At 42.0% G+C, this 72,089-nt stretch overlaps 1 protein-coding gene and 2 long non-coding RNA genes across 4 annotated transcripts; 1 reads left to right on the top strand and 2 right to left on the bottom strand.

Annotated features, from left to right (window-relative positions):
* Positions 1-19,152: 19,152 nt before the first annotated feature.
* Positions 19,153-25,793, bottom strand: LOC122879002. The gene is made up of 3 exons (XR_006378606.1): positions 24,422-25,793; positions 22,093-22,142; positions 19,153-19,517 (listed from the first exon to the last, which is right to left on the bottom strand). It is a non-coding gene; the product is annotated as an uncharacterized LOC122879002 (long non-coding RNA).
* Positions 25,794-26,215: 422 nt separating this feature from the next.
* On the top strand, positions 26,216-58,244 carry cdon (cell adhesion associated, oncogene regulated). 2 transcript variants are annotated; one of them, XM_044202605.1, is made up of 20 exons: positions 26,216-26,638; positions 38,050-38,144; positions 39,551-39,689; positions 40,401-40,679; positions 41,198-41,344; positions 41,578-41,721; positions 41,812-42,102; positions 42,195-42,464; positions 46,111-46,385; positions 46,856-47,030; positions 48,585-48,701; positions 49,383-49,586; positions 50,114-50,295; positions 51,158-51,263; positions 53,184-53,306; positions 53,567-53,758; positions 54,522-54,817; positions 54,985-55,064; positions 56,164-56,426; positions 57,519-58,244. In XM_044202605.1, exons 1-20 carry the CDS (start codon positions 26,581-26,583, stop codon positions 57,671-57,673), a joined length of 3,591 nt encoding a protein of 1,196 aa, XP_044058540.1. In that variant the 5' UTR covers positions 26,216-26,580; the 3' UTR covers positions 57,674-58,244. The 2 variants fall into 2 exon arrangements, with proteins under 2 accessions (XP_044058540.1, XP_044058541.1); XM_044202606.1 differs by lacking the exon at positions 38,050-38,144 and having other exon boundaries at positions 26,218-26,638.
* Positions 38,036-40,508, bottom strand: LOC122879003. The gene is made up of 3 exons (XR_006378607.1): positions 40,370-40,508; positions 40,213-40,271; positions 38,036-38,232 (listed from the first exon to the last, which is right to left on the bottom strand). It is a non-coding gene; the product is annotated as an uncharacterized LOC122879003 (long non-coding RNA).
* Positions 58,245-72,089: the final 13,845 nt, after the last annotated feature.

The following is a 72,089-nucleotide window of genomic DNA, read 5'->3' as shown; positions in this document are numbered from 1 at the left end:
TGATTTTCATCCTTGCTTTTCATGACATATTTTTGTCCACTTCACTTCCAGGTTTTATAACTGCAAAGAAAACACACTTTTCCTTCAAAGTCACCTGTGCCAATTTATATTTTTTCTCCAATTCTCTGTTTTGAGATTCATTTCTATACCGATAAATAAAACTGATCTAAGACTAATCCAAATATTTCAACTGAAACTGGTTAAGATTCCCTATAAACCGTTGAATTTTGCAAGGTTTTTATGAGCGGGACATGAGATTCTGCCCTTCAGCTGGTGGCATTCCTTTGCTCCTCAAATGCAATTATCTTTTCCCATTTGTCTGTTTTTGTTTTCCCCATCTTTCCCTCTTATACTCATTTCCTGTTTTGAGCTACACCAGGCTTTTAGCCCCCCCCCTGCCCCCTTCCCATAAGTATGAGAGCATATCTGTTATTTACAGCCCCAAGGGGCTACCTGTCATTCTCTCCACTCCATTGTGATAGCCATGGTGACACCCAAATTCCGTGGCACGCAGGTCCTGACCCCCCTCCGCCATAAAGCTCTGACCCCTCACCTCCACACCTGGGGATGCAGGTCACAAAACTTATTGCTGTTGATTAGAGAGTGGAGGAGGAGACGGAGGCAGAAAAAACAGGCAGACAGACAGATAGACAGATAGATAGATAGATAGATAGATAGATAGATAGATAGATAGATAGATAGATAGACTGATTGATTAATAGCTAACCAAGATATGCTGTTGTTGTGACGTTAGTTATAGCAGCAGGAGAGTTGTGAGTATCGCTGTCTGAAGCTGGTTTGCTGGCTGGAAACCGTCTCGTCCTCTCTGGCTGTTAGCTTCGCAGCAGCAACTGTAGCGACAGCTTGCTAACTCATAACCTAGTTAACATTAGTTACATTACTTGCTGTGTTGTTGTTCGCTCTATATCATGGTATTTGTAATGGTATTGGATTTCTCCAGAATCGCATGCCCCACCTTTAATTGTTCATTTCATTTGCAAGATTTCATTGTGTTGCCCTTCTAATCTTATAAAAACGCATTTTATAATTTTATTACAATTTCATTGTATTGTCACGAGGCTAAACATAACTTTTCAGCGACAATGACAGTATGCGCGAATATTAAGATAGAAGACATGTTCGTGTGACTGCCTGGCCCACCATTGGAAACCCAAATAAAGTATTAGAATCACACACATTACCACATCTGTAGCCGTGTGACCTGCAACATTAGGCTACATAAAATTAAACATTTTGGGAAATCCACTTATTTGCTCTCTTGTTGAGAGTTAGAGGATATTTGTTTTTTTCATTGCTAAGAAATAGCACAAAAGCACCTGTAAAACCGCACCTTGATGTTTTTACATTTTGGTTTTTGTATGGATTTAACACAAGATATACTGTGTTGATTAGTGAGTTTTAGAGGTGCTGGTAGGCGGCTTTTGTAACCTTTGGACAGAGCCAGGCTAGCTGTTTCCCCGTCTCCAGTCTTTATGCTAAGCTAAGCTAACTAGCTGCTGATTGTGGCCGTATATCGATCTTCTCATCTAACTCTTAGCAAGAAGGCGAATGAGCGTATTTCACCCAATACTGAAGTTTCTTTAAACCTAAAGAAATGTTTTGATATCAGTTTAAAAAAGTCAAAACCTGTTTGTTTGAGATAAAAATTTGATGCCTTCTTCAGCGCGTTGCAGTACTTCAGTTAAATGCTTACTGTGCGTTTCTTAAATATCTGAGGATCTGTTTGATCCATGTTTCTGTTTGCCTCTGTGGTCTTGACTTCAAGTTCATCACAGTGCAGCAGCCTGAATGTGTTTGTACATGTCCCTAGTGTGAGTGAACACTTCTCAAGCTCGTAATATCTTCTTTTCTCAACCTGTGAATATGTGTGTGTCTCCATTCACCATTGTAGACCTGTTGCCGTGGATACAGAGGCAGTTTGAAGAAGAAGACACATCAGAAGGTGATAAGAGGCTGCTGTGAACTCATGACCTCATGACTCACGTGGGAGGCAAAGTTACAGGGTTACACACTGACGCTGAATTTTATCTGTTAGCAAAATCATGAACTGTAAGGATATCATCTAATATCTTCCATTTAACACTGGAAAATCACACAGCAGGGGTTTAATTTTCTTCTTAAGGTCTGACTCATGCTGCTACTGTTACTAGAAATGATGATATGTCTGACTGTTAATAAAGAAAAAAAGCTGATCCCATTCACAGGCGCCATGGAAGTCTGTTGTGTGAATGGAGAAGAGACCTGCACTTGTGCGACTGTTAACATTTAAAGTTGGGTGAATTAACCCTCCAGCTCCTCGGGCTGTATTACTCCATAATTACATGGTTTCATGTTTTCCCTTACTCGTATTTAGCCATGTAATGGTTTACTCCTGCAAATATTTTGGTCCAGCTGGCGCTATAGTGTAACTGTAGAAGGGGAGCACTCTAGTGCAGGGGTAATCTCTTGTCTACTTGTGAATGGACTGTATAACATTTGAGAGAAATCCAGGCAGACATAATAAAGTCATAGAGAGAACATGTCAGGGACAGAGAGAAAAACATGTCACATTTGGGAATAAAAGGGAGAGAGAAAGAGAAATATCAAACTTATTTTGGGGTGTTGACTTTTAAAACAAACTTGTTATAAAATCCACCCTCAGGTACTTTTACACTGTTGTCTTTGATATTCAGCGCAATGAGGAACTCTCTGATCAAGTGGTGTATTTCATGTTTTGTTTTATCCACTTTTCTTGTTTCCCTTCTCTAATTTCTTATTTCCACACAATTCCTTTTAACATCTTCCAGAGAATGAGGTCTAAACTTCAGTTGTGGGTTGTATGCATGTGTGAAGAAAGTGATAGCGATAGCAAGAACAAGATAGCAAGCTTTGCATGGACAGTCACACCCCTTAACACAGCATGTTTTCTGGCTGCATTGCATTCTGGTTTATCTTGGCTTCTGTTGGTGGAAACATTTCTACATCTGTCTCTTCTACAATAGATTTCTTGCTTTATGACTCACATTTGTGCAAAGTGGTTTGTCTTTGCTCATACAAAGAGGAAACTTTAAAATCTCTTTGATTCTGTACAAAATGCAACTGTTGCTGTTGGTATTTAAGGTAGCAACTTACACCTCTTTCTCTTGATGAGTCAGACTCATTATTGTCTATATTTTGTTATAGTTATGGATCAAAACAACAAGAAAAATGCACCACCAAACGAAGCAACCTTGAGGTATATCACCTATGAGGGTCAAATGTTTCCTAATGAGTGTGAAATTACAAATTTTATGCATGTTAAAAATGTGTATCAGTACAAAAAAAAAAGGTAATAAATGTATAGCTGACTGATATTCTTTTCTAAAAAAAAATGTTATTAAGCAAAGATGCTTACTACAGTGGTTGAAAGAATACCACACTGAGTTTCTCATTACCATAAAAAGTAACCAAAGCTCTCTACCTTGTTATTTAACAGTGTGTTAACCCATCTGTTGCGTTTATAAACTTCACAGTCCTGACCAGGAGCGCTTCACAAGCTTTTTCCCCTCTGGAACAACTGGTCAGTCTCGTGGTCCAGATCTAATGAGGCAGACATTATTGTTGGCCGGGAGACTCGTGCATTGGTCTAACTCTTCGTGCCAAGATGCCAATCTGAATCCTCTGCTGCTGCTTTACATCTGACTGCCATTCTGGCTGCTCCACACCCGTGTGACGCCCACTGTCTATCACTGTTTGTTTGCCTGTCTTCTAAGCTGTCTGCTGTTGGGCCAAACCACACAACCATCTGCCCTCTGCCTGGCTCCTGTCCTCTGAGACATGGATCATCAAAATGTTATTCCAGTGTAAACCTCAGCAGAACTACTGGAACCCCGGCGCTCTGGCACACTCCTGTAATGTCTCGGAGACGTGAGGAGGGAAAGTTTGAAGGAAACTCTACTGTAAGAGAGATTCCCTCACTGGGAGTCCTGAAGGCTTCAGAGAGAGCAGGATGTCAGGACAGAGGGATTCATCTGTTGTAGAAACACTGAGAACATGTGGTCAGATGCCACAAACCCTTCTGTACCAACTAGCTGCCCCGTTCATTATTGGTTGTCAGTTTAACCAGTTTTACATTTGTTTACTCATGGGTACTGCTTTTATTTCTTCTGCTTGTGCTTTTGTAATGCTTATGTATTTTTTGGTTGTTTACCATTGGTTCCATTGTATGTTTGATTTTTCAGTGTTCTTGCATGGACTTTTTATTTTATCTACTTCTTTTATATATGTATATATATATATTTTGTCTACATGTGGCACATGCTGATGCTTACATACGTACGTATACGTATCTAGTATATATATCTCTTATCGCTTAAAATAAACACATAAAGAACAAAATTCAACAACTTTAATGCAAAAAAGTAAAATTTGTCAAGAAATGTCAGCAAACACACATTGTGGTCAGAGGGGACCATTTCAACTGTAAATGTAGTGCATACAGTAAATATAAATTCACTTCACTGAAGATCATCTTTTACCCCTTTTAACTTAAAACCTCTCCATCACCCTCTTTTCACAAACTTCTTTTGCAGTGTCTATGCTCTTCTCTTCTCTTCTCTCCTCTCTTGTCTTTCTTTGAAAACAGCTTTCAATTTCCTGGGTAGCCGTCTTCAAAGGGAGCGGGAGGGGGGCAAGAGGCCGAGTAGGATGCCAGAGGCACAGTGACAGCTGGGAGGCAGGAGACTCAGAGCGAGATCAGAGGGTTCGAGTTTCTGCCCGCCACAGACACGCTGTCATTCTCTGAGCTCCTGCCCCTGCTGCTTTCACACACAAACACACACACACAGACAGACAGACAGACAGACAGAAGTACAGCTAAAGACAAACACAACTACGTACATAAATATACAGTTATACACACATAAACATGTGCACTTACAAATGCATACACACAGAGCATGGACATAAGCATAAAGACACTGAACATATCTATACACACACAAACTGGCAGACACACATGAACACACTTACACAAAGTACTGGAAAAAAAACGACATGTAAACATACAGTCAGTTGTTCATGTGGGACAAGATTAACTTCACCACAAACTTTCCCAGAAGCACCTGCCCTGACTTGGCACCCTTCATTCCAGCACCAGAGGTCTTCTGAGGCTGCTACGCGGGTTGCAACATCAAGTTTTTATTCCCAGGTGATGATGTAAGTGTTGAGGGAAGAGCGAAAATAATCTTATTCAATTTACATAATGTGTTGACTTTGGAACTGATACCATTCTGCTGGAAGGAACGCAGGATCTTTTCATTGGCAGCTCTCTCGCTCAACACATTTTAGTGATTAATGCACTCAAACCGACTTGAAACATCTGTCCTACTTTCTCATCTAACTGCAGTTGGCTTACCCACCTAATTTGGGTTATAGCATGTCTGCTGGCTTGGTTGGCCTTCAAAGCCAAGCCAGGTAATGGTACTTTGGCTTTTGTGATGCTGACACAAGCTCAGAACTATGAAGAGCTTTTGATGATTCTGGCGCCACATTACAACAGTATCTCTCTACTATTTAATCATATCTTTCTAGTGGCTTGGAGAGCTCACTGCAAAGGGAAACAAATTACGTCCTGATAGCATTGGGTAAAGTGATGCCAGGTTGTTTTGTTGCTGCCTGACATGTGGCCCAGCAACCCTTTCCAACCCCTGGAGTAAAGTGACATCAGCGACCACAAAGCTCCCGTTTGCGCACAAGCAGGGAGTGGAGTTAAACAGAAGATCTGTTTGGAAAGGCTTAGTGACGCTTTCCTAAGTTTCACCTTCAAAAACCAGAGTGTTGACTGCTCTCCTATTCCCAGTGCATCTCGCACTCTCAAGGAAAAATATGCAGGAGTGATGGAGGAAAGCCTGAGACTGAGTATGAAAGAGAGAGTGGAAGAAAATGAGACAGTAGGGATTCCAGCTAGAAGGGGGGAGGGCAAAAACGGGGAGGGTGAGAGAGGGAGAGGCAGAGTGAGGGAGAAAAAGAGGGGGAATGGTCTTTGTTAATCCCTCCACATCTGGCTTCTATTAGGATGTGGGGGCCGCTAAAATAATGTTTTTCACCCTACAAGCCTTTCTGTGCTATAAATTACCCACCAGCCACTGTGCCTTCCTGACCGAAACTCTTTCAGTGAGCCAGTTTTCGTTTCTCAGGCAGTCGACTCAACTCCTCCCCCTCCTCTTTCTCGCTCTTGTCCTCTCTGCTTTCTCCATTTCAAAACTCCATCCTAGCGCCGGCGCAGTAAAATCAGGCCTTATTTCCCGTCAGCCTTTCTCACTTCCTGTCTGTAGTTTTAGTTTTTATAACTTGGTAGATCTCACTGCATTTGGATATCTCCCTCTCCATCTGCATGAGTCAGTGCATTGTGGCTCATACATGGGCAAACATGGCAGAGTAAGGCTGTGTTTAGACCCATTATAAAAAGTCAAAAAATGCAGCCTCTTGTCTGACTTAGCCCCATCTGTGACCTCAGCAATCGTATGTTACTCTGTGATTTGGTCACACGGCTGTCCCAACCTAAACCTTCAAGTAACAACTGAACAACTGAAAACACATGTCCACTTCTCTTCTTTGTTACTGGATTTATGGTAAATCCACTGCCCTGACCTATGGCAGGTTGGAGCAGTGGATGTAGTGTCCATCTTGTAGAGGTGTAAATACGAGTCACTTAACTGATTCAAAAGGTTTTGTTCACTTCAAAGAATCTTAGTCACTGACTATGTTGTTCACTTTTTTCTAAGCTAAGCAATTGCATCACCATTTAAATGCACTTCAGTACATAAATCAGTATATGACCGCATCACAGTTTCTTACTGTTGCAACATTCTGCGCTGATTCTGACTGTCTTCAGTTAAAAAACAATGTTTTCACTCAAGGTTTGTGTTGGGAACACAATGTGAGTAATGTACAGAGTTCACTGATGGGGCTAATCCTAGCTCAACTTTTGCAGCAGCGGCATCCAATGTCATTTAGCAGTGGGCTGGCAAAGCAAATTCACATACCATGCAGAATACCTTACAGCTTGCTGACTGAATGTCTCTCAGCGATGAGACGGTCAGCCAGGTCTGATCTGTCAGAGGTTCTTCACCACCAGGGGTTAAAGCAGAGTTCAATGTGCAGAGGTGCATAAAAGTAGTGGGCTTGCATGTGTGGAGCTGGAGACATGAGGTCTAATGGCTAGTGAGAGGGCTGGGCCAGGGCCTCCTGGAGGAGGAGGGAGGGAAGCTGGTGGAAGTGGTGAAGGGCATCAGGTCAGTGCCTCTTCACCAGTAACACCAATTAGATAAATAAGAGCTGACAGCCTAGAGGATGAAAGGGAGAGGATTGACTAATGCGCAAATTCAAGTGGTAATGATGAACTGGCCGAACCTGATTTTATAGCCATTAGGCACCTGTTTTCGGAGGGCAGCTGGTGATCCCCGATACCCGGGCACATCTGCTCTGAAATCAGAGCCATACAGGCTGTAGTGCCCTCCTTCTTTGATGACAGGCTGATCACTAGAGAGATGCTTTCAGAGATCAAACAAAGTACAGTAAACCAGAAATCCTGCACATTGTCGGTCACTTGTACTTAGTCTATTTACTTATGATGATTTAATCAGTGGACCTTCACCAAGTGAGATTCAGGTTATCTTACCTGATAACCTGATGAAGTGTGGAGGATTTCTGGTTTCTTCTCAGTTTACAGAGATCAAATCAAGATTATACCTGCCAGAGCCCTCACCCCTCCCCTCTGCTCCATGAAAGAGCAACAGTCACCACCTCACGCTCCGAAACTGGCACTTCACAGGCACTCTGTGGGCATCTCCAAGAAACAAACTCTGTGATATTCAGGAGGAGAGAAATATAGGTATCGTATATCTATTGAGAGTGATTTATGTGCCGTAATGTGGCAGCGTTTGGCAGAGTCAACTCAACCTTTGATTGTTTGAAGTCATCCTGAGAAACAACAGGATCATATGAGCCTGGAGAAGGGAATATACAGCCGTATTTTAGCACTACGTAATTCTAGCTGGTCACGGCCTATCATCTGGATGGAGTGGATGTCATCCCTGTGCGGGTACCCATTGTGTCAACGGGCCCTTTGCCACATACTTCGATGTGCCCCCTCTCTCTTCTGTCTGTCTCTCCATTACTCCATCCCATAATTACCTTCTGCACTTCACTCAGTGAACCCAATCCTTCCTTTGCCTGTGTGCCAGTTCCTCAGATGTTCAGAGAGAGCCATGTCATTAGCCTGCTGAGATGGGCTGGCCAGAGGATTGACTGTCTGGACCGTTCTCACAGAGCCGTCTGGTTCAGTCCCACAGTCTGTGGGTCTGTTTTCACAAATAAAATGTAACACTGGCCTTCAAAACAACTTGTGATCTTAAAGACTCTGATTTATTACAATAATCTTCATTAATTATTTATTTATAGTGCTTCACAAAGGCGTTATGCACAAGTTACATTTCTGTGGTCTGATTATCTTATATTGAAAAACTGCTGCTGCTACGTCTATCTGCTTGCATGATGCCTGTGTATCATCAGGCTGTCAGAGTTTATCTCAGTTTATAGTGAGAATGTCTAGATAAGAGATGAGTAACGTGATAGATAGTGATAGTTTAAGCTCTGAGGTTGCAGATGAGAGCCGTCTCACTGGTGAGGCCCTCGAATTCCAGCATGGGAATATCCCAATTTATCCTGTGAAAGGTAAGGAAAGAAAGGACACAAACAACCTTTCAAAGAGCAATGTAGATGCATGTCAGCCATGCTCAGGATACTAAAACCCACGTCATTTTTCTGTCATGATCCATGGGATTATTTGTGTGGAGGTGGGGTGTGTGTGGGGGTATGAACAGGGGAGGCTATTCCTCCATGCAGGGGTCTAAGATATCAAAGCCCGAAGGCTGTGGGGAGGATAGAGAGGGTGGATGCAGCAGGAGGGTTTTGGGGTGGTGGGGTTTGGCTTTTGTTCCAACCCCTCCACCAGGATCCCCTGAAAAGATCACCGAGCAGGCCGATTTGTCACGGCTCCAAGCTCTTCCCTCTGATTGGTTTCGGCGGGCGAGCAGATGTTGGAGCTGCAGCAGGGTGTTCGGATGATTTCAGCTCCTCACTCTCACACCGCAGGACGGTCTCACAGCACCAGCAGCTCTCACACACAACCTGCTGAAGTAGGGGCCCACAGGCTCACAACACACACCACTCGCTCGGGTGACTCTCAAAGACAGACCCACACTTAGCACTGTTCACTTCTGCTTCATTACATCAAAGAAGAACATAAATGCTTCCTCCTAAACTATGTTTGCTTCTGAAATGTATTATGGGTGTTAACTGACCGTGTATGAATTCACTTTATGGTGCTATTGACAAACTAAACATCTTGTCATGGGGTCACAGCTTTACTCCTCCTTGAGAATAGATTACAAAATGCACATGGAGCTACCGATTTTGATATGATGTGCTTTCATTTTTTCAAACATCCATATTATTTATAATAACGTCTACATGCACCTTTTTATGTGTATCCTTGTCGTACTGTTGGCAGCTGGGAGAGCATAGTGCCTGGTTTCTGGTTATCAGATTCAATATTTTATTAAATCAGCTGCACTGCCATTTTGATTTAACTCTCAGTTTCACAATTCACATGTTACTTTTAATCACAAATTTTTTTTTGTAATAGAGATAGTACCTGTTTAGATATTGAAGAGGTTAATTGACCAGAACTTCTGATTTTATTTATATATATTTACCTTGTTATAAGGCTTCTGTAAGCTGCTACTCACAGTTGCTTGAACAGAAAATGAAGAGCTAAATCTACTAGTACTTGTTATTATTTAAGTAAAAATGAGAGTCCCAAAAAACAGTTTATTTGCTCCCACAAAAGTGAAGGATTTCCTCCATAGGGTGCTGGTTGTGTGCAGGACAAGTCACTGACAAGAACTTAAGTCTCACCGCACATTTACATCATCCAAAGGAATAACAGAGATTTTAACTTCTTTCCCCAAAAATTATGTTCAGTACAGTCTCCTTCAGGTACTGCTTGCATTTTTCACTAAAAGAGCTAACTGCCCAAGATAAAAGAAAAAAGATGCCTCAAGGCTAATATTCAGACCTAACCTCCCCTTTGAGTGAACTAATTAGTGTGATTAGTGTAGGGATTACTTGTCTGTGTGTCATTTGAGCAATACTGTTTCTCGTCTCTGTAGCTCTGTAGCTCTTTATCCCTATCTTTAGCTCCTCTGCTACAGCAGATAAGAGTACAGCGCATACATAGCAGTCTTGTGATGCAGAGTCTAACCCATTGAAGCCTCAGCTTGGAGAGGCAATGAGTTCTGCAATTTGGGCAGGAATTGTAATTGCTCTGCTTTGCATCAACAGACTGATGCTTGCTGAAGGGTCTGGGTCCCATGCAAACCCTTTCTGGCACTGTTAAAGAGGCAGATATGCAATCTGGAAAAATCTGCAGGCTCTGGAGCTAAAAACAGTTCCCATACTGTCCCTCCTCAGCTTGGCCGTAGCTGCAGAGTAAATGGCCGTTTGGACTATCTTCTGGTTTCCCCTTTCGCTTCCTGACATGTGTTTTTATACACAACAACAACAACATACACAAATAGATCAAAATGAAGAAAAACAAGAATTGAAGGCAAATAAGTAATGAACAGAAGAACTCATTTTGTGATATAGTGACCTAGAACAAGTCGAGAACAAACGTTAATCATCAGTTGTAGGTTAAATCAGACCATGTCAAATAAATCATTTCATCTCAAATCATTTCTAATTCCTAATTTCTAATAGAAGAACATACAGATTTAGTTTCTGGATTTATTTAGCTGGGATCTGCATTTACAGTTCTGGCAGGGGGTCATAAGTAAAAGTGTACATGTGAATGTGCACGTTGTTCACACACAACACAAATCAGAACATTTGGAAAGCCAATTGGGACTATTTAAATGAACATCTCAAGAGATTTATGGGTCAATTTACAGCATTGCATTTTCTTATACAGAAAAAAACAGATGTAAGGCTATCATGATGGCAATGGTTTTATTGACAATAGGCTCCGCAAGCTGAGCCTGGACAACTGCCACCAAAAATGAAGAGCAGCAGCGCAGTTTGGCAGGACATTTCTCATGACTACAGTAGGTGTGTTCATCAGAACCATACAGCAATGTCCCCGAGGCCATTGGATGTGTTTAAAGTTGATTTAAGATGATTTCTTTTGTTTCCAGTGTTATTTCTCTGCATGGCATATTTGCTGCTCCACTTACTTGGATCAAAATGTCTGTGTGTTTCTTCCACATTATGTTGGATGTTTTTGATTTTCCTGCAGTTCCGAACCATGTAGACACAAGCTAATGCTGAGTGAGTTAAAGCAGGAGGCACACACAGGAAGGAATTTCTGATTGATTGAAATAATGAACAGTTCAGTTTGTCAACGTTAAAGCCAAAGGGTCAAAGGGCAATGTTTCTCCAAGAACAGACAGGAGTTGTCTTATCCGCTGACTTGAGCCGAACAGGGTGAGGAGACCTATGAGGGGAGATGTTCTGGTTGTGGTTATCGGTGCGCTATGCTGGCATCCAGGCAGCACAGCATGTTGGAGAGATAACAGGCCTTCAGGAGGGAGCGCAGGGGAGAGAGAGTCAGACCATACACCCTTTAATACAATGTGACCAGGCCTCCACCCAGGTTGCGGACAATTGAAGTCTGAGCCAGTAATGCACATCTGTGCCTTATTTTATTGCTGTTCAATTTCGCGTCGGTATGTGCAGAGGGCAACAAACAAAGCACAGTTCCACCTTGTTCCCATATCCCCGACTGAACCCCCCCCCCTCTGCCTTCCTCTCTCCCCCTGTGTGGAGACCCATTTGGACACACATAGGCATGTATTTCAGAGAATGCAAAGGTACAGATCTTATATTGAAGTAGCATTCCAGCGTAGGCCCAACGGGGTAGATGACAGGGTTTTGCTTAAAAGAAAAAAGGCATGCAGGGGGAGACTTCAAGTCTGAAGAGGATATTAGAAAAATACATTGAAAAAAGTCCCCTCTGGCATTTTTTTTCACTTTCAGGAACAATTTTGTACCTCTCCTTCAGAGGGAAAAGTGTGTTCAGCTGAGTGGGGGTTGGAGGAAGGGAGGGATGCTGTTTTTTTTTGTGTAGGTCTGAAGTGCAAAAGACGTAATGAAAACCAACTGGCAGGCTGTCACTATCTGTCTATCCTGGTGCAGGAGTGCATTGACATGGAGAGGAAAAACAGGCCCTCTCCTAATCCAGTCAGGCCTGCACTTCTCTTTTTCTTTACTCATTCTCTCTCTCTCTCATTCTATTTCATTTTCAAGATAGAAAACAGCTCTCAAACTGAGTTGATGTTTTCACAAAACAAGAGAACAATTTACAAGCAGGATGATTATGGGAGCTGATATAAGCTGATGGGTAGCTTTGCTGAGGCTATAAATGTTAGACTCCCAACAACAGCATTAACTAAATTTCACTTGTTTTCCTCCAAACATCAAGAGCAAGACTTTGACTTTTATCTTACTTCTACTTTGAATCAAAGATTTAAGATGTGTTGAGTCTTATATTTTAATCTTTTATTTTGCTTTGAAATATTAAATCTTGGTTATCTAAAAGGGAGAAAAACATCCGATTCCAATAAATAAAATACAAATGAACAAGGTGGGATTTGTAGTCCTGAATCTCTGTGTTTGTCATGCAGGGGTGCAGGACTTCATAGACTAACTCGTCAGTTAGGTTACGTCCCACCTGGCTGCATGGTGAAAGCGGTCTTTGGTTTGAGGGGGGGGGGTTTAGTCTGCGGGGTGATAACACTGAAGAGAGCTCTTTCACAACCACGCTGCTTCCTAATCCAAACCGCGCCATCCAAACCACCAAGCCCAATATTAGCTTTCCTGCATCTGGCCAGTCCAGGTAACAAACATGAGCATGTTTGTTTGATTGCATGTGTAGTGTTCCTGATATTTGAAAAAGCTGTGAGGAAAACTTCTAATTTTCCAAAGGTTTGCTGTCTACTTTGGATAAGGGCATCACTGAATTATTCTTTTCATTAGTTATTGATTATTTGATTAATCATTTAGTCTTTAAAATATCAAAAGGCAGTGAAAAATGTTCATCACAAGCCCAAGCTGACATCTTCAGATTGCTTCTTCTTGCTGTCTGAAACAGTCCAAAACACAAATATATTCAATTTACAATTATATGAAACAGAGAAAAGCAGCAAACATTCCCATTTGAGAAACAGGAACAAGAACATGTTTGGCATTTTTGCTTAAAGAATACTTAAACCTTCAATCTATTATCAAAGATATTGCTGATTTCTCTTGCTCAACTTGTCAATTAATAGACTAATAATTTCAAGACTACTTCTAGACAATGTTTTTCACAAGACTTTTTAAAATAATTGTCAAAAATGCAAAATTTGCGTGGATGTCAGCTCCCCAAAAAGTGAATTACATTCATTGTAGCTGCATTAGAGCTTTACAATGAACACCTTCTTTGGTATGAATATGGATGTAAGAGGATTTATTTGTCAGGCTGATGAATAGAGATACTGGCTTGTCCATTAGCAAATGTCCATTAGTCTATCTATTAAACAAAGCCAAAATCCTATTAAAACAACTGAGCCACTGTGGTTCACTCTGACATTTAAAAGCATAAACACTGTACAAACTCTAATAAATCAGACATGATGTTAAAATCTGTTTGAGTAAAGTTGAAACTGATGAAAATGTGATTATGAATACATCAGACACGGTATTTTTATGCAGTCAAAGGAAACACTGTGGTGCCCATTGTCGCTGTGAAACATTTATGACCGCTGGTCTGCAGTTAAACGTTTGTTAACACTCCATCTACCCTTTTCCTAATCCATCAGTCATTAGTAAAGTCCAACAGGCTCCTCTCATTAACCAGCCCAGGCTGACAGGTAGAGAGAGCCTTTCATTTTCTCCACATTTATTATTGCCTACTTTAATGAGCACTTAGGACCATCACTTCCACTCTGTGATTTATAGCATTTTTAGCAGAGATCAGAGGCCCAGGCCTGTTGCGCACTTGTGACGCCGGCAGCCTGTCCTGACACCCAAGGCCGGCCTGGACACTGGGGAGACACAGCTGGGCTCAACATGGCGAGAGGTGTGAACTCCCTGGGCTTAATGAGCTGATGGGAGAGGCGGATTACAGAGGGGGTCAGAGGTGATGGGACTGGGGCCACAGAGCCTGGTTTTAATATCCATGAGCCAGATTAAAACAGAAGAGATTAACTCCCATCAACGTGTAGTCCCAGAGAATTCCTTAAAACCAAAATGCTCATTCTGGGACAAGTTGACAAGTAACCTGTGTGTAACCTGTGTGTGCCCAGATTGTTGTTAATGTATTGGTTCACCCCAAAATGAAAACTCATTATCCTCTCACCTTCATGTACAAAAAGCATACACATTTTCCAAAAAGCAAAATCATTTCTCTAAACAAACATGCAGGATAATCAATGTCCTCTGCAGCCAAACAATTGCACTGTGGGTCCAAAAGACTAGTATTTATCTCATTATCTCCTAAATTGTCCTGACTCGACAGCTCTCTGATTACAAACAGACCATACAGTAGCAAGCAAGCCTTTCATTAGTGTAAATATGTGTACAACCACAGCATAATCAGTCAGTAGAGTTAGTGCAGTTGTGTATTAAATGTTTATATTATGTAGCACAAGCTGTTTGGGAGAGATTGAATACGCAAGTGTTTTGTTTAATTTTTTTAAAACTCTAAATGGATGATCATGTTGTCTTGAACAGATTGAAGAGGGCAGAAATGGATCTATGAGGGATGATTTGGGTGTTTGGGCCAATGAACCGCAGAGAAGTTTTGACATACATGGGATCAAAAAATAATGACTGTTAGCTGAAGCTGATGACCCCAATGACACATTTTTTTCAAACTAATCTTTATATTTTCTTTATTCAACCAGTTAAGATCCCATCGAAATTCTAAACCTCATTTACAAGTGAGACCTGTCAAGACAACAGCATCAACATACACGCAAGAAAGAACCCAACAATATCACACAAAAATGTATATGATATAAAATAAAAAAAGAAGAAATAATGGTGCCATGTCCATTTTCTTAAAAACAGTCCTGTGTCTAAGACTCCTTTTGTTCATTTTAGTAGCATATCTGAAACATAAATATATCTGTTTTTTTTACTCTGTTCAGTCCAAATCTTAGGCAATTTGAAAAGAAAAGTTTCTTTTGACCTCAAACCATAATGAAGTCAAGAGACTGGAGCCTATAAAGCACAGGAAACTGCTTTGCAATAGCATCAGTAATGACCAGAACATTTTAGATAAGATGTAGTAAAAATAATTGTCTTAAAGTGAGTGGAGGAGCAGTAGTCAGGTGGTCAAACCACTGATGTCACATGAAGCTTGTTTTGACAGTCATGATGGAGAAAATGATTCTTTGAGAGGTCAGGGACGCATTAGCCACACTCCTCGGCTGTCCTGACCCTGTGAGTAGCTCTACCCCTCAACACCTGTGGTGAGATCAGTCATTATCAAAGCAGCCATGTTAAGACTCAGGAGACAGGAATGACACTATACCTGTATCCCTCAGTTAGTGCTCTGCTGATTCCTTCTCCCCTTGACCTCAACCAGTCCAGTATATCACAGGGGTGAACCTGAGCTGCCCTGAGAGCTGGAGATTTCACCTGTCTCTCCTTCAACCAGTTTGTCCTAGCTGTTCATAGCTGACACTCAAAACAAAACAAAATGTATCCTCTTTCTCATGTTCTCTGATTCTGTTTATAAATATACACACACCTTCCCTTCATTTAAATATGTTATTGTGTTGTTTGCCACGTGCAAGTTTACGGCCTGCTTACTTTTAATGTGTAAGGCTTAAAGGCCCAGTCTTTTCTTTCATCATATACATAAAGTACTGTATAGTAACATAGTTGAAGAATTAGAGTAAACAAAAATAAGCATGATACTATATATAGTTTGTTACACAGATTTGTTAAAAATATTAATATATTAATAAACCTATAACAGCCTCAGAAAAAAAGAACAACTTAGTTTTAGTTCTTGTCTACTGCTGAATTTATAAGACTTGTTAGTCAATTTAAGATGGACAGCTGGTTGCAAAGCTGCAGTCTGAATGTTGATACGACCCCTTTGTTTATATTTGGATGACAAATTAAGCCGTTAAGTTCACTAGAATAATTCAAAGGAAATCAAATTTGACATGTTCTCCAAGGTTGTTTGAGACGTGACTCCAGAGAGCCTCAAGACAAGAAACAAACCCATCACGTATCACCAAATCACATCATATAACATTGTTGACCATTTGCAGAGGAGGCTGTATCACAGTCAGTGAATGTGACTTTGCAAAAATTTCAAAGCTATCAACTGGCCAGTCTGCACAGTCTGCAGAATTGAAAAACCTGCAATTTTTCAAGCGTGGACACACCAAATTTCATTTCTCCATTTCACTGCGCTACATTTCATTTTGAGTATACAACTCTGCAGTGTCCTCAGTCCATCAGGGCACAGAGGCAGAACGAGGGAGGAAGTCCAGAGAACTCATGCTGCGCTGGGACATTAATTGTGGGAGCACACAGGCCATGAAATATATGCCTCTTTAGAGAGAGCTTTTTATTCGTCTTTAACAGGGCTGTAAACTGCCTTTCAGTGCCCTGATCGGGAGACCACAGGCACAGTGACACCAGATTCATCAGTCTCTGACTCTGACTTACACCTTCAGTGTCTATCCGCACTGCTGGATGAAATGGGATACAGGAAGTAGATATGAATTCCTCTTTGGGGTACTTTTGTCCAGCAAGCCTAATTTGAAACAGGAGCCTTTGCAGACAGCTCTATCTGGCTCCCACTTGTACTGTCTTTCCAGTTGTCCATGGGGAACTGCGATTTATAGAGCAGGGAGGGGAGCAGCCTGTGGGATGGAGCAGATTGTTCACGGATCCAGCCTGTCTCTCCGGCATGAGGGGGAGAAAAGGGAGGAGACAGACAGAGCTGGGTGAGATAGCATATGAAGACATCAGTGTCTTCACTTCACATCTGCCCAAGATTTCCCCACAGCCCATCCTGTTCCAGGGGAAAGTCACTCCTCTGAGGTTTGATTGAACCCAACAAATGTCTTGTGTCTTGTCACTGCTTAGATAGCCGTCATCATCGCGATGTGGTTGGAGAGACAAAACATGCATCCATACGGCTACATAAAAAACAAACGCTCAGGACATGTACAGTATATCAGCACACAGACACACACAAACATGCACACACACTTTCTTTGTTTACTCTTGGTACATTTTCCTGTGGCTCCACAGCGATTATCTGGTGATATTCTGCAGTGATTGTGCGCCTTGCCCCTGGTGGGGGCTTTGAGGCTCCACATCTGAAAAAGCGGAAGAGAGATAGATGGTATCTTCCTGGATGGTGTGTTTGACCAGTGTGATGCACAAACGAAAGTGATACCCGAGATGAGGGCGCTGTCTGTGTTGGGAGAAACAGGCAAAAAACGATGAGGGCAGCGGTCGCTCAATCACGCCCTGACATCCTGTCCTCAGCCTCATTTCTGTTTGTCAAACTCTAATCTCTGCATCCTCGTTCAGATCTCTGAAAACAAACAAGCATGACGGCATGGTGAAATATCCTCTGGAGGATCGTACTGCAACACTTGAGGCCTCTCCTGATACCAAAGCACTCTGTTTTTGGATTATTTTAGCACCTGTGGGAATGCCAATAACTTCCAAAGGCCATAATGAGATAAGTTTAAACATCCAAACATTTTGGGCATGCGCTCCCCTCAAGGTTCATAAATGTGCTCTGCAAAGGCTGAGTTCAGGAATGCATGCTGACAGCTTCATGGCCTTGTCTAAAACAGAGCCGACATGATGGATGATGTCCTTCTTGTCAATGCCAGCTGGTAGATGTTTGGGTATTTGCGTATCATCATCATCATCAACATCTATATGTATATGTGTGTGTGTGTAGATGAGGGACATTTCTTTACCCCTCTGTCCTTGTCTCTGACCTCATCTCAACAGATTTCTGATGCATTCCCAAGAGCTGAGTGCATCCACATATTTACACTGGAAATACGTTCTGTAGTGAACCAGTGTAAGCAGTTTGTTTAATTTATCTACATCCTGATGAAGACTCTATTAAGTTTAAACTATATGTTTTTAACCAGTGCTCTTAAGAATGTTTCCTTTTAGTGACCAGTTTTTCTATCCCGAAAAGCACCTTAAAGGATGGGTTCCCCTTTTTATCTGTATCTAAATACAACATTCAAATCTCCATATGTACATTGAAAGGGTTATTGGCTGCTGTAGTTGTTCCCCCTGTCCATATTGGCCACAAAGAAATCCTTTCCTAAAGTGATTTCACTGTAAGTGATGGGGGACAAAATCCGCAGTCCATTTTTTGTTTAAAAATCTATTCCAACGTTCAGTTGAGGCTAATATGAGGTAAAAAAAAAAAAGTCTCCACTTTTATATTTCTATAACTCTAACACTGAATGATGTCCCACTCAGATCATAATGCCGCCCTGAATCCTTGCACTGTAGCACAGCTCGCATAACAAAACAATAAAGAGAGCTGATTGAAAAGTCAGTACAGAAGTTACTTGGCAGAGAAAAAAAAACATGCTGAAATGCTGAATGTGGAATTCAAGCTCAGTTTGTGTGTGTGGAGGTTATATGACCAGATGGGGTGCGAGTGAAAGAGAGTGTGGTGACCTGTAACAGCTCCATGACTCCAGTCTGGGGCTTTAAAATCCACACGCTGGGGTCCTGGATTGAACCCACAGCAGACCTCACTTTAGTATAGACAAGGCAGCCCCAATGGGAAACTGATTGTTTATTTAACTACTGTTTTATGGAATACCTAGTGACAGGAAGTCCTTAAACAGCAGCAGTTACTATTTATATAGTCCCGTTTTGGAGTAAACACACTGGCTCGCCCCTCCTCCCTCCAGCAGACACCCTACCGTTGAGGAATGCACCCATTCACAAGCTGGTGGCCATCTTGGAAGCTTGCCTCTCACTTCCTGTTTCCATGGATACACTCCAGTGCTACAGGAGATGATAAGCACTAACAGTCTCAGGTCCTAATCCTCTTCATCTAGCTCATTTTCTACATCACTTCATGCCATTCAGAATGAGCTGCAAAAGCCAGTTAGCTGCAACAAGCATCACATTTTTACGCACATAATCCCTGGATTCACAGACAGAAGCCTATTATACACAAAAGAAAAGAAATGCAGATACATTTGTTTTATTAATTTTTTCTTAGTCTAACAGCCAGAAAACATTCAGTCAAAGCTTCATTGATTTGTATGCAGACTACCAGTGACTACATATGAGAGCTAAGGTCATGCATGAGTCTGGTATACACATGTTTGTGTGCAGTGATGGGGCAGCTGTATTCTGATCTGCTCCTCCAGTGCTGCACCATAAATCACAAGGTCACCATGAGCCTGTGGGACCAGAGGAAACATCAGTGTTAAACAGGAATTATATTTCACTTCAGCCTCTTCCTGCTCCACTACTCCCCAGATACCCACTACAACCAACTCTTAAATGCTTTATCATGACAGCTTCACGTCAGTGCTGATTCGGTTGTTGGGGATGAGACCGGAACAACACGTCCGTACGATTTGGGAATCCATTATAAATCGGAGTGCATAGTAGCAGAACATTTTTCATGGCTTCACATCATGAGTACTGTTTAAAAAAATGATTGTTAATAGATTTTGTTAAACTACTCAAAAAATTATGTATTTGGATTACAAATACGTCTACTCTTTTAACAACATTAATGGTGGCAGGTGTTGCATCTTTTTACATTGTGACAGAAAAAAAAAATTATGCACAGGTAGCGAAGGTGTAGAGAAATTGTTACACACATTCTAAATCATCTAATGATGAGCCACAGATGCGCAAATAACTAACTATGGTTTAAAAATCCTACTTTTTGCAAAACTGTATCAGTATTGTATTTAATCTTTGTATAGCAATCGTTAATTGGATATATCCACGTCTTTACTATCAATTAGCTTTGGATCAACTCAGCTGGAACTGGAAGTGTACGTGTGAGAATATTTTACCATTTTATCATGTACTTTTTTTTTGCCTGACAGATCCCTCTGTGGATCAAAACAGCGCCACTTGTCTGTCTATAAATCTTAGGATCATCAAATCAGAGCTGCAAGTCCTACTTTTATTTCTGTTAATATTAACTTACCATAACATTTCTGAACTTTGCAGTTTTTCTTTTTTGTATCTGATATTCATTAAATACGACAAAGGAATCTAAAGGTTAACACATTATGATTTTGTGGTTTGTTAAAATTTGGTGAGGTCACTAGTAACTGCAAAAACTTTGTGTTAAACTCCTTGAAGTTTGACTTTGCTCTCTCCTTGGTTTGTTTCGTTCCATCACTGTAGGCATAGCAGTAGCTGTGTTTATGTGAATGGCTATGTATTGTTGAGCTGTGGACAACTTAGGCAAAACAGTGACAGTGTGAAAATTATAGTTTAGACAGTTTTATGCCATGTACAGTTCTCACAGAGGCATGATATCAGACTGGAGAAAGATTTAAAGATGGTCAGAGGATGTACACTGCAGTGTCAGGAGGGACACTCAAGATTGTTCTACATGGTAAAGCCCAGGGAGACGTGTGAATAAGTGAGATGTTACAGACTAATGAAATTCCCAGAGAACCTACGATGGATAATGTGATCCCACCACAGTGATGCATAAACCAGATGGAGAGGGGGGCCTTCAGATTTCTCTTTCTTTTACACATCCATGAACACACACACACAACCACAGGCGCATACTTGAACATACAGAAAGACACAACATACACACACACACACACACACACACACACACACACACACACACACACTTTGCACACACCTGTCTAAGCCATGAGATATACAGCACTCCAAGGGGAAATCCATTTAGTCTATGTTGTAAAATATTGTGATTTTTCTCACTCTCGTATATATTTCTTCACCTGCACAAAGTTTTACTTGTCTTAACTTATAAAAAGTTGCAAATAAATGTCCTTGTCTTAGCTCCTTCAAAATCATACATTTCTGTAATTGTCCTACTCCATGCCAAAGCACTCATGCCAAAGTGCTTATTCGTGGCATTTTACCCACTAAATTTTACCGACAACATCTGCTTTTAAGTAAATTAAGTAAAATTGGGTGTCACATCTGAAGCCTAACAATTAAGCTTTGGTATTTTGTCCTGCTGACGAATCTCCTGTTATCTGAAAGTGCCTTTTAATAGCACTGGGAGTCAGGCGTCCCTCCGGACCCTGCTGACAGAGTCAACACAACCCTGGGCTGCTTTGCAGGTCATAAACACTCTGTTGACAGTGGTCAGAGGCTTACTATCTCCAGAGCAAAGGACAGCAAGCGGGATGTACCAACTCCAAACAATCCCAGCCTGCAGATTTAGAACACAAAGCCCTTGTTAGCAGGTCTCCTGCCATTTCCCCTCATTTAAGCACAATCAAGCGTCACACGAGGAAAGTCAGTATTTTAATGTACAAAGTGTAAACTGCTGTTGTTTTGCAGCCTCCGCATGATCAACAACAAGCAACCTTGTTTTGGCTAAAAGTGTTGTAATCTATTGATAATTGATGTGGGCTGATATGACTAAGGAAACAAGCTTCATATCAGTTAAATTTAGGCCAGAGGTCACTGTTGCTTTGTGCGCTTAGTGTTTTTGCTGCTTCTGCTCTAAGTGAGCAGCTCACTGAAGCTGCTGTGGCTCAACAGTGTGGAGCTGGCAGCTCCGCACAGATAAGTGAGTATATACCCCAGGGGGCCAGAGACAGCCGAACCCTCAGTGGATGAGAAGTGTCTGTGCTGTCAGCTTTGGTTCCCAGCGTGGCCTCTCCTCCTCGGTCACCCCTCCCGCCCCCACTGAGCCCCCCCGCTCCCTCCACCCTTTGTGTGTGGACCCTGCACCCTGTGGACTCGCCACTCTCTGGCCTTTCACATGCGACTGTGTCCAATCACCCCGCTCACCCCCCTCTGAACCCAGAGCCTCCGTCTCCATCTCCAACCAGCTCCTGACCCTGAGAGGGAGAGAGAGAGAGAGATAAGGAGAGAGAAATGGCTATTACTGAGTTGAAGAAAATGAATTGCTTGTATTAAAGACAATCATTGAAAAAGTGGGCTGTACTGTCTAATGTGACATACTTTATAAAGTGTTTATAACTTGTTATTAGCGGTGGGTGATCTGGTCCAAAATAATATCACGATCTGTTTAATCACAATCATGATCCACAATCTAAATTGCAATCTTTTTTCTTAATTTTGAAATGCCCTGTAGACTATAGCCAGACTTGAAATAGTCTATGAATTTCTTCATTTAGGGGGCACAATGCAAATACCACCTATATTTTTTTTTAAATAGTAGAATTGTAATTGTAGTGTTAATATTAATAAATTAATAATAATAGGAATGACAGCTATAGGAAAAATAATGTCAGTATTAGTAACAGAGCCAATATCAACAACTGTAGTAGCAGTTGTCGAGCAGGAACCACAGATCCAGTCTCTGCAGCTCCGGAGGCTGAAATACCTGCTGAAAGCGACAGAAAGGAGAGAGGAGAGAAACGAGAAAGCACAAAACTATGGGAGAGAAGATGCCGAGTTAGTAACATGCAGTAATGGGATAGAAATGCATACACATAGAGAGGGAGAGAAGGAGAAAGGAAAGAGTTGCATCATGGGAAGTCTCCCGGCAGTCTAGGCCTATAGCAGCATAACTAAGGGATGGTTTAGGACTCACCCATGCCAACCCTAACTATAAGCTTTATCAAAGAGGAAAGTCTTAAGCCTACTCTTAAATGTGGAGATGGTGTCTGCCTCCCGAACTCACATTGGGATCTGATTCCACAGGAGAGGAGCTTGATAACTGAAGGCTCTGGCTCCCATTCTACTTTTGGAGACTCTAGGAGCCACAAGGTGAGGAGGATTCTGGATTCTATTCTGGATTTTACAGGGAGCCAGTGCAGATATGCTAATATTGGAGAAATATGATCTCTTTTCCTAGTTCTTGTCAGTGCATGTGCCGCAGCAGTCTGTAACAACTGGAGAGTCTTAGGGGACTCATTCGGGCAGCCGGATAATAAGGAATTGCAATAGTCCAACCTAGAAGTAACAAATGCATGCACTAATTTTTCGGCATCATTTTGAGACAGGATGTGCCTGATTTTTGCAATGTTACGTAGGTGAAAAAAGGCAGTTCTTGAAGTTTGTTTCATGTGGGAGTTAAAGGATAAAGCCTGATCAAAGATAACTCTGAGGTTCCTTACGGTGGTGCTAGAGGCCAGGTCAATGCCATCTACAGTAACTATGTCTTTAGATAATGTGTCTCGGAGGTGTTTGGGACCAAGTACAATAACTTCAGTTTTGTCAGAGTTTAACATCAGAAAGTTGCAGGTCATCCAGGTCTTTATGTCCTTAAGGCATGCTTGAAGTTTGGTTAACTGGTTAGTTTCATCTGGCTTGATCAATAGATATAATTGGGTATCATCTGCATAACAATGAAGGTTTATGGAGTGTTTCCTAATAATATTGCCTAGAGGAAGCATATATAAGGTGAATAGAATTGGTCCAAGCACACACCATTAAAACACAATATTGCATTAAAGATACACAGGTTTCAAAATGGTGATTAAAAACCTGAGTTTAATTTAAAATTGTAAACAGAAGCCAAAAGATAACAATCATAAAATCACACTTTTCAAATACTCACAACTCAATTGCACTGTTAACAATACGTCACCCAACGAAGAGCCACATAAAGTAATTTCGTCCAATCAGCATAGCCATCTAATTGACTACATCACTCTATTAGTTTGTTTACGTAGGGTGGATCCACTAGTCAATGAGGTTATGTGAAGTTTGGAAACAGAAGTAAGAGGACATTAAATACCAAAATGTCTACGATTTGCATGAAAAGTAGATTGCGGGCGCCTTAGATCACAATCTCAATCTAAAATCGTCAGATTGCCCACCCCTAATTGTTATTGTAATGGTTAATAAGCCACTTTATAAAGCAGTAACGAGACATTAAGTAAGACAACTTTTGGGTTGCCAGTTTGTGAAAAATCCCTTTGGCTGGTCCATATCCTCCTCTAATACCAGGCCTGCAGTTATACATGTTAATGAATCATTAATAAAGGATTTTTTTATAACCTGGGAATGGTTTGAAAATGAATGGAAAATGTATTAATTTAATAACTTATTACTTATCTAAAAGCAGTAAAATTATTTATTACATTAGAAAAACCCTTTGAAGAGAAAAAAACAATCAATACTTCACACAATGACAGATTATTGGTACCTCACAGAAAAAAAAAAGACAGCACATCTATCCAACTCCTGTGAGTGAAAACAGAGTTGAGGCATCCATCCTTCATCAGTCTGTCTCCACCTCCTCCATGTTGTTTTCCCTCCCCTCCTGTGTCAGAGGTTTGCTGGTTTGTTGGCTTTGGCCCTGACCGCCTGAAGGTCTGCACTGGGTCGACCCAGCCTCGGGAGAATTGGATCACACCTTCCATAGGAGTCAGCTGTCAGATGGTGAACTGCACCTGCTGTCTGAAGCAGGGTGGGCCCGCAGCCGCCACCGCCACCGCCCGGCCAACGCTGGAGCACATAATTACTGCCTCAAAGATGATTACACTGTTTACTCATGCCCATACGCACAACAGATGACTGTTTCACACTCACAGCGCCCTCTCCCCCGCCTCTCTGTGAAGGCGTTTCACCTAGTGATGAGGAAATAGCTGCAGCCAACCAACAGGTCTGATGCCAGAAATGACCCATAGCTATTAGCTGTTCAAACATCCCCCTCCCACATAACTTTAATTCAATTCAATGGGCCCAGTGAGAGCTGGTTTAATCTACAAGACACAGTGTACTCCGCTGAAAAAAAAGAAATGCCTTTATGGCTTTGAGGCAGTGTTGGGATTGAGGCTGTTTGTGCAGTAGATCAAACTATCACAGTTTTAAACAAAGAGGTAGATTTACTCACTGTTAATGAAGCTTTAAGTATAAACAATATAAACTTTTGTGGACACTTGGTGGACTGTTTTTATTCTGGTCTTGTTAATAAAAAAAGTCTTCCAGCAAACAGACTGTGCAGTAACAGAAATAAAATCAACCTTATCAGAAATTCTTGAAGAAGTAAAGCTATGTAAACACTTACATTCATGCATGTAGTGGATGGTAAAATCTAAACTCTCTTTAATTCAAATTTTCATCTTTAGTGTAAAGTTTCCCCTTTTCAGTCTGACAGAAGTTTTCATGACACGAATCCTTTGTGCTCATGTCAAACTGATGTCAGCTGTGAAGATTAAAGTATAGTGTTTCTGGAAGTATAATTAGTTATGTTTACATGGGTTTTCTTATGATGATCCCCTGCCTGAATGAGATAACAGTCTATTGTAGATCACAAATAAAACCTAGTTATTTTATCCCTTCCCTGCTTATAATGGTTGCTAAAACGTACAATGTTCAGTATATGATAACTGTACAGGTGAAATATTTCTTTTTAGCATTGAACAAATTCACCAAAAAGAGTACTATGTAGTGCTTTTGTATTTTAGCATGATATTTATTTTTGAGTTAGTTTTCACTGATGTCTTTTGGGTTTTAAAGATTTTTATAATGTAATTCTATATATTTGTCTGTCTTGTTTAAGAAATAAGTGTTCACTCTAATATTGTTATTCCTTGATTCAGTGTAATTCGTAGATCAATAAATAACTCAAAATTCAAACTTAAAAGAAAACAAGCAACACACATTTTTAGTTTTGAGAGGCATTGATTAGCTCCCTTATCCAAATGTGCATCATCAAGTTAGTACTAAACAAAGGGAAGGGTGTATTCAGGTGGGTTTACCTTCACATCCTGATAACAATAAGTCACAGAAGTCACACTTACTTACAGGTAAGTGTGCGCAGAGGAGGAAGAAGGAAGCTTTTTTTTTTTTCTCGTAGATTGTAAAACTTGTTAATGCACAGTCTATATGGGTAACATCCCCTCCTCCCTCTCCAGGAGCCGTATTGAGCTGTGGGGCTGGGACATTCCTGGTTTGACGACCAGCTTCGCCGCTGCCATGATTTGCTGAGCAATTCGACACTGGCTTCAAAGATGAGTGTGTGGAGGAGGCAGCGGTAGAGAGACGGAGACCGAGAACTGGGGGAGAAGTTACAGTAACGGGTTAGACGGGCAGAGAGAGAGTGTGTGAGCGCACCAAGCCGGGACGTAACGCTTTTATTCAAACACGCGGACTCCAAACTTCCCAAGAGAAAACTCTCCACTACCTCAACTCGAGTTTAGACCAGGGGGGAGTTGTCGCACCTTGGCCCCGAAGCCTGCGCTGCGGGTCTGAAAACTCTCTTTCCCCCTCCACCTCCGGCTGTTTTCATGTTCCTCCCGTCGTCTCGCACTTTGAGCCCGTGTCTAATGGAGGGCCCCGTACGGATTTGCCTCCAGAAGAATGCGTTTTGCTGCTAATTCACCCGACGGCTCGCAGCTTTTGCCCTCCTGCAAGAGAGGTAAGGAGGGACGGAGGGGAGGCAGAGAGGGGAGTCCAGGGCCGGCTGGCTGCCCGGCTGCCTGGCTGCCTGGCTGGGAGCGGGTTGGGGGAGGCTTCGGTGTGCGCACCAGTCCAGCTGGGCTTTTCTGGAAATAACAAAAAAAAAAAAAGTGACAGTCAAAGAAGCCGTGAGCTCCACGGTGCCGCTTTAATCTGTTTCCCAAACATTACCGTGTTTTCTTAACTCTGTATTGTGGTGAAAGTGGAGACCAGCGGCATGGAGTGGCAGTACATGCTCGTCTGTGTGGCGGTCTGGTAAACTGGGGCGCCCGTGTACGGAGATTAATATGTGTGTATATCCATTAATGAACTGCCCACGTTATAGACTATATGTACAAATGCATGTAGCCTACATTACATCTTACTCTAAATAATTACTTTTATACGTTACATTTGCTCTTTAACGTGCTCATTTAACTTCAACACTTGATTATTGAAATTTAATATATTTTTTCCACATATATATTTTCTAGATTAGTTTGTAGCTACGATGTGTCAGAATATGATGTTGTCGCCTACTTATAGTTTGGACTTTTTTGACTTCAGGTTACATCTTTGTTAGATTATAATCTGCAGACAGAAAAAGAAAATGCTCATACAGATGGCAGCGTGTTTGTGTAAAACCCTGCTTTCCTTTGCTAAAACACACCCAAACACACTCAAAATTAACAATATTATTCAGGAGTTATCTCTTATCTTTATGCATTCTGACAAAGCTCAGCTCTGTTGTCTCTGAGGTGAATGAAACACAAGGAAAGGCATACATATTTGTTTGGTAAACAGCTCTGGAACTTCAGATAACATCCCAGTTGAAAACAGATGGCCTGTGGGCTGCATCTCTGCTTTGAAAGGTGAAAGAACATTTTTAGAAATGGCAAATATGTCCCTCCTTTTGACACATTGGTGTCACAGTCATAAAAGTGAAAATGGACTGGGAATATGTGAAACATTACTTTGTTCTAAAGTTATACTTTTATTATGGATCCGCTTTAGGAGCCAACTTTCTGCCACATTTACCAGTGTGCAGAAACATGGTGGCTTAGACTAATATTTGAAGCTGTGTTTTTCTTTTCCTCTCTCCAAAGACAGAGAGCCTTTATTGTTTTAGATAAATCCCCCGAGGGTGTCATAAATGTTGGTTTGGTAAATCCATGTTCGTATTGCTCTAAAATTTGTGTGCACAAATCACTGTGCAAAGCATACAAAAACAGCTGTACCTACCTGCTTGAATGAAGGCGTCATTGTTTACTGATTAGGAATGTGCTTCTTCCTGATTTTTGATTTGGGATAAAGTATGAGTTTAGTTACACAAATGATAAAAACACTAAAGGCAAAAGGGAATCTTTAAAAAACAATTTAAAGAGAAAAGATGCAGACGGGTGAACGTAGTCCGGTGGCTCGATTTCACATGTTTCTTCAGAATCTCACTATTCTTTCAATGTGGGAAATATTCCAAAAACAAGAAAAAAAGCCTCATTAACAGCTCAGAACTGAGTGTGCATGAGCTTATTCTGCTCAGGTCTTTCTGTGTTGTGATCTGCACCGCTGCATTTGAGGAACTTTGAGGGTGACAACTAAAAACTTTATAGTTTTTGAGTCATAGACAGACTTTCTTTTGGAATTTTAACATTAATCCAAATTGTTGACATTGAAATGTCTTTTTTTAATGACAAATAAGTGAAGTTAGTTTTGTACTGTGTTATTTTTTGTAAAGAACATAATGCATTATACATGCAGCTATAAATGTAAGAGGCACCATAAATGTTGAGGATTATAAATATACTATCATTGATAATCCAAGATGAGAGGTTTGCTCGAGTCTTAAAGTAAAAAGGACGAGAGAGTAAAAGTGATAGTAATGATGCGGCTGCCGAGACAAGTTGCTCACTTGTTTCCCTCAAGTAATTTCCTCTGTCTGCTCTTCACCCCTATCATCAGAGCTTCACAGGGATTTTTGTTACATGGGGGTAACTCTCAGAAAACTGAACACTTAAAAGTTATCGAGAACAAAGTCTTGAATCCCTCTCGAATGCATGACATCCAGTCAGTGCGACACACATGGCTGCTCTCCGATAAAACACTTTCAAGTTCAAACAGTTGCTTGTGCATTGTTGCGTCGGTGGGGGACAAGAAGACACTTCCGATGCTTTTCAAATCCTTTCAGTGCTCCCCAATATTGGGTGAGCTTTTGACAGGGGCAGAGAGAGATTTGCTCTTTGTGTTCCGGCTCGGACACTGACGACGTTCACTTTAAAGGAGAAATCCTCCCTCAGGTTCTGATACTGAGTCTGCTCCAGGAGTTTTCTTTTTGTAAGGTGTTTAATAGTTTATTTTTTCTGTGACCACTTTCCTTCAACCTACCTTATTTTAACTTAATTTGCTCCATGATTTCTCACAAGTCCTTGAATACCTTTCTCCCTCGCTCTAACTACCTCTGCTTATTGGCTGCGTTGCACTCTGTTCAGTCTGTGGAGAAATTGGTTGTCCATTGTTGCTGAAAATATTTCAACATGGCATCAACAACAATTGAACAACAAAATAGACCCAGAAATCCAAGCTACATTAATAATAGCTGAACATAAGGACCAGTGGAGTACTTTTAGTATAACAGAGCATGTTGTTATTGTGTGGGATTTTCCCCACAGTAACTACGTATTGGGAATGTGATTGAATCAGACAACGGCTGAGCCTCAGAATCATTTAATTTCAGAATCAGCGTGTTTTTGTGACTCTTAAGGAAATTAATAAACCATTAGTGGCCCAGTTCTTATCAGACAGACCCAAACAAAGCACAGCTATGCCATTAAGCGAGTTCGAATAATGTTTGAGCCATTAGGGTGCTTGCTAATGATAAACACATGTTGCTGTAGGAGAACTATGTTAAGTGGGCAATTTGAATGTAAGCATGTGTAATGATACCAGCCCCTGCTCTCATAATGGCTCTCTTGATTTTTCTGATGCAGTAATATAATCACACAACCACATACGCTCCAAAAATGACGAATGATTGTTGAATAGTAGAAGTTGAGGTAACAGTTAGGTTTCCATAGTAACGATGAGGTTTTATTAATGGTAAAACCAGGAAGTTAGGTTGTATATGAGTTAAAAAGCTTGAGAAACCTTTTGTTAGTACTGATATGATTAGACAGTCAGTTAACTGACAGACAGTTACTACTTTCGATAAGCGATTAATCCTTCGAGTCATTAATGAAACAAAAAAAACTGCCTAACATTCTCTGGTTTCAGCTTCTAAAGCGTGAGGATTTGCTGCTTTTTTTCTGTCATCATTAATTTAATATCTGCAGGGTTTAGACTGTTGGTCAAACAAAACATGCAATTTGAAGGCATCACTTTAGGCTCTGGTGGATTGTGATCAACATTTTTCACTATTTCCTCACAGAAAATAGAATGAACAAAAATCGATGAATCAAAAAAATAGTCGACAGATGAAAATAATTCTTAGTTGCGGCCCTACTTTCAGTTGTTTCAGTGATGATAAGTGGGTGACTGTCTGTCAGAGGTGAGAATGGTGGGAGAGGGTGTGTCTAAATGGGTGACTAAAGTATATTTTGGGCCTTCCGTTTTCTAGGCCATACAGATTTGAGGCCAGGCTGCAAACCTCAGCCCTGGCCCTAAAGCAAATGGAAATAAATTTAAAACCTAAATCACAATGTGGTTTGGTTGTTTATTCGGTTTCACGTTGTCATTTGTCATTTTATTGCTCCAAAGGATCAACCATTTGGCTGAGAAAAATGTTTTGAGAGTCATAAAATGGGAGAAAAATCTGAATTTTTAGTAGCCACCTTATTTATCATCATCATCACAATATTTTGACAGCTAGAATTAAGTCTTACTAATTTTCTAAATCTCTGATGGCTAATCCAGTTCAGCTTCTTAGTATAATAAAGTAGAATTTAGTGGACTGTTGTATGGTTGACGTTTGACCCTCCAAGCAACTATTCCCAAACTAAAACCTGTCTTGTTTTGAATTCTTGACACATAACCCTCCTTTTACTCTCATTGCTCAGGGACTGAGTCATACTGCAGCTTATTTCCCATTTTCTAATGCTGGCCTTTACTCCGCAAGCTTCAGCTCCCATTCGTCAAGGACAGACCCAGAGCTCAGGCCTCATTAGATGGACAGAGGGGAGTTTTGTCAGCATGCCAAAGAGCCCCCATGTTCATGGAGCCAGGGGGTGCTGATTGACAACACCCAGCAGCCATGAGCAGGAGGTCGATGGGAAAGATGGGCAGGTCAGAGAAAGAGTTTGAGTTCTTGTGACTGCTGGGTTGGTGAGTGCACCCTGCAGCTGCAGCTGCAGTGCTAACAAAAAAGACTTTACTTTCCACCATCCGTTTCCCTCCCTAAATTTATTCTAGGAACAAGCTGTGAGTGGAATTGGATAAATTGAAGCCGTGTTGAAGTAGCCATGAAAGCAAACGCAGTAGCTGAAGGTGTCACTCGTGTTTATATGAAACTGTCATTAGTAACACTTCTTATCTGCTCTGAGCTGAGTCATTATTTTAACTACACAACACATATGTCTCTTAGTGGGACCCCCTCCCCATTTCTTCCATGTCCCCCTACTCTGACAGATGATCCAAACAGCCCGCCGCTGACTCGCTTTACTATGCAAGCATGTTACTCCAGCAGGTTACAGATAGGCTGCATGCTTCCTCCCGTACAACTCCTCTGAAAAGTCAAAGGTGAGCTGACTGTAGCCCGATGTATACACCAGCTTTCAACAGATGGTCGGATTGAGTTTCTATAAATTCAGAACCTTGAAGGACCTGAAACTGGATAATGACTTTCGAGAGATTTTAGAAATGAAATGAAAAACATCAGGGCCTAATTGTTAAGACAAACAAACAGTTTTTGGAGCAGCAGAAACAGATGTTCCAGCCAGCCACCGAAATGCAGCGGGACGAAACCGTACAGGCTGGAGATAGGCAGGGGGAGGAGGTCTGCTTCTTCTCTGAAGATGGTTTGTTTTCTGTTAATGTAATGGAAATTCAGGCTCATCTAAATATATGTCTGTGTTCTCAATATGATAAGGGAATGTAAACCAATACCACACACAGCGCTTTGAGGAAAAACACACTGTCCAGGCTGGTACGCTTAATGAAAATACCTCAACAGCAGATGGTTAAGAGCAGTTTGTGTGACACAGAAGGACACACTTTGATAGGGACCATGATTTTTACTTTTTAAAAGATTTTAAAAAACTATGTACTGTAGACTCGGATCAAATCTTATATACGTTGCTGGTAGACTTGATGAAAAGACCAAAGGACTACGACAGACTGCAAAGTACTTGTCGGCCCTGAGCCGTTTGAAGCACACTGCAAGTCTTTTATAGCCTTATGGTTTGAAGTTTGTTACTTTCTGTAGATGCCTTGCTCATAATCATTTGAGGGAGTGCTTTTTGGCTTGCGTAGCTACATGTGCCTTTAACATGATGCAGAACAAAACATGGAGGGTTTGACGTGGCATTTCAAACAATACTTGCCTCTCGCCAAAAACAACAATTTTTCTCATAATTGTCAAGTAAATACACCATGAGACCCATTGTTCCACAGCCTTGTCTCGTGTAGTTTTCTAAATGATTCCACCGCCCTAGGGAAGATTTCAGGGACTGAACTTCTGAACCGGACCCTTGCTGACAGCTCTCACAGCAAAGTATTTCAGAACATGCAAGGGGATTTTTTTTTTTGCATCCTCAGCGTCTTCCTGTTTGCAAGATTCATTTCTTTTTCCCTTCCTGAAACTGACCCTACTAAATATTCCTGACTTAGACCGTCGCGTCAGCGCGGGCCCCAAAAGTCTTTTCTTCTTGAAACTGTGAGCAACCACAGCTTTCTATTTCAAATGTTGAACCAATAAGTCACATCTGACATGGGTTTCTGCGAACCAGAATGTGTGTGCTGTTGAAAAGCCAGCGCAAGGATCAGCAAGACTATATTAAGGCAAAACTAGTGGCTGGCACTCCCCTCCGGCTGACAAACAGGCTACTTGTTTGAAGGGTTGTTTTCTCCCAGATCAGAGTGTGAGGCAGTGTGGGTACTGCTGCTGCCTGCCTCCAGACCTGTGGTTGTGGGTGCCATTTTGGGCCTTCCCTGCTCCAAGATGTAGCCCCCCAGGGAGCAATGGAACCCCTTATTTATAGAAAGATATTCAAAGTGTGCAGATGAATTTAAGTCAGAAGGATAAAACATATGGTTGGTCCAGCCTTCTGCATTGTTCTGGGATTTTTTTGAGATTGTAGCAGATACTCAACACACTGTGGGGTGTATTTCTGCCTTGTGATAGATGGAAACACATCTCTGGTTTGACTGACTTTAATCAAGTAAAATAAATCACTGTCATCTCTTTGTGGTGCTCTTACACAGTAGCAAACACACACAAACCTACACAAAGAATGCACTGAGTTAGCATACGCCATGGTTTCTGTATTATTGCTGTGTTTTGCTGTTGTCATGAGGTTGTGTTTCTCTTGGCGCCACCAGAGCACTATGTCATCTGCCAAAAGCTCTTCTCACCTCCAACTCTGCAGCAATGAGCAGCCTGGACCCTAAATATGTTGGAGAGGTTTTTACAATTTGACCAAGGGCCAGAAGTGGAAACTCAGATGATCTGTGTGTTGACGTATCACCACCAAGTTTGTTTTGTGATCACTCGATTGCCGTACAACAAGCGTGGAGTGTTACAAGGCAAGACGGATAAACATTTAGACAAACTAAATAAAGCATTTACACACTCTGTTTGGGACTGTATATTTATCTTTGGGTCTTCAAACTTGTACGTACAAGGGAGCTGGTTGGTTTGTTTGGGTTTTTACAAGAGATTTGTGGAATTGGTGAAGACTAATTATATTTTAACCTTTTTAAATGTGTTTCTTTTTGTTCTGCTGACTGGCGGTGGAGTTCAGGTTTTCGCAGGCGAGGCTTTCTGTCCCGCACAAGTGACAAACAAAGAAGAGGCAAACACCCTGAAAGTTGAGATTTATTTCTGGTTGGTTTTAAATACTGACTTAGCAAAACTGAGTTTCTTGTTAGCATCTATTTGGACACCCTGTCATTTTGTTTTTGTTGCACATGTACATGAAATTACATTATTCAGTATATGTTTTAGTTTGAAAGTACTTTTGGTCAGCAGCCAGGGACCTATCAGGAGGAGACTGAACAGAAACTGTTGTCTGCGTCTTTGCTGCTTGTTGCTGTAGAGACCCAGCCAGTGATGGAATCCAGGAGAGTTGGGGAGGGACGAGAGACTTCACCGACGGGAGAAAGGGTGGAGACAGCTGGATCAGATCACTGTATGCCCATAGTTCACAGGCCACACAATAGCATTTATAAAAACACAGATAGTGTCTCAACTCCCCCAGAGAAGGTGGACATTTTCAAGACATTTGGCAAACTTGATCATTTTTCCCCCCCTGCATCAACGTTTTTTCCCAGCATCTCTCTAATCAAGGCTGATATTGAGGAATGTGAATCTGTGGCGTCCTCTTCCTCGGTGCCACGGCTGCACAATCCCAGCTCCCCTCTCGCCTGGCGTGATGAATCACACTCTTGGCACATGTTGGAGATCAGTGTTATAACACACCCTGCGGGCAAGACGGTCTTCTTGTGCATTCCTCCTTTCCATCAGAATTACCTTTTCGTCTGAGCAGACGTTCCCCTGTGGGCTGAAAGGCCTGTGAAATCAGCCGGAAGGGCCCAGAGAGCTCCGACAATGGGGAAGGGTTGTTCGTTACGTGCGCTTTGCAAAAGGTCTCGAGGTGGCCTTGTATGGTGGCGATACCCGGGGATCTGTTTCCAGTGTCCGAGGCCGCTATTGAGTTTCGCCCCTGTGGTTAATCCTGCTGTTCAGGACCTTGGGAAACAACCGTACCTCCCCACCCTCTTGTCCCTCCCCCTCACAGATTCCCAGGAAAAACAAGACATTGCAGAACAATCTCCAATTAAGATGGGTCTTACATACTGTACCATTCAGTCCCCACTTTCTCTCCCTTCTGTCTCAATCTTTTACCTCCCTCCCTCTCTCTCCCCTCTCAGCTCTCGGTTTGTGTCCTCGGCCAACAAGCCTGGGGGTGGAATTAGCGCTGTCTCCCAGGTCCCGGCCCTGGCACTTTGGGAGGGTCGGGCTTTGGTGAACGGAGATCTTCGGGGGAGGAGGGGGGATGTGTGTCCTTAGTAAACAGGGCTTTGTGGGATGTGACTGTCTGATCCCCGGGGGCCTCTCCTTTCATTCCTCCTCTCGACTGATCCCACACCACGGCGGTGTTGCAAGGGCTGCGGCGTCACTGGGTGCTGAGACCCGCTTGGCCCCGCCGTCACCCTGCGCCTCCCTGCGATTGCTTATGCTCTGTCCTCTTGCAGACACACGCACAGAGAGACAGCAGTGTCTGAAAAGCAGACTGTCCTTGAAGATGTATCTCATTTGTCTTCTGCAGTCACACACAGTTTAAATGATTTATTGAGGAGCCTTGCATTAACTTTCTGCAGGATGTCAGGTTTAGACAAGGGCAGTCATTTTGTATTATGGATTGACTAAACCCCTTGAATGTGATTTTGTCATTGTAAAACAAAAAGGACCCATCTTCTTTCCCCTACTAATTCCTTTATTTGATTCCAAATCATGTCTCTCTTTCTCTCCCTTTCTTTAGCTCACTCCCCTTCCCTAAGTCTGTCCCACTTTTAATAATGTCTCAGTCTTTAATCAGACCAGTTAGGCCATACCAGAGGCCCAGTGTTAGTTTCCTCTGTGGGCTCACCCAGACCAATAGAAGAAGCCCATAATGGTCCCCTAGAGGCTCTTCTCTTGGGAGGCTCTGCAGTCAGTTTTGGTAGACGTGGATGCGCTCTCAGCCATTATCTGTATGTCTCTATCTCCGAGCCAAATAAAGAGGGAGGAGAAATAAGTCAGGGCTTGGCAACTTCTCACCTCCCAGTGAATGTTTCACCTCTTTATACCCCCATCTCCTTTTACTCCTCTCCCAGAGACCTTTTCTTTCTATTATCTCTCATATGCTTTTCCCCCATTTCCTCTCATATTCTTGTTTTGAATTTATCTCCCATCTCCTGTGTGTGTGTGTGTGTCTCTTTCTGTGTGTCCGTTGTCCTCTCTCTCTCTCTCTCTCTCTCTCTCTCTCTCTCTCTCTCTCTCTCTCTCTCTCTCTCTCTCTCTCTCTCTCTCTCTCTCTCTCTCTCTCTCTCTCTGTGTGTGTGTGTGTGGAGCTGAGGAATGTGTGTGCTGCAGATCCTCTGTCCGTGAGTTGTGGGGCGTGTGCAGACAGGTTTGGGGTATAGCATGTGAATCAGCTTCAGCGCACAGGTCAGATTAGACCATCATACCAGAAAAGACTTGTTCTTTCTCTTACACCCCACTGCTCCCTTTCCCTTAACATCTTTAACCCGAACTCTGAGCTTCATTCAGTTCCAGGCATTTCTCACAATTCTCTCTTTTTTTGATAATCTTTTCTGATTTGTTGGATTTGTACCACTCTGGTATTGATTGTCGGAGTAGTCAGGATTGGTCCCTGTTATCGAATCAGCATTGGAGCTGCTTCATGTTTGCTGTTGGCTTTTATTCAGCTGTGCAATCTTGTGAAGTGGAAAGGCCAAGCCCCCTCTGCAATCAGCAGCACCAGTTGTGACCTGTTCTTCCTCTGCCCTCCAGGTCTTTGATGCTCCGCCGCGTTGCTTTTGTCCCTGTTTACCCAATATCACAGAGATATGGGCCAGGTCCATATGCGGGCAGATGGGACTTTAAGTAGTTTCTGCAGAAAGGAGGCCAAAAAGAAGTGCAGGTGCTAACCCCCCCACAACTCAAACCCCTTTCCCTTCCCTGAGGGCAGCCTGTCAGTGTGTTTATTTTCTCCTGTGTCATCACCAGGGATCCCTCTTGTCTTACAAGGGGATATGTGGTGCTATTCCTGTGTCTGAGTTTTGTATTACTCCCAAGATAGATAAATAAAGGTGCTGTCTCTCAACAGTATATCTCTACTATGGATTCCTCTGGAAGGGAACTTGACAGATAAAATACATAAAAAACTGAGTTACAAAGGCTGAATGAGGGACACGAGCTGTCTAAGAAGACTGCTGTTTTTTCTCGCCTTCACACACTTAAGCCAGGTGTCAGTCAAACATTTCCCAAGCATACATGGGTCAACCCCTACACCCAAAAAAAATAGGAACTTTTCCACTTGAACTCACTGACACTATCCTCCATTTATTTTCATAAACTGTCCCTGTGTCTGTATATCAGCTTTCAACTGCACAGAGTCTGTTTTCTACGTAGGATGTCTCTTCAATTCATAGCTGGTCGATCCTGCCTGAAAATGGCCATGCATCTACAACATAAGTGCAAAAACAGAGTGTAACACAAGATCAGATATGGGATAGGAGTTGGAAATCTGGAACACAGAATTTTTTTCCTTTAAGTAAGTATAGTCTGGAGTTTTGAGAAGAAGAGCAGAGGAGTGAGAGAGCGAGCTGGTCGCAGATCAACATTGGACCAGAGGATATGACTCTCAAGCTGATCAGACTTCATTTGACAGGGACTTCCCCTTGTCAAAGGGCCACTCCAGCTTTTGTCTGGGCGTCTACGCAGGAGGAAGCAGGACTTGCCTTTCCATGCAGCCAGTGCTGCCAGCATCAGGACGATTCTCTGTGATGAGGGATACAAGATATCCTCACAGTGTCTGTCTCCGCTGAGGCGGCTTCATGGTGGCGGATGTCAAAGGAAAGCCAAACAGATAAGAAGCAGGAATTATGCCCCTGTGTTTCCTTGTTGCGCCAGATCGATGGGCCAGATAGGCAGCTGTGTGTGTGTTTACACAAGGGCACCCAGTTGGAGCTGTAGTGCCTAACTGCTACACCCGTTGGGAGGAAGTAACTGGTTAAAATAAGAGAGAGAAAGAAAGGTGGATACAGAGAGAGGGACTTACAGAATCAGCGCCAGTTTCTCATCATACCATATACCAATGAGCCTGCGCTTGGCTGTGCATTTTTATAGTGCTGTTGTTATTATTGTAATTATATATCATTATTCCGGCACAGACAGAAAGATAGTTTCCAGTGATGACATGGGGCCAGTGTGCAGGGCCTGTTGCAACTCGTGGGATGGAGAAATGCTAGCCTGCAAGATGTGGGTTTGATCTGCCTGAATGAGCATGCACACACTTAAACTGGAGCCTGAGATGCAGAGCGTAGACCACATACATAATGTAGTATGTTCAATCATAAAGTCAAAATTACAGCTGTTCATTGTTGTTGTTGTAGCAATTCAGTCAGAATCAAACTGACACTATTGAGAAAGCAGCATGACTGTTTTTAATGTTTCTTTTGTGTGTGTGTGTGAAACAGAGAGAGCTGGAGATGACCTCTGGGGGCTGGTCCAGGGCCATCAGACACCCGCTGGTTCACCCTCTCTCTGCTCTTCCGTGACCTTTCACCTCAGGGTGAGAAGGGGGCGTGAGCCAGGAGCTGGGAGAGTTTATTATTTCCTGTCTCTTCTCTTCTCTCCTCCTCCTCCGCTCAGGATGCACTCTGAGAGAGAGAGAGAGAGAGAGAGAGAGCAAGATGAAGAGAGTGAGAATGAGTACATGGATAAAGCATCTGTGTCTCGTTGGTTAGAGGAACAAACATCCCACTAGCAACACTCACAACTAGTACTGAAACAATTAGTCATTCAACAGAAAATTAGGCGACAATAGTTTTGATTAATGGTTTGGGTCATTTATCAATTAAAATGCAAAACAGTTAGCTTTTCCAGATTGTCAGATGTGAAGATTTGCTGGTTTTCTTTGTTTCATATAATTGTAAATTGAATGTCTTTGGGTTTTGGACCGTTAGTCGGACAGAAAATATCAATTTGAAGAGGTCACCTTGAAATCTAAGAAATTGTGATGGGCAATTTTCACCATTTCTTTAGAGAAAAATAATCAACAGGTTAATCAATAATGAAAATAATCGTTCTTTGCAGCCCTATACAAAACTGTTAGTGTTACACCGTTACTGTCTTCAGAGGAGGCTAAACAAATTGACCTGCTTGAGTGTCGAGCAGATGAAACAATGTTTAGGTTTGAGAATGAGGGTTAGAAACCTATTCAGCTTCACTGATCCCACCCAGACATCATCCTTTTAATTTGACCCACCCCTCAGCCCCGGTCGGCCCTTCCGCTAACGTCTGCGAGCCACCGAAGCGCCAGTGTGAATATCACAGCTGGACAGCCATTGTCCATCCGGCCTCAGGCTCAAACCCTGGTTACCAACCAGGAACCTGGGATCAAAGCTTGCCCGGATTACTCTTAGAAAAAGGAGGAGGAGGAGGTGCCGCAGTCAGAGAGGGTCAGGTTGAAAAGGATAGAGGAATGCTCCTAATTACTTGCCCTCCAGTGTGTCTGGGCCTGTACTTCAGGCTACAGTGAACCTATGAGGAAGCAACACAGTGTGACAAGAGAGTGATATTAAGAGTGAGGCGACAGTCTCTCCACAGCCACTCCATTAGCGGGAGATCTCAGCGGCCCAGTGGGAGAGAGAGGCAGGGGGCAAAGAGGCTGGACATTCCAGTCTCTGTGGAGACACTGAAGTGGGTGAGAAGAGGGGTCAGAGGAGAGGGTGGGAGGTGGAGAGATCAAGGAGTGTGTAAAGAGGATGTGTCGTGAAGATTAGAAGGATTGTCGTACAGAATTCATTTGGAACCTAATAGATTTTTTCCCCCACTCAGATCCACCTCTGAAATCCTCCTCCAGCTTGTTTTGTCATTTGTATCTGTCTCACCTCTTCTATTGCTCATGCAGATGCTGTCATGTTTCCATGCAGAGCTCTGGTTTGATGTGTTTTTCCCCTCTTCTGTGTGTTGCAGGTTTGCTCAACAGAAAAGTGTGTGCACACTGGGCAACACGACTGCTGGCAGGGGTCAAAGTGCACCATGGACAGTGGCCTAAGGGTCCTCCTGTCCACTGTGCTGTGTCTCAGCCAGTACCTGCTTATCAGCTGCTCATGTAAGTTGTTGTCCTACTCTTAGCTCAACATGGATGGAAGTGGTGAAAAACCACAATTATTTTTATATTAACAATGGAGCAAATGATTGTGTAATGTGAAAAGTATCCCTCTCTCACCAATTCACCAACTCTGCAGCTTTAAGCAGCTTTCATTCATGCATTCATTTTCTAGCAGCATGGCTGCTGTTTTTAGCAAAAAAGCTCTGATAAACCTAATGTACTTTACCTGCCCAGCACCAAACGGCAGACAGATTAGTTGATGAAGAAAGTGGTACTTATAGCCGCTAAAGAGCCAGATATTTTTCTTAGAAGGCAACCATGACTCCAAATAAGCTTGTTGTGGAGTTTCTAGCTCCCAAGTGGCCAAAAAATTAATTATTGCAAAAAGTAATAGTTTGTGTCTAAAAGTCAAACTTAATCAGGAAAATTGATAAAGACATCAGCGCTAGCCAATGGTTTTAGTAGATGTTGCACATTTAAAGGATCAGTTCACCAAATTACAAAAAAACTATTTCGCACTTACCTCAAAGCCATGCAGATAGCTGTTTGTCCAGGAGATAGCTATGTGTCCATTGTATTGTTCTGCGTGGAGGCAAAAATATATCTGCATGAGAATATGTGTTTTGTAATTTGGGCTAATCAACCATCTATAATAAAATTAGTGATTCAAAATTCCAAACCTGTTTTTCTCTGCTCCTGTCTCCTCACCAGCTCAATATCCCTCTTTCCGTTCTGAGCCTGCCTCCTTGGTTCAGAGTCGAGGCTCTGTTGCTCGTCTGCGCTGCTTAGTAAGTCCTCCTTCAGCTGTGGTTTCCTGGCGCTTCAGAGGCCTTCCTCTGGACCAGGACACCCTGCCTGGTGTGGAGCTCACCAAGGACTCCCTCACCATCTCCTCCCTTAAGCCCAGCCATGTTGGCGTTTATCAGTGTGTGGCACACTTAGACCACGGGCCAGCCATCGCCAGCCGCCACGCGCGTGTGGCCATAGCAGGTACGGATGCAGGGAATTACCCTTCTGTGCATACTTCTACTCACTTCAAAGCAGGGGGGGAAAGAAAGAGAGGAAGCTGCCTTGAAAAAAGGAAGGCCATTTTGTGAGTGTTGAACACTTGGAAAGAATGTCTGTCCTCGGCTGCCTGCTGCTGAGTGGCGAAGGGGAAGGAAGCAGTAGGAGTTTTTTTTCGGGCACCCTTCCAGATGCCTCTTGACCAGCATCCTTAATGAGCCTTGGGCTTTCCTGTGTGGTGTGTTATGTTCCTGCTGGGATGCTGCTTGCTGTTGGATACTACACTAAGGGATTGACCCTGATCTGGAACTGTATCAGACAGAATAGAATCACACACTGCAACAATAAACAAACCCAGTGATCCAACACAAACAGCTCAACTCAAGTAGCTCCATTCGCCTTTGTTCTTGACTGTGCTGATATTCAGCACATATTAAATGTCCAATATTCTGCACATGAAGTGAGTTTAACTGAAGGAGTCTTCTTTTTCTCTATCGCTGCAGAAATATCAGAATATGAAGATGGCCGACGGCGGTCATTATCAGTGCAGGAAGGCAGCACTGTTCTTATAGAGTGTCCTCTCCCGCACAGCGTCCCTCCAGCCCTTCCTAGACTAAGAGTACGAGGGGAGCGGATAGAAGTGTCAACAGGTTTGTTTGAAACCAGCAAATAAATGTTTCTTTTTTGGTTTCTGAATCAGTTCTGAATGCCTTTCACTAGAAGTTGGCGATATGATGATATAAACTGTGAAACACTAGAAATTCCAAGATTTGCTACTTGATACTATTTATGCTGTTAATATTTCTATCTACACAATCTACACTATCTTGATACTGTGGAAGTTGTCCGTGCTATTACTGAAACGGTTTTCTTCTCTTTTCAGATGACTATTTAGTTCTTCCGTCTGGAAATCTCCAGATTATCTCTGTTTCAGCCCAGCACCAGGGCATGTATAAATGTGGTGCATTCAACCCCGTTACTGGGGAAACTGTCATGCAGCCTCATGGTACTAAGCTATCAGTGAAACGTAAGTCTGATGACATTTAATTTAAGATTCAGAATCTCAGCTGTATTTCGATATTTATCGTCTACTAACGTGGTTCATTTGTTTGTTTAGATTCAGACTCCGCCCGCTCAGTGCAGATAGTTTACCCCACTGCCCCAGTGACTGTTTTGGTGCAGCAGTCACAGCCGCTGACGTTGGAGTGTATCGTGTCTGGTAGTCCTGCACCAGCAGCCAAATGGTTTAAGAACGGTAAAGAGGTCACACCAGGGCCTTCTCACCAACGACTGCACAACAACCTGGCATTTGTTACAGTGATGAGGAGCGATGAAGGGAGTTACACCTGTGCTGCTGAGACCGAGCATGGGACCGTGATCAGCGCTAACTATACTGTGAATGTTCTTGGTAAGAAAAAGACAAGAAAGGGTGGTGGGGATGTGGGGACTGTTTGCAGTAGACCTCGTGGAGATTTTAATCTTTCGGCCTCTCCTCCACAGAGCCTGTGTCTATCACAGAGGGCCTGACCAACCAGCTCGTCTCCCTTGGCTCCTCCACTCGTTTTACCTGCGTAACAAAAGGAAACCCTTCCCCAAATATCACCTGGTTGTTCAACGCTGACCACATCACCCCATCGCACCGCTTTCAGATCTCTGGATCCTCACTTGTTATTACAGACGTGACACCACAGGATGAGGGCATGTTTCAGTGTCTGCTGGACAACGGGATTGGCTCGGCACAGTCATGTGGAATGCTTACGACGCAGTCAGGTATATATCAATTATCTTAAACTAATTTGTTACTTGGCTTTAATATGGAGCTATCTCAACTCAGCTTGTATTAGTAATAAATAAATCTTTTAACCCACTGAATGCCTCAAACCCACTGAGAGCTTACAAAAAGCAGGCAACAAGTAATGAAATGCTCAAGTCATGTTTGGGCAAAGAGTTTCTTAGGGGGTTATGGGTGTTAGGGGTTATTTTCATTGTTGATTAATCTGTCAAAAATGTTTTTTGTATATTAAACAATGAATCAGTCTATAAAATGTCAGAAAATAGTGAATATGTGTGAGTATTCACAGAGCCAAAGGTGACGTCTTCAAATAGCCTATTTTATCTGTCCAAAACCCAAAGATATTCAAATTACAAAGTTTAAATCAAGTGTGTCCTCACAGAGCTGCAGTATCCACGCATGGCTTTTTTGCTTGATAAATGAGTTAACCGATGATCAAAATTGTTGGTTAAATTTCAGTTAAACAAGTATTCAACCTTCCTGTTCCCCTTTAATTTCCCTTTTCGTAACACTCAAAGCAACATAAAACTGGATCCAGTGCCGCATTGCCACTGTGTAACACTTTGAGATCATCACTAACATAACAACATGAGTTTGTACGCAGCTACTGGAGAGCTTGCACAGCTCAAGAGTTCGCAGATACAAAAGGGAGCAGTTTGAGAAATGCCACATAATTGTAAATTGTTAAATTGTTTTGCTAGTGTTGGAAAGGGTTAAGGCATCTTACTAGGCGGGATCTCTGTGGGCCTGCACATACAGTATCTGCAGGGAGTCCTTGCTCTTTGAGTGTGAATGTGTGTGTGTTTTTCTGAGGGCTGGTAGGAGAGGCTTAGCCAAGGCCGCCCTCCTCCTGAGCCTTGAACTGAGCTTGAGCGTGAGAGTGAGCTTTGTGCACGCCGTCGGGGATAAACCCCCGGACACTGGAATGTAAGGAGTAGCCGTGGAGGGTTATGACGAGGACCAGACCACCCAGCTGTCAACATCATACACAACTGCCTTTTATTTATTAATACATCACAACCCTCCACCTCTCTCCTCCAAGCCTCCCCTCTTCTCCTTCCCCAGCCGCATAACGCCAGGGCCCCATTCCTCAGCTCGCCCCTCTATCTGCAGAATGATTAATACAGCTACATGCGGTACATAGGGAGTACAAATCAGACAGGATCAGGCGAGTTCACTGCAAAACATTTGCTCCCCTTCCACAGACCACAGGAAGAAGAATGAGATTTAATGTCTTTTGCTGCAGACCATATTTCTACACAAAAACAGAATATGAAGCTGATAAGCGAGAAATGCCCTGCAGAGGTAAACACTCTGAGGTCAGTTTATGCTTGGTTGTTTTTTAGGTACCAGGCACTGGAGCTTATCGAATGCCCTTTGCATTCAAGGTAAACAGTGTCATTGATGTGTGTAGTCTGCTGTTGTAATTCATCACACAGAGAAATCTGAAATATGTTTGGTTTTCTGTTTGGTATTGTTGTTTCCGTCACCATGACAACTCCCTGCTTTTATCTGTTAAGTGGGATGTACCACAGGGGAGATGTGGGGTCCTTATTCTGTCATGCGATTGGCTGTTACCTCCCTGTCATTCCCATCAACACCCAATGTGCTCCCCTGCTCCTAAATGACAAAGCTAGCAGCCCCGCCATAGCCACAACAAGTGCTGAAATGACTATTTGATCAGTTGATTGACAGAAAATTGTGATAATCCATTAATATGTTATTTAATGATCCAAAAAAGACATCATCTTGACATTTTCTAAACCAAATGATGAACCGATTAATTGAAACAACAAATCGCTAAATTTTGTATGTTGTAAATAAAAATAAGCATTAGTTGCAGCCCTAGTCAAAACTCCCACCTCCTCAGCACATCAGGAAGGACCTATTGTGACATCCAGGCAATCAGTCAGGAATACAAAAAAAATATATTCACTTGTCCTCCAATAAGCTGAGCTCTGTCCAAACTGCGGCTCTTGTCTCTGCTGGTAATCCTTCTTGATTTACTGTCACATTTACTCCCAGGTGTGTGGACTGACCTTTTTCTGGGAAGGACCTGGCATTGAATCTCTGTCCAGGTGTAGTAGCACTTACTCAAGATATATCACTCCTCTCCATAAGGATGGTGAGGACCCTGTGGCCTTAATTGCCTCCTCCTGTATCAGTGTGTTGGAGGAGGAGCCCCGGCTGTGGTTAAGCTATGAGTCAGAGCTGTGGAGAGGCCAGAGTGTTGGAGGGCAGAGGGAGGGAATGAGCAGGAGAGAGTGTGTAGGACTGGATGTAGTGCTGGGATCTGATTCTCTCCGGTATTTTAATGGTTGGCGTGTGGAATGTGTGGCAGCTGGCCACACTCCCAGGATCAGGTCTAGTGTTACCATCTCCGGGCCTGTTTGTTTTACAAAGTGAACTGTTGCCGCACACAAAACAGCCCGAAACTGGACCCAGGACCCTGCAGTGTGCCCCTGTGGCAAGCCTTGCTGCTTTAACCTCCTTATTCACTTGTTTAGGTTTTAATATTCAATTATGGCGCTCTTTGACCTCAGTGGTGTGGCTCAGAGTCGAGCGGTCCCTGCTCTTGCAGGCTGTGCTCAGTGTCCTCCAAACGTCTGTGAAAAATTCCACCCAAGCTCTGCCAAACTGGTGTCAGCCATAATAAGGCTCCCAGCTTGCATGATTTGCCCAGGTGGACCGCTCTGGCTCTGGCAAAGATTTAATGAAAAAAACAAACAAAGCATGATTATGTAGTGCTGCAGAGGTCCAGGTTTTTCTTGTTATTTTATGTAGATTAAAAGGCTTGTTCCAAATGTAAAACTTTCCAGCACTGGTTGTCCTCTGTGGACATGTAGGGCCACCTCTGTTAGTCACTGACTGAGTATCATTGTTGCCATTGCTTCAGCTTTTATTACATTGTGCTTCTTCCAGTGACGAGTGTCCAAAACTCAGCACAACTTAGATTCAGGCTCTAAGTAAATACAAGAAATACAGTATGTTAATTAGAATTTTTTTTTTATCTTGCAGTGTTCATATATGATTCATCAGTTACATTTAGAAATGTGATGCAAAAATTTGACATTATCCATTTTAGAGCTGAAAAATGGATTGCAATATTAACTAAATTTGATTGCTTGTGACTCCCAAAAGGTAGTAAGTATTTGTTATGCATAATCCCAAAAATTAAATGGATTTAATGTCTCAGCTGCTGCCCTGAAATAAAAAAAAATCTTGTCTTATTTCAGAAATTTAAAATGAGTCTTTGTGAAGATGTTTAAATTTGGAGAATGTTACCCAACGAGGTTTGCACATTTCCTCTAAACACAGAGACATTTTTTTCATCAGTTTAGTTTTATCTAGACAAAGAAATGTTTGTATAAATACTACTTTTCACCAAAACGAGACAATTGATTGCATTTTTAACTAAAACCTCTATGAGAAGCTATTTAAAAAGGAAGAATCCTGAAAACAGTTGTATGCACATTTCCCATCTAAGGAGGAATAAACAAGGAATTTTGTCGCAGTTTGTTTTTATCCCAGCTTTGTTAAAAGTATTGTGCATCTGACTGAACTGTGATCTGATTGTTACAACCCCAGATATATTTTTTAACCTTTGATTTCTCTCCCTGACAGATCCGCAGCTGGGCTCCACTGCTGGTGTGCTGCTGGAGGCTTCACCATCGCTGCACCCCATGCAGAGTGACGAGGGCCACGAGCGCTTCCTGACCGAAGACGAAGGCGACACGATCAACCTGCCAGCAGACAGAAGTGCTGACCGTCCTACCCCAGAGGCGCCGATCATCATCAGCCCACCTCAGACTCACAAGCCTGATGTGTATGACCTGGAGTGGAGAGCGGGGCGTGATGCAGGGAGTCCAATCAACGCCTATTTTGTCAAATACCGTAAGGTGAGTGAAAAATACACGCTGCCATGTTTCACTTCTTTCTTGCCATTGTCTTAAAGACAGAGTTTAGTTATACCGCAAACACATGACCGTTTTGCATAAAACAACTGAGAATGGGCGAATGTAATTTGTACATTCAATAAAGAAGGTAGGGCCAGGACCTGAATTGACTGAAGGCGTGGTCATTTTCCTGTGTTTGCTTCAGTAATAACCTCACTCTGACTATAAAACTGCAGCGATACTAGTTGAGACTTTGTTGGCAGCGGGACTTAGTTTTCTTTGAGTTGGAAATTGTGACATAAATCTCACAGGGATTGTTTCTGAGGCCGTTCCCTGTTAATCAGGCTCGGAAAGAGACTGAACTATGGAGGATTCAAGAACCGACAGATGATTTTGTTTTTCATTTTTAGTTAGTCATGTGTTTGTATTTGTCTGTGTGTGTGTGGGCATCTGTCTGTGTCTGTGTGTGTCAGGTCGATGAAATGGGAACAGTGGTTGGGAGTTGGCATACAGTTCGTGTCCCTGGCAGTGAGAAGACCCTGCGGCTGTCAGAGCTGGAGTCCTCCAGTCTCTATGAGGTGCTGATGGTGGCTCGAAGTTCAGCAGGCGAGGGCCAGGCAGCCATGCTCACCTTCCGCACCGGCAAGGGTCAGTCCAACTGCTGGCTCTTAACGAAAAAACACTTAAACACTGTTAAAAACAGCTGTTATAAGCAGTGTATCTTGAATTCCTGTGTGTATTAGGCTGTTTAGTGTTTCTTTTGGTATTCCTGGTAATAACTGACCACTGGAAGACACCACTTTACCCCCTTTTCCAACACATTTTCAGCTGCCTAAAACATCAAGAGTAAAGGTTTGGGTGTCCGCTCCTCTGCGTTAAAGAGCATCTGGTTGTTTCTGGCCCTCGAGATTTTGCACTGACATTCAACAGACATTCACGAAGAAATTTATTGGAGAAGAGGCAGAAACATGCATCTCTTTCTCCATCGATAGCAGTCTCATGAGAGCAGGGGTGTAAGAAAATGTACTGTAGCTTTTTGGGCTGATATTTGTGTCTCTACCTTCAGTGCAAACCCATATAGTCACGTTATGTTCGTGATTCATGAAAGAGGAAGAGGAAGCATCGTAAAGTATTGTCAACCAAGCTGACTTTTGGCTCAAGCACCTAGCAAAATGAAATTAGTTCACAGTTTGTGTGGACTAAGGAAGATTAATAACTGAAGAAGAAGCAGATGAGACAGGCTGAGGATAAGTGAAGACACCGAAACAAAAAATGATGACACTGAATAACTGCTGGATGACTGAAAATGTATTATATACAGCCATGTACTGTGTCTGAGGGTAGATTATTCCTTTTATATGACTACTTCCACCACATTCCATTTAGGATTATAATTGGACAATCATAATGATCTGTATCATAATCATAGTGAATGGTTGTGAATTTTTTTTTTTTTTTTAGGAAAAAAAGAACAACCGCAAATGTTCCAAAAACGAACAATAATGCTATAACAGCAGGGTTGACAAAATGTTCCCTGGTCAGAAATATGTAAAATACTGCCAAAACCCACACATATGATTCTATCCCAAGGGTGGTTAAAAAAAAATGGCAGCCAGGCTCTTATGTCCAGATGCGGCTCCAAACTCGCCAGAACAATGCCACCTCTTTCAGAAATAATTGGCTTATCCTCAACAAGGTCTGTGAATTTTTTGTTTAAATTATATTTATTCATTTAACTGTTCAATTATATTTTCTGTAAAATGTATCTCCCTACATGATGCTTGTTTCAAAACCTTGTCCACATTGCCAGAAATACAATTCTGGTGGAGACGTACTAAATCCAAATACATTTTTTTTTTTTGCTTACAAACAGTCAAAAAAAGTCCAAAAAATATCAGAATCAGCCAAATGTATATAAATAAAAACCTCAAATACCCAGAAGCAATAATGAGGACAGTGATAACTATGGCCCTGTTTAGAAATAAATAAAGTACAACATTATTGTTCTTTTATCTTTACTTAAGAATCTGAAAAGTGTTAAACTGGAAACACATTCACATCACACACTAACACAGCTAAGCCTGAATCCCACCCTGATAACATCCGAACAGCTCCGGAAACTGCTTTTGGTGGAACTGATAGCACTGAAGACCTGCTGGGCTTTGTTTTTCTTATTCCCAGCTTTTCTTTTTCCTCTCTCAGAGAAGAGCACCACCTCCAACAAGAATCCATCCAAGCCTCCCATCATCTCTGTGCCCCCCAAAGCTCCAGAGGACAAAACCCCTAACACACACTTTGGTGTCGTCATACACGACAGAGGTAGGTGTAGACACAATCATCGACTGCCTTCAAAAGTCCTGTTTTGCTGCTGTAGCTGCTGGTCTGTGTGCAGAAAATGATGTTTCTGAGGAAGTTATGGGGCTTTCTGTCATGTAGATAGTTATAGTCGAGTTCATGACCGGACTGTGTTGAATAGATCTCAGAGCTTAATGTTTAGATAAGGTCTGCTTTGTTTCTTTCTGGCTTGGAGTACAAACAGTGAAATGATAGTTGACACCCGGTAATGACTCTTTGGGTGAAAGATGCTGTAAGCAGAAAGCTGTGATATTGTACACGGCTTTAGGGTTAGATCTGAGTGTGTGCATCTGTGTGTGTGTGTGTGTGTGTGTGTGTGTGTGTGTTTTACTCACATTACAAGCAGGCCTACTTCGCTGAAACTTTTTGGTCCATTGGTCTTTTCACTAACCCTCTTTTCTCTCTCACTCTCCTGCCCTCTCTAACTTTGTGGCTAAGAGCCCAGGCAGTAAGTACACATTACTCCACGGCATGCTGCTTCACTGTGATGTGTATTCTTTTCTTTTTTTTCTTTCTCTGTGAACTTGTTCCATCTTTATGAGTTGGGACGCAGTGATGACGGTTGCCAGTTCTCTTTGTGTTTTTAATTGGATTCACAGAAGTTTGCACGACTCAAAGGTTTTTTCTTATTTGTTTCTGTCCCAGTACCCGAGGCCCCCGATCGCCCCACCATCTCCATGGCGACTGAAAGTTCTGTGTATGTCACCTGGATACCGAGAGCCAACGGTGGGTCTCCGATCACAGCTTTCCGTGTCGAGTACCGACGTGGCCGCAGTGTAGAGTGGGTTGTGGCTGCGGATAATATCTCGCCTCTCAAGCTGTCTGTGGAAGTTCGCAATCTGGAGCCTGGTGAGCTTTCACATAATTCAAAACTTTTCTCTACAGTCCAGTGAAGCATGACATGATTCCTCTGCCCAGATAGAGGTTTCTTGATCCTTCCCCCTAGTAAAAAACAAATAGGAAAAACACAGATCTTAAATGATCAGTTGATGCTATGATTACATTTATCTTTATTTTTAGCAGTCAATTTAATCAAGTTAATCCAGACTAATGTTACCTGTTTAACTGCTGCACACAAGAGTGACTCATCCAGCCAGCTGATATTTAACTATTTTAGTTTATTATTAGTGACGCCCAAATTGTTTAAAACATGCAGTCATTGTTTTGTGATGCAACGATAATATATTTTTTGCAGCTTGGTTATTACTGTCTCACAATATTTGTAAAAAGTAGATAACCTACAGAATAAACCTCTCAAAGAATAAAATAAGACAGTGTGATTAATAAAGAGGAATTAATTAATTTAATAAGGATAATAATACTGCTCAGCACCACTGTACTATAACATTGCACATATCATTGTATTTCTTTCTCAGGCTCCACCTACAAGTTTCGCGTCGTAGCCATGAACATGTACGGCGAGAGTCCTCACAGCATTCCCTCAAAGCTATATCAGGTGCCACAAGCCAGCCCGCGGATCGCAGACCGTCCTGTGGTCGGACCTCACATCTCATCCACAGACGCCATCAGTGACACACAGATCATGCTGCGCTGGACTGTGAGTACACCACTGACATAGGAAGACGTTTATAGATCTTTTTCTTACTTCCTTAACTTTTTATAACTTGGGTCATATTTTCCTAGTTTTGGGCATCATCCCTGTCAGTGATATTTACATTACGTTGTACACACCAAGTTAATTGCTGAGATCTGGAAAAATAGCAGCATCGCTAAACAGGAGTCTGATGAGGCAAGAAACACGTACAGTCAGATTTGATACAAACTTATTTGGAAGTTTTTATGTGCAATAAGGGATTATTACAGACATTTTGGGTGCATTTAAATCTCTTGTCCCCAAGTCTTGAATGTCAAGTCTACAGCTCTGGAGTAGAAGTATAAAGTACCTCAAAATGCTAGTATTAAGAACAATACTTAAGTAAACATACTTTTACTGTTTGCCACAGCATAAGACCAGCCAGTGACAGAATAACTTGGGCGATGTAGTGTCTTTTCCAGCTGGCTCACCTGTGCTTGAGCTGCTGGTGGTTCTTTGGCAGCTTGAGACTTAATCAAAGCTTTAATTGAGCAGCTGTGCTGATTTAGAGCTCTGCTCTAACAGAGATTAAGAGGCCCTGTCTGTCTACGTTTTGATTCTGCTCTCTTCAAAGCTGTTTCTCCTCCTCACAACTGTTTGGGCTGCAGATGGATGTAGATAGTTCCCCACATTTACTTAACCTCAGACACTCTCATTATTTCCTGAACTTCAGACAGACAGTGCAATCACGATCTTGCTCGCAATCCTGTACATCTGCTGATAACAAGCCCTGCCATTAGTTGCTGGAAAATTTCCTCTCTTTGTATAATAATTGCCCACCAGATTGCTGTAGTCTAACGTAATCTTTTTTTCCATCCCCATCCAGTATAGTCCCTCGAGTAACAACAACACTCCAATCCAAGGCTTCTACATTTACTACCGTCCCACAGACAGCGACAATGACAGCGACTACAAAAGGGATATGGTTGAAGGTAAGTGGAAATGCTAGTTTTAATGTTTGTGTCATGTGTTTCCGCTGCAGATTGAGTGTGTAGCTGGTGTAGATTGTTTGTCGACAGCCCCGTCCCAGATGTTAAGCTCACACTTTGCAGAGGGTAACGGATACTCAGCGTCAAAAGTGGGCTGTAGTGAAGAGAGGCATTTCTGCTGTTTGATTTATAGAGAGTGCTGTCCCTGGGCAGCAAGGCTTTCTGAAATCTGTTTTTAATAAATGGCTGCCAGAGCTGAAATATGAGCCCAGCCAGAGGAGAGGGGCTCAGGTTGCTGGGTGGAATGCTAACAGTGGAGCCTGGTACAGGAAGGGAAGGAGGGACGTCCTTTCACTCCGCCCAACTCTTTAACATCTGAACGTCTAGTTTTCCACTAACTCCAAACTGTCAGGGACAAATGTCTGCAGGGCAGGGTACCCTGTAAGCAGTGTTTTGGGGATTTGAAGGTCAAAAGATGTCAATACATCTTGGTTACAAATGGGCTAAATTCAGTCAAAAAAGTGTTTTCGATATCTGGATATCTATGTAACTGTTTCCACAGCAATTCAATGACTGTATTTCAATGTATAGTTATGACCTGCTTCCACTTGCTATTGAATTATTTACATGCTGTTGAAAAAGTAATATATAACCTAGACATCTAAAAACTTTGCAACCAGTGTCAAAGCCACTTTTAAGTTTAACTTTGGCTCCCCAGCATCAAAAAAGACACTGTGGCAGATTGATTTGGCAATTTGACATAGACTGCACCATTTTTTTTTATTTATTTAGTTTATGTTCTTTTTTACAAGGATTGTCTAATTTTTCTGCTAAAACATGACTTGACAATCATTTGAAATATGTCTTTTTTTTTTTTTACCTGCAAATCCGGTTATCTGTGCTTACTTTATCTTTTGAAAATGTTAGTGCCAATATGATACCAGAGTTTCCGTACCAACACAATACTTTTTTGGATACCATACTTACATCCCTTTTTTTTGTTCATGTATAAATGAAATGTCTTAACACAATTAGCTGTATAAGAACTTTCTCAAAACAAGACAAAACTAATAATCTGACAAACCACTCGACGCAAACTTTCAGTAACCAGCAATTTGATTGTTGGTGCTACGGTCACATTTTGATCTGCACTCACTGAGTACTGTGGTTCAGTACCCTGCCCTACATGTTGCTGTAGTCACTTTCTCCTCACATAATCTTCTTGTGTCTTGTTTAAAACTGCATATTTGAAATCTGTGATTGATCACAAACTTCTGTTAATTTGTGTATTGAACATCTGCTTGTGTATTAATTCTGATTTACCACACAGAGTAGATTTAGATTTAGCAACAGCTTTCTTTTATTGTCCCCACTTAAAACAGTAAAAATCTACCTTGGGGCAGAGGTAGCACATGTGCAGTGATTTATTAAACTTCATATTAAACAAAACACAACAAGAACAGCAGCTTATTTCAGCCTCATTTGTTGGAAATGTAGCGTTTCCATGTTGAAGATTGTCGTCTCATCTGTGCTCTCGGAGCACGTAGTTGTGTGTGTGTGTGTGTGTGTGTGTGTGTGTGTGTGTGTGAGAATACTGGAGGCAAGCCAGGATAAACATGAAGCTGCCATATATGGAGCTCGTCTAGAGTAAAGCAACTGTCTGGGCCCTCGTGGGACTGACGGAGTAAGAGAGAGGGGGGGGGTGAAGCAAGAAAGAGGAGGGGGTGAATGAGAGCGAAAGCATGAAAGAACATGACCTCCGTGAAAGTGTGAGACATGAAGAGAAGGAAGAGAAGTAAGGAAATACTGATTGTGAGTTTACACAGAATTTGGAGCAATGTGAGTCAACACCGGCTCATAGAAGAAGTGATTTCTCACCTTTGTCCCCCTTTTTTTCCTCCTCCCTCTCTTCCGCCTTCTCAGGTGTAAAACACTGGCACATGATTGGACATCTCCAGCCTGAGACCTCCTATGATATCAAGATGCAGTGCTTTAATGATGGGGGAGAGAGTGAATACAGTAACGTCATGATCTGTGAGACCAGAGGTAAGAAAACACAAACTTTACCACAAAAGAAATGACTCATGCATCAGCCAGACCTCCACTTTATCAGAAGTCCCGGCATGTTTCTGGAAAGTAATTTTAATGACGGGAATGATCATCATAATTACACAACATAAATGTACTGAGTTTTATGAGACCAACAACAATGGTTTGCATTTTATAGTTTGGTACTGTGTTATTTTTCCTTGTTGCTGGCGGGTAAAAAGCTGTTCCTCATGTCCCCTCCTCCCTCTCTGCTGCAGCACGTCAGTCCCCGGGGTCGCCCAGCCAGCACCCCATCACCCCACCTGGTCCCCACCCGCAGGAGCCGCCCAGCCCACCTGGAGGACTGCTGTATCTGATTGTGGGCTGTGTTTTGGGAGTCATGGTGCTCATCCTGCTGGCTTTTATTGCCATGTGTCTATGGAGGAACCGCCAGCAGAACAACATGCACAGTGAGTTTATAGACAAACTAAACCCAAAGCGAGCATAAAAGAAGTAGTTGCTGCTCAGACTGTGAGATTTTAGATAACGTGTATTAAAAACCATCTATCATATAGCGTCTGTTGTGTTCGCTCCAAGTTTTACTGTAGTTCACTTTAAAATGAGTCTGCAGCACACATACAAAGAGTTAACTCCATTTTAGTTGTCTCATTTTAAAGATAGTTGGCCCCAAGACAGCTTGTGCAGCATATTCCAAGTGTTCATAGTTCATATATGGATCCCACTGCGCTTGCAAAAGTGTTTGCCATTGTTGGATAGACTCTTAACCAGACCTTTTGGATCTGTAAATATTTGGGGTTTTGTAGCTTTAAGATTTTGGCAAAAAGCTGATATTGAGTCACAGGTTCTTACTTTCTGTGTGATAAAGATAAAATAAAAAAGACTAAGAAGATTCTGACAAAGTTTCCATGTCAAATTTCAGTGCTTAATACTGACAGGCTGCACACTGACAAATATCTAAAAGTGGCTCTTCAGATACAAAAAAGAGATACATTTATTTCATATCCAAAAGGTTAAAAAGTATGGGGGGGAAAACAAGGAAATATTAAGGTTAAATACCTAGCTAAGTAGATAAGTAATTAATTTTTGTTGTTGTGATGAATGTTCCTTAAACTAGGCTAGATCAGACTTTCAAACCGGTCTCTCTCTCTCTCTCTCTCTCTCTCTGTCTGTCTGTCTGTCTGTCTGTCTGTCTGTCTCTCTCTCTCTCTGTAGAGTATGACCCACCCGGCTACATGTATCAGCCAACAGAGATGAATGGCCATGTTCTCGAGTACACCACTTTGCCTGGCTCCAGCCGCATTATTGGGGGAGTCCATGGGGGCTACGGGCACAGTGGCCCCATGTTACCCCAAGGGTGTCATCACCTCCACCACAAACTCCCCAACGGCTTGGCGCTGCTCAACGGCTCCGGCAGCCTGTTCTCACCTGGCCACCCACACGGCCACGATGGCACCCTGCCCCACAGCACTCGGGACTGCGAGCACTCGCACCCTCACCACCACCATAACGTGAGTTCTGCAGTCCAAACACCACATGGTACTCTAAACCTAGAGACTGGACACCTTATTCATATCCATGATATACAAGTATCAAATGACCAAGTGTGGTATTTTACATCAGCAGGTGCAAATTCAGTTTGGTTTGGCTAAATGCAGTGTTTGTATTCTCTTGTCAGGGTGGAGGCATGTACACAGCTCTTCCCCAAACAGAGTCGTCTGATTGTATGAGCTGTCAAAACCTCTGCAACAATAACAGGTATGGGAAGAAGTCTTTTTAATCTAATTTAGCATTGTGTATCTTTTGCTATCTTCATCTTGTACATATTAGGGTATTAGAAATCTGGGAATTTATTAGTTTATTTTGATTATTAAAGAATGGGTGTAATTTGGAAAAATATCAATAATAGAAAAATCCAGGCAAGAATCGGATCTGTCAAAATGTCACTTGTGAGACAACCCAATGACACTCTGTAGTTTTCCTGTTTTTTACTTATTTAAAGGGATTCTGGTGCATAACCCGCAGCTTGATTTCTATTAACGGAAAATTTTCTGAGCTGTGTTTGTCACAAGAGCACCTCAATCACTCTAAACTACAGCGATAGGTGTCTCCCCGCAGCAGGAAGCACAGCAACTTTTAGGTGGGCAGACTGGTTAGGTTAAACCAATCTGCTCCTTTTAAAAAAATCAGTATTTTTTGGGTGAAAATTGGAAAAAACTGAAAAAGATTAGCCATATGGACATAGCAAGGAAATGCACTGCTCATATTTCATAAGAGAACACACACACACACACACACATATTTCCCCTGCTGCTAGTCCTGTTTATGTACTTAAGGGTCCCCAGCATCACAGTTTACCCTGTGTGCACCCAGGCAGCAGACCTAATGAGCCCTGTATTTATTTTCCTCTGGCTGCTGGGAAAAGAGGGGGTGTGGTCACAATTCAATCATGTGCCAATAGAGAGAAGCTGAGTGCAGGGAAACATGGTGAAGCTCGCTGCGTGAAACTTTCTGCGTTTGGGAACTTCACCGGAGAGCAAAACCACAATGTGTCACAGTTATTTAGAGGCAGTGAGACTAGAGCTTTAATCTCCAGTTCAACTGTTGAAAACTCCTTTTGCAGCTGTGCGAGAGTGCTCCAGTTGTGTTAGAGCTGTCATTGTTTTGCACTTTGTTAGGAATATTAACACAAGGGTTTTCTGTGTCTGGCGGAAAACCCATAGATATCTGCAGAGGAAGAACCAGAGCAGTATGTGACGCACCATTGAGAGTTGTCAGTGGGTGAGCCCTCACACACGGGCACCTTATAAACCAATGTGTCTCACTTTTCTTTCCATCTCTCTCTGTCTCTGAGCAGATGTTACAACAAGACCAATGGCACTTTCTCCAGCGGCACTCTGCCTCTAATGCATCGTGTGGCACCGTGCCAGCAGGACGGGCTGGAGATGATGCCTCTGGGCCAGGTTTCGTCGCAGTGCCATGGCCCCGACAGCCAGATGCACTCTGGTGACCAGGGGGCCGACGCAGGGTACCAGCCAGACGAGCACAAGGAGTCCTCGCCCTCACAGCATTCCTGCTGTCTGGTCGGGAACAATGAAAACTGTCCAGCAGACAACACTGGTGAGACACATTTTTATACCAAATGCCCACAAAATCTTTCCAAGTACTTTGTCTTTTTCCTCCTCCACCACTGTTTTTCTTCCTCTTCTCTCTTTCTGGTATTTTCTCTCTTCTATGTTATACAGCACCAGTAGATAATAGAAAAAGCATTAGATTCTGCCTGAGTTTTTTGAATAATTATATTAAGTTTAAATTGCCACAGAGAACTGCAACTTGGCACTGCCTTTTTGGCCCTGGTTATGCATTTGAATTTCCTATTTATTTCAGAAAATCTATAATTACAGGTAATTTTTGGATAATCTTTTAATCGAAACACCAATTAGTTGAATCATGAGGTTATAGAATAAGACTATAGAAAATATGATATTCAAAAACTAGATCAATTTTAGGCAGGCATGACCTTACCGCCTTCAGCATAGCATACGATGTCAACAGTGAAACTATTTAGTGTGATTTACCTTTTAATGTTGGGATGGTAGTAGCGTCTCTTAATGGTGGCTTGTGGCCAGTGAAGTATTTCATGATAAATGTAGGAATAATGCAGTATAACAAAATTACAATCAGATTGACTAATGGCTTCTACAATAACCTATATAAATATACTAGTTATAAACCACATAGCTCATTGTAATTTTAAGCTGAGACAGTTACAGGAATAGAACATTGAACTTTTATCTGTTCGGTAAGTATAAGGCTTGTCTGTGCTAAGCTAAGCTAACCTCCTCCTGGCTATAGCTTCATATTTACCATACAGAGTGGTATCAATCTTTTCACATAACTCTTGGTAAGAAAGCGAATAAGCAAAATGTCAAACTATTGCTTTAAGACATTAGAGCTAAAGACAAATTCCCAGGGATTAAGTGAAAACATTTACCTCCAGACCCTCATGGTTCAACACTATTGTGAAGTCGAACTCTGACTGTTCTTCTTCATGCCTTACTCATAAGTTTTTATATCAATACCAATCCTCATGTTGTATGCAGACAAACTATGCAGCATCACCACAAATTACACTGTGGGTCTGTCCAGAATCTGTTCTTGTCTTTTTTAATATGAAGTATAAACCAAAGACTCTCCTTTCTCTCTGTGCAGCTGAGGAGGAGCTGGAGTGTGTGGACATGGAGGGGCCTGTGGTGTGCTGGGAGAGTCTTGGCCTGCCAGACTTGGACTGTGACGAAAAGCCTGGGTGGATCTCCAGCAGCAGCCTGGCAGGAGAGCTGATCCAGCCCAGCCCACAGGAGGTCTGAACACAGCCCACACACAAACACACTCATGCAGTGTGGAGGGTTTAGAGAAACCAGGCAGAGAGACTGGACAAGAGACAGTGGTGGAAATATCACAGAGGAAGGAAGGAAGAAGATGAGCGATGGGATAGTCAGAGACACTGCATGTTACGGTGACAAGGACACAAAACTTTCGATGGACTGAGCTGAAATAAGCGATGTGGGAAAAGAGAATGACTACAAGAGACTGAGAGCAAACCCAGATGGAGAGAAACGCAAAAATCAAAGGAAACGTTGCTCAAAGACAGAAACTATATCCCACTGGAGTGAAGACTCATTAAAGATCAAAAACTCTTTAGATGACTTATTTATTTTTTGTTGTAGTAAAATATTATTTCATATGAATGTATCTGTTTTAAAGGAACAGTTTGTCTTTTATATTATTTATGCCTTTTGGATGAGAAATACTTTTTATTTTTGTTGTTTTGTCCCTCTGTGTTCCCCACTCAAGTGTGGAGATTAGCAACTGTCTGTGTAAAGTTTTGTAATAATATAAAGAGAAGATATGAAAGAGTAAACAACAACTTATGTTCAATGTCTTTCCTCCCCTCCTTCATGTGCAGCCAATGAATGATTGACGTAGTGAATTTCCCGGCCTCGATCCAAACCCATCGATATTTCTGGCAAGCCTTTGATGTGGCTCTGTGATGGGCTGTTCCACTGCAGTGACCCCTGAATGGGGTGAACACTCCCTTCACTGTTCAGATTAAGGCTGCTGCTCTTTGCTTCAGTGAATACTTGATAGCTCATCACTTTACGCCAAATGCACTGTTGCTTTGAGAGCACTGTTGACCTACTGGCCCCAATCTGTTAGAGAAGTGGAGTAGTTACATTAAAACAGAATTAAGCGTGAGCAGCCCTCTCACACAAACTGCTCTGCTGCTAGTAACAGAATACATTCCCATCCTTTCTAATTTTGAGGTCACACAGTTGAAGTTTATCTGGCCAGGTGAAATTCTGGTGTCGGGTGCAAATCTCCAGCCACAGGACGAACTAAATCTAAATCTAAACCACAAACTGTGTCATTAATAGCAGCAAATGCTCCATCCAGAGAAAACTTTATCCTCTCTTATCAATGTGGCATTCTTGGTATTAAAGGGTCAGATCACCCAAATCACAAAAAACGTTTCGCTTAACCCCGATAAAGCAGATTGTTTCATTTCATTATACCTACAAAGAAGTAGTCTCAGTTAGTGAGCATTGATGTCTTTGGATTGTCAAGAGTAAAAGGTTGTTTATGAACACACACAAGGCTATTGACTTTAACATGTGAAGTCAAAACTATTTGCATGGCTGGGTACCACTAGGGGCTAAGTGGTAAAATATATTATTTTGTTTCACAAAGTGGGAAGGTTGGTAAAAAATAATGGCCATCTGTCCCAGTTTAATGACATTACATTCCATGATTTCTGGGGTTTGAGCCAGTGGATGAGCACTGGCAGTTGGAGCTGCTAACATGCAAAGTTGTCTGATGTATCTCGCTGTAAAGAACAAAATGGACAGTGGTATATCAGAAATAATAATAGAAATAGAAGGGGGGTGAGTTGAAATGAGTAATTCTGTCGTCAAAAGTTGATGTGCGATGCTCCTGATGTGTGAAAATACTGCAGATAACTCATTCATAACAGTTATAATATACTCTTCTCAGGTTTCAGCCTGCATTTGCCAAACCCATTTTGTGCAGGCTTAAACCCTCCATTGGTTTTAAAATAATCTCCATGGTGTGCTGGCTGATTGGAGTTGATAGGATTGCAGTGGGCAGATGACAGGGCTGGCTGGGCTTCACTGAGGATGACTGTGGTGCAGGCTTTCCATGCCTGGTGCCTGTCTGCCTGTGTTTGTGCCAGAGTCGGCTGCCAGTCCTCAGGCCCTGGCTCGCCTGGCATCTCTCCTCCCCCTGATGGTATACGGGATATTCCTGGCACCCGGATTTACTCGCCTGCTGCTGAGGCGTGGCATAGCCTCTTCCGGCTGTTATTTTTAGTCTCAATGGAGGCTGGCGGCATTCGTTCAGTTTACTTGACTTAAACTCAGTTCTTTCCCAGGAATAGCCTGCCTGAATTTCTCAGCCTAGAAGTTTTTGTGATTTTGTTTTTGTGGTGAGTCCAAAACAAAAAATGACTCACGTCCCGGAATGATGGTAAGAACTGGCCATTCTCTGCACAGTCTCATTAAGTTTCCTTTCATATTTTATTTTATTTCCATGCAGTAGCTCATTCGAGTGTCCATTATGATTCTCATGCTGACATTAGGACAAAAAAGGAACAAAACAATGGGTAGGAAATGAAGCTGGAAACGAAAGAGAAATGGTCCGGGGAGGGAGAGGGGATGCTGACAGATGCAGGCTGGGCTGATGAGGAGAAGATAAGGGCAAGGTTGTCTCTAAATGAGCTGCTTCTCCATCTCCCACGTCTATCAGTCGGCACTCTCCCTCAGCCCTGCCCTGCACCCTCTACCCACGCAGCTACACCCCTTCATTAAGGAGCCCATGGGAACAAGAAAGCTCATTGTCCGCCCTGGAATTTCTGCCCCTTGCTGCAGAGCCGACCTGTTAACGCCAGTCCCTCTCCCCTCCGCCCACCATTCTTCCTCTCTCTCCCCTCTCCAGCACACCCTGAATGAATGCAATTCTTATGAATCAGGCAGTGTGTTGTTAACTCGCTTGATTCAGCCCCGGGCGGTTTTATCCTTGAGATGTCACAAACCCCAAGTGAAGCACGTTGTGGTTGGATGAACTCCAACGGCTTTAAAGTGGGTCCCTGCAAATCATGAGCTTATATGACTAATAATCTATATGTTCCCTCGAGGATGTATATGTATTTATTTGTTTTCAGGCTCAAGTCTTGATGCATGAAGATGCCACGCAGCCTACATTCAGTTGGGTTTTCATGCTCATGTAACCACAACATTTGTACACTGCACCTGTTGGTTATAATCAGGGGAAAACCAGAAACACTGTCTCATCTTTATCCCAGCTGCATCCATTTATTAATTGTTTTTTTCTTCCTGTCAACAGGACCTGTTGACATGAACTAACTTTCAGAATGAAATGAATGGTATTCACATGAGTCAGAAGACATTCTGAGAGCCACACTTGCTGAAAAATAATTCATAATGTAATTTTTATTCACCAAGCACTCTAGGATATCTGTGCACAGATATGAGTAATGTATTGTTTATTTTATACGGATTAATTCTTTAAGAGAACATTTGTTTTATGTGCAAGGATTTCTGTCAAGGTATCTGTCAGTTCAAAGGAGCTTAAATGTTCCCCAGAAATTATTCAGGAATGAGTGTTTGTGGCCTCCAGCGATGTGTTGAGATGTGTCAGTATGCTCTAGAGTTGCCACAATTTCTCACTGTTGAAAGTGACAAGAAACAGTAGTTAAATAACGAAGACCGTCTAATGCACTTAAAGAAAGAAAACAACACAGCAGGGGGGCTATTAGAATTAAGCAGAAACAGTAATGAACAATATATTTCAAGAAAATCAAACAGAAAGCAAAAAATTGTTTTGTCTAATGAAGCCACTATCCAGATGGTTTTAATAATAAACACAATTCAAGACTGGTGAAGTATTTGAAATGGAAACCACAACCTCAGGTCTACATGGTGTTGCGCTTGGTAAGTTTATATAGCCACAAAGATTGCAGGAGACAATAGCACAGTCTTTCACTGATCGAAATGTTTCAGTGTACAGTCCAGTGTGGTTCATCCAAATGACAAAAAACACATTTTCTCACTTAACTCTTGTGGTATTTAGCCCGGGAGTTTTGGGTTTATTTGCCCAGGTTTTGAGTTACCTGTTTCTGCGATTTCTGCCTCCATCCCAGTACAATGGAGGTGAGTGGAATTTTATTTGTGATGCTTACAGAATTGAAAAATGACCTTTAGAAATTGTACAGCAATGTGTCCATCCAGAAAGTGCTGGGAAACTGCTACCCTGGACAATTCACAGAACAAAATGTCATTGTTTTTTTTCTTCAATAGAAATAGCTTCTGATAAAATTGTACACAGCGATGATTATCCAGAGTAACCAGGACTTTGAGAATATGTTTTCTGGAATGTGGATGAACCAACTCTTTAAAGCAGATGGTTTGAAGATACACACAGTGGTCACGAATCCTAAAAGTGGACATTAATGTAGCACACTAATGAAATGATGAGAATGATGTAAAAAAAAATGTCATCAGTCGTCCTCCACATCCAGCCGGGTAAAGTAGAAAGTTATCCTGGCCCCTTCATCTGTATCATACAAAGCCTGGCAGGTGTACATCCCCTCTGCATCTGTCTGAAGCTCCTCTATGAGTAAAGCAGAGGTGTTGACGGGTACCTGCATATGGCCCAGGCTGCTGGACTGAGACTGGAGCTTTGGGCCCTGTCCGTAGTTGTAAGCCACTGCTACATTATTATCAGTTCCTGATTTGGTGAATCCCCAGATGAAGATGGTGGGCATGGTGGAACCACAGTCCAAGGTGACTGAGCCTCCCACTGTTGCTGTAGCATTGGAGCGAATGTATTCCACCTCCTCAGGGTCAAGTATCTCCAGACCTGTAACACACGACAGCCAGAGTCAGTTACTATTACTGTGAGGAAAGAAAATCTCTTGTGTTGTTTTCTACACATCAACAAAAACAGCTTCTACAAGCTCACTATTGACAGATGTTTATTAATAAGTGTCTTCAGAAAACTTTTGCAAGACCTCACAGTTCGTTTGGAATGGACTGCGTCAGCTCTTGAGGACGAACAACATATAATTAAACACACTAGTACTGTAATTTATCTGCCTCTGGCCTATTTGATGGATCCAATTCTATGTCCCTCCCTCTGGCTGCGCTTAGCAATTTGACATAATGACAGCAGTTTGTGATAGTCTACTCGCCTCAACTTGTCTCCAACACAACATCTTTGTTGTTAAAGTAAGCTAAAGTACAATGAGCCTTTACCTTGTAGAGGAAGAGCCAGCCAGCAGAGAAGCAAGCAGAAATAAGGAATCATCCTCAGACTCCCTGTGGTGCCACAAAGCTTCAACTGGAACTCTCAAGTCAGGAGGCTATTTAAAGCCTATCACAGTGGTGAAAGCGTGTCTCCTCTCCAGTCCACACTGCTGTACACATTGAGAGTGACTGAGCAAGGCTGGAGGACAGACATGGAGAATTCTTTCAAACTACACTGGATTCACTTTCAATTATTCATCAGCGCTTCCACCTCTCCAGTGTCGCTTCATTTTGCCTGTCTCTCCAGCTCTCCACTCATGACTGGGCTAATGGCTAGACCTGAGAGTGAAAGGTGTAGGGTGTCAGGATGATGCCATCGCCTCATATATTATTGAATAAACTGGTGTAGATAGCCTTTTTAGAAATTCTATCACTGAAATGAAAACCAGGACCCGGCAAGGTCGGAAAATCGGCGCAGAGGCTCCCACGGAAACACATGCAAGTTATTATTTATCGTATGAGAGGCATGCAGCCTGAACAAAATCACCACTGATTGATGTCATCTACTGATAACTGGTTTTCTCATGACTCAGAGGACAACACTGTGTCGTCTCCAGGCTTAGACAAGTGTGAATCATGGAAGCAGTGCACATAGACACTTAAAAATGCATGGGTTTTTGCATAATTCATGTATGGATATTAGTCCCAAAATCCTTAAATGGTTGTTGAACCCATGCAAGTATCTCTGGTGTAACGAAAAAAGCTCTGTTTAGACTAGATTTAGGAGGAGACAAAGAGTGAGCATCATTAGTGGTGCCACGCAGCAGCCGCCAGTAAAAACTGGTTGATGTTTGGGCCTGCTAGCTGCAACAGAAGAGGCTGAAGCTGAGCAGTGCTGCCCTGCAAGCCCATAAACCTGCTCTTACTGGAGGCAGCCCCAGACTGAGGAAAAGTCTCTAATTAGTAAGGGCTTAGTGTTCAGCTCTTTTGGGGGAGAAGAGGAGGACTAAATTTAGAAGGCTGCTGGAAGACAGACAGATGTAATAAAAATGCAATATAAAACAACATGGTTTCTGAGGGCAGAGTGGACTGGTAGATGAAGTTCAAAGATGTGTCAGAGAAACACTGACAGGCTAATAAACACATTACACAGTGATGTTTCTGATAAAATTGCCAAGCAGTATATTGCAATGGAAAATATTGACCTGAAGATTATGTACGAAAGACCAAAATGTTTGCAAATGAGCAGCAACAAGAGAGGAAGACAGAAAAGGGGATAGTCAGGAGACTACTGTGTTTTTGCAGGAAAACAAGACATGCTGCAAACTCTTTGGACTTCCACATTGATATAAACCACTCTTAACCTCCTAACAAAGAAAGACAACAAGTTTATGAGAAGTTAACACATTTGGGCGACTTTTAGCTTCTTTTGGAAAGAACTATTAACTTGTTGGAAGGCAGTTTTAAGTTACTTGCACTCCACTGGCTTGTACCCCAGCCTACAGTCTGCCAGAAATCAATTAGAAATGCTTTAAAATAATAATAATTTGTCTCTCCTTTCTAACTTTAAAACAGTGTAAAAATAGTATTCTAATAATTTTAATTTGACAAAATTGTATTTGTTTACCATCAAAACTAAGGGAATAACTTGGTTTTACACCATAACCACCTGTTATCATGTGGCTGAGGTCATGTGATGACACCTGAGCAAGTCCTATTTGCTGAAGAGGGCTGTGGGATACGGTCAAAAGCTCTGGGAATTGCAAGTTGACCTTGCATTACGGGCAGTAATTTGTTTTAGCTTTTGCACCCTACTTCAGAAAAGTCAGTTTATATTGTATTTGATCTGAATTAGGCCTTAAAGAAGCAATACAATTATCCTACTCAATACAATACATTCATTTTGTGCACAGTAAAAGTTTAAGCCCATGCCAGTGCAGCCAGGCAGCTGACACAACCGTCTTGCAGCTGCTGCAGCAGGCTATAACATCCAAGCTATGACAAAGAGAGAGTGTGATTTGTCATTAATGGGACCAATAAGTCCTGTCCTGTTGGAGTAAGAGCTGACCAAATTCTTTACTGGTGAAGCACATCCTTTCTAAGTGGTGCAGAACTGCACACAAGGGCCTGCCACATCTGCTGGCTTCCTGCCTGATTTGCTGCCTGGCTGCTTGCAACTTTAAAAAAATTGGGAAGGAAGAAGGCCAGGCGACTGGAAAATGTGAGTCGTTGAAAAACAAAATGTTTTGGATGGTGGTCGGTGTGGGGGGAGTTGGCGACAAAGGGAAGGTCGCATCTTATCTGGACCCTCTTAGCCCTGTAAAAGCTTTCAGGTGCAGTGCCCCATTGAGCGGATCCGGCCAGGCCAAGTTTGAGCAACTTTTTTTGTTCTTGGCAGCAGATGAGAGAACAGAATCAGACCCAGATAGCTGGGACTATATAGGGATCTGGGTAACACATTACTGCCACCCTAACATGTGCCACCCGCCCAGACTGTGAGCGCTTGGCAACACTGCATTTTATGTGAGAGCAAAGCTGGCAAAACAGGTGGGTTCTGTGAGCGTGCCCTATGATTAGATCAGTCATTACCACTGGCATTGTTGAACGCAAAGCTAACCTCTCATTTCAGAAGACCACCTGTATTGGAATGTGTTACTAAAGCTTAACAGCAGATGATTCAATCTCTGGATGAGAAAACTAGTCTGTGCTGGTTTACAGTGAGGATGTGTGTTTCCACTTATCATCTAATGAGATTCTGATTTTCTTTTCTTTTGCTTTATTTTCACAGTGCTGTACAGCCACTGTGTTTATTTTTTTCTCAGGTTTTATCAGAGTTGTCCAGTGTCCAGTAATGTTGACTTCCTCTTTTGTAAGTGTAGCTGTCCTCTGTGCCCCGCCATCCTTAGGCTTGAGTCCCATACATCTCATGCTTGCCGCATCTGGGAGGTTTCCTCTTCCTCCTCCTCCTTGCTGCTTTTTCTTCAATTGACAGTTGTGTCAGGGACCACACATTGAGGAGGTGGAGCGAGGCTGTTGTACTATTCTGGTAGACAGGCTAACATATATTGGCTAGCTTACCATATATTTCTGCTCTATCATCATTTATCTGCCAGGCAAGCGGAGGTAAGCAAGGCTGTGCAGAGGCTTGTGCTTGTAAAGCACAGAGGCCCACCCCCATGACCTCCATTTCCCTCCTGGCTCACTCATCTCATAGCCTCAGAACTCACCATGCTGGGCTCCTCTGCAGAGGACTCCCTGTTGAGCCCCTACCTCAATCACAGAGGAGAGCACAGCCACAGCTGACTGGCCTTGGGACAAGGGCAGCAGGAAGGGGCCTCTCTCCTCAACTGAGCCCCAGGAGCACACAGGCACAAAATATTGTTTTACAGCTAAGCTACGAATAACCTCTGCAGTCCTGCAGCCATGCACAAATAGTTTTCTTTCTAATATCTAAGTTTAGTGTGGTACTAGAATCAGGTTTTCTTACAAGTGACAAAATAGGTCAGTAGGGGTGAGATAACTCCACTTGTACTTACTACAGTTTCAAATACATAGCTGAAATAATACCCGAAATATTACAATCAAGTGATTTGCACCGGAAACGAGTTTCAAAAGTACAGTAGACATCACACCCATATACTTAAAGCAAGTATATGGGTGTGATATCTAGTTGGAGATTTGGTGACATAGGCTTAATCACTTTCTTGCCGAGAGTTTGAGGAGAAGATTGATACCTCTCGTTTAGCTGTCCTATAAATCTACAACCAGCAGCTGGTTAGCTTAGCTTTGCCAAGACTGGGAACAAGGGTTAACAGCTAGCCTGGCTCTGTAAAAAGGTAAAAAAAAAAATCAATCTACCAGCACCTCTAAAGCTCAGTTATTAACATGTTATATCGTCTGACTACTTCCTGTCTTTATCCTAATCTAAACTAGCTGGCTGTAGCTACATATTTACCATATGAATGTGAGAGTGGTATCGATCTTCTCATCCAGCTCTCGGCAAAAAAGTGAACAAGCGTATTTCCTAAAATGTCGAACTATTGCTTTAAGGCAAAAAGCAGGTGGTGAGTACTTTGGGCGTAGAATGGAGAACCACATTCTGTATGTCTGAAATAATTCTTTTAATTAGTCCTCAAAACTAGTGTATTCAGATGGACAAACTTGAATGAAAAAGCCAAAAACTTTACTGACTTCTGATAATATTCAGTGCTACAAAGTGTTGGATAGACAAAGTGACCGAACAATGGACATTGCCATCCTTAGATAAACGTTTAAGTAAAAGATTTAACTCTAAATAATAAATAAATGTTAATTGATGAAAATAATGGCGCTGCTCTGTATTTTTCACGTGGCTTTGTGATAACTGAGAAGAATTGTTCTGGTTTTCAATGGATGAGCTGAACTGGCTATCAAAGGCCTGTAGATAAATTTGCTCTCACAGCGAAACTAGAATGGATTTGATGATTACTTGCACTGCTCAAAACTTACATCACAGCAAGTCCTTAAGTTAAATGTTCAGTGTTGACATCTTGTTTTTCTCAAAACAAGAAGGAAAATCTGTCATTGGGGTATGATTATTTAACTTGTTCCCAATTAAAATCAACTTGTGTAAACAATTTACTTGAATCAAGTGTTGTTCTCTTGAGACTAGTGGAAAGATCTGCTTATTCTGCCTTGTTTCAAGATGTTTACACTCACAGAGTCCTGTAACAAGAGAACCCACATTGGATCGAACAGGAGTTGTCTCACTCCACTAACAGAAGTTTTAGTTTGGTTTCAGGAGGATACAATGTTAAGACTCAGTGTAATACTAAACAGGGTCTGACTGTGGTCATTTTTTATAGTGTGCTGGTCGGAGTGGAGCTTGCGACATGCTAGGTTGGGTATGTAAACCACAGGAGTACAGAGGGCCTGGCACTCTCCCCTCTTGTGAAGCAGAAAGCAGGTCCATGTCAGGGAACGTGTGTGAAGTCCTGGACGAGCTGACCTGGAAAGAGCCAGATGGGGTTTGGGGTTTAAGCACCATAGAGGGCTTTTGCAAACAACATATGGAAAGGCTTTGGCAGCTAATGTAGCATGGAGTATTTATGTACTGAGCGTAGATTTGACCACTGTCCATCAGGATCCGGGAAGCAGATATGCCACATATAGCCACGACCTCTGCAACCATTTTCACAAGACCACCTCATCTGGCCCAGTTTACCCCCCCCTCAAGCACCGCCCCCTTCTCCAGCCTTTCTCCCCCCGGGACCCTCATACTGCTCCTGGTTCAGCTGTTTAGTGTACAGTAGCTCATACCCACAATCCTCTCTGAGCAGGTGGTCTGTCATAGGCCTCTTTGTTTTCCAGAGTCTCCCATGGCAGCTGAGGGCAGGGAACAAGAGGAACATGCAATAATCCAGAGCTTTGGGCTTTTTTTGGCTGAGCTTTCTCTGGTTTAATTCATTTAGTCAGAATATCATCATATCAGATTGGGAGAGTGAGGTTGGCACAGTGGTTTGCTCAATGAATATTCATCTGGTGGTTTTACATACTGTGTTTTATAAAGCCTATAGGGCCATATTGAAGGCAACAGTGACTGCAGCAAGTTCTGCTTTGACGTTACTACAACAAAATCAAGTGTGTATATTGTAAAAAAGGGACAACCTAACTGATTTTAACATATTCCTCTTGATTTTTACCATCTTTGAGCATGTTCTGAAACTACTGTAATTTATGGGGTTTGTGTGATTGTGAGGTCAGTGAGAAGTTCCAAAAACTCTTAATTGTATCTCGGAAACCAAATACCTGTGCATGTTCACGAAATGCTAAAGAATCAGCTGAATGTGTGATTTTGATGATTACCTTTCAGTTTTCTTTCTTTTTTTGTCACAAATGTTGTCTATGTTAAATGTGTTTGTGGCTGTGACACTGGCCACAAAGCATTATTTTGTGTAAAATCAAATGCCTACATGTAGTCTCATTAACAAGAAATGCCCAGGATTGAAACAAAAAGTACTCAACAAAAAGTAGTTGTAGTGATACATTTATGGTGAAGCACCATGACAAGGAACTGTCTTGAGACTGGGGGGCAGGTGATCATTTAAAGGACCATACCAGTGTCGTTGCATGTTTTAATAAGATCAATACCACTAAATATGTGCAGCTGGTTAACTTAGATTATCATAAAGACTGGAAACAGGGGTAAACAGCTAACCTGGCTCTGTCCAAAGGTAAAACAAATATGCCTAGTAGCACCTCTAAAGAGCAGTAATCAACATGTTATATCTTGTTTGTTTAATCTGTACAAAAGCCGAAGTGTAAAAAACAATGTTGTGGGGAATACGGGGTTGTGTGCGGGAATCTTTTCTTTTGTTTTTCCAGCCATTCATTGCCATACTTCATGAAAGTCAACACAGACTGAAAATTACACTATTGACACTACAGAATCTTGCCCAATAATTAATGCAATGCACTTACAATTTTTGATGTCATCTAACTCTTGTTCCGAGTAGGCTGAATGCACTTACTGTGAGTCCCTTTTAGACAAAAGCGTCTGCTAAATGAATGTGATGTAATCTATTGCAGTTTTGTATTTTTTTGTAAAAGTGATGATGATGATGATGATGATGATGATGATGTGTGTAATGCAGCGATTTTCAGTCAGTCTGCCTTTACACCTGCATTACCATCCAACACTGTGACGTAATGTTCACTGTGACGGATTAGAACTAAGTGAATGAAAGCCTTTGTATATTGATTTTCACTGTGTTCTGAAATGAATGGAACTAACGCGAATACCTGGAAGTTGGTAAAAACACAGTTCAATAACATGATCATCAGTGATGTTAAGTGTGCAGTATGTGATGTGTAGTAAATGGGCTGAAACAGAAACACAGGTGTTTAAATTGCTTTGGGCAGATGCTAACATTTTTTTCCTTCAGTGTCACACGACATATTTCACTGTCACTGCGACCCTTGTGTTCCTGTTCAAACTGTTTATGCTGCAGCATTTGGGGAACACTATGTATTATTATCCAATTTATCACCAGATGTACGACAGCAAATTATCAGACTCCCTCAACAGAAAGCTTCAAAAATGCTTCAAACATGACAGTGAAATTACTATTTTGTTTCCAGTGGTGTAATGGAGTTGTCAAACATGGTTTAACTCCTTCGTCTTCAAGAAAAAAAATATATCTTGTGTGTAATTTACGAGTGCAGCACTAATTTGTGCAAGCGGGGGTGTGAATGTGCATGATGCTGGTCGGCACTTGCTGATTCAAGAGTGGCAGAAATCTGATCCTTACAGCGGAGTTTCTCAACCTGCAGGATCTCACATGGGGTCACTTAATATGCAGAGATGTTTATTTTTATATTTCACAGATGATTAGCATTCATAGCAAAAAATAAGGTTTAAAATGCATCAACATTTCTATAAAATCATTAAGAGCTTCTTCCATTCTCTTAAATGAAATGAGTATCACGTTCAAATTCACAGGACAACATAACACTCATTGAGTGAATTTCTGGACCTAACTACATGTTTTCAGGCTTCATGTGTTGAAACCTTAGAGGAATAAATATATCTATAATCTATAGTGACTTCATGAAACCAACTATGATCTCAGCTAACATCTAGTCAGTTCATAGCTGCCAATGTGTGCATGCTGCTTGCTGCTAGTATGTGTATTACCCAACCCAACTGTTGGCTCAAGTCTGAACCACTACAACTGGTGATCAGCTTTCATACTGACATATTAATGAAATGCAGCTGATGCTGTTGCTGTGAAATAACGCTAATGAAATCACTTTTTCGCAACAAAGGGAACAAAAGAATTTGATCTTTACCATTCAAGCTTCATAGTCACTTTGAATGAGTGAAAGCAGGTTTAATCCTACACACCAGGTTTTTAAGAAATATTGCCAGCATACAGGAGAAGAGGAGATTGTGTTCCACTGATTTCGTTTCAAAATATAGTAAAAAAGAATCTTTAGATTTTCATATTCTCTTTAAGTAGTGTTGGAGTTTGAGGTTGGCGACTTTTTAACACTGATGTTAACACACTTAGCCAACAGGGGTGCTCAACTTGTTGGTGACTCAGGCTGACACATTAAATATGGAGGTGCCTATAATTCTGCTGTTCTCTGCTGTATGATTGTTCTGTAGCTGATAAACATTATAAACTTCAAAAGAGGCTGCATGGTTTATCGCAGTATTTTATCATTATTTATTTATTTATTTAAGTTAATGGCTATATAGTTGGCTAGCTTAAAATCAGCCACCAGTTTAGCTAACCAGCCTTTCATCTATATAGTGTCAGAAACTAAATTTGTACATTTGTACAAATTTTTAACAAATATTGTCTCCCTGAGTTTCACTGTCACGTTTGCTTAAGACCAGTACACAATGAAATATGGCTTACTGTAAAAGTCTGCACAGGCCTGTGAATAATAATTTAAAGTTCTGTTTGCATTACAAAAAGTTATTTATAAATTCAAAAAATAATACATTTAATGAACAAAAAACTTTATTGCAAATGTTTATGACTTGGCTGGACAGTTTCTTGTAATCTCAAGCACCTCAATAACATGTGACAGATGTTTCTATGTAAGACAAAGGTAAAACCCACCTTCAGCGAGAGACTAATTCTTCTCGTCTTTCTGTTCCCTTCAGCTACTTTACAAGCTCTTAAATGGATACTTGTTCTTGCTGAAGTGGTTTCTGCCATTTATATGAAGGAGGTCACGCAAGCTTTTTGGGGTGGGAAAGGTGACTGTAAAGTGGGCAGTAATTTTGTCCAAGTAACTGTTGCTTTTGTTCCTCCCTCATTAATTGGACCCTATGAATATTATGAGTAGAAAGAGACTTGTGTTCTCACAGTTGTAAAATAAACAAATTTTGAAAACTGAACTTTGAAATAGTGAGTTTCTTTTTTTTGTTCAACATAAACTGAAGTGTAGATTACATGTAGATGTGATATTAGACGTTCAAATTTCAGATACAACATCTTACTTGAATTTTACAGTGACAAAAATCTGTGACAGGCTGTATCACACTCATGTAGGTTTCTCCTCTTGCTGCATGGTTTTTGTAAGGTAAAGACATTAAAGCATTACATTTTTTTCAAAAACAAACTTGAACCCTGGAGTGCCTTCCCCATCTGGAAGCAGTAGAGGGCTTGTCTAAAAGATAAAAACGATATGAATCGCTGCTGGCAACTCAAATGTCCAGTCTGGGATCAATTACATAGACAGGATTCAGAGAGAGTGGAGGGGAGCACAGATTCTATATCATGGTCTGGTCCAGCATAGGCATGTAGCCCACATACGCGCACACACAAACACACACACACTAAACAAACTGCTCTGTGACCTGCAGTTTGTGCACACAGTTCCCAGTGTCTGGTTGTGGATTGGCTGAGACCGCATGCTGCCATGTTCCCGCCCACTCGCACACGGC

This window comes from Siniperca chuatsi, linkage group LG7, assembly GCF_020085105.1.
Source record: "Siniperca chuatsi isolate FFG_IHB_CAS linkage group LG7, ASM2008510v1, whole genome shotgun sequence".
In the NCBI taxonomy this organism is placed as follows: domain Eukaryota; kingdom Metazoa; phylum Chordata; class Actinopteri; order Centrarchiformes; family Sinipercidae; genus Siniperca; species Siniperca chuatsi.
This window is presented reverse-complemented; position numbering and strand designations above follow the sequence as displayed.

Excerpts from the sequence above, each read along its gene's own strand:
- cdon (XM_044202605.1), top strand. The coding sequence starts at position 26,581 with ATGCGTTTTGCTGCTAATTCACCCGACGGCTCGCAGCTTTTGCCCTCC. Across the intron at positions 26,639-38,049 it reads TTTGCCCTCCTGCAAGAGAG|AGAGAGCTGGAGATGACCTC; the intron begins GTAAGGAGGGAC and ends TGTGTGAAACAG. Across the intron at positions 41,722-41,811 it reads TACTAAGCTATCAGTGAAAC|ATTCAGACTCCGCCCGCTCA; the intron begins GTAAGTCTGATG and ends TTGTTTGTTTAG.